The sequence below is a fragment of the Manis javanica genome, chromosome 4, assembly GCF_040802235.1.
Source record: "Manis javanica isolate MJ-LG chromosome 4, MJ_LKY, whole genome shotgun sequence".
Classification (NCBI taxonomy): domain Eukaryota; kingdom Metazoa; phylum Chordata; class Mammalia; order Pholidota; family Manidae; genus Manis; species Manis javanica.
Genome location: NC_133159.1, coordinates 105,767,123 through 105,839,211, shown reverse-complemented (window position 1 = coordinate 105,839,211; position 72,089 = coordinate 105,767,123). Strand labels below are relative to the sequence as shown.

At 41.4% G+C, this 72,089-nt stretch overlaps 1 protein-coding gene and 1 long non-coding RNA gene across 3 annotated transcripts; one reads left to right on the top strand and one right to left on the bottom strand.

The window, feature by feature from the left end:
- The first annotated feature begins 14,637 nt into the window (after positions 1-14,637).
- On the top strand, positions 14,638-22,608 carry LOC140848961 (uncharacterized). The gene is made up of 2 exons (XM_073234526.1): positions 14,638-15,071; positions 20,144-22,608. The coding sequence occupies exon 2, from the start codon at positions 20,537-20,539 to the stop codon at positions 21,626-21,628; it is 1,092 nt and encodes a 363-aa protein (XP_073090627.1). The 5' UTR covers positions 14,638-15,071; positions 20,144-20,536; the 3' UTR covers positions 21,629-22,608.
- Positions 22,609-25,251: 2,643 nt separating this feature from the next.
- Positions 25,252-63,738, bottom strand: LOC140848727 (uncharacterized). Of its 2 annotated transcripts, none has more exons than XR_012129839.1 (3): positions 63,629-63,738; positions 60,719-60,961; positions 25,252-25,353 (listed from the first exon to the last, which is right to left on the bottom strand). It is a non-coding gene; the product is annotated as an uncharacterized lncRNA (long non-coding RNA). The 2 variants fall into 2 exon arrangements; XR_012129838.1 differs by lacking the exon at positions 63,629-63,738 and adding an exon at positions 63,342-63,449.
- Positions 63,739-72,089: the final 8,351 nt, after the last annotated feature.

Below are 72,089 nucleotides of genomic sequence, written 5' to 3'. Positions count from 1 at the left end.
CTGCATTTGGCTCTGGAATGCTATCATGTGTGTTTTAGAATTATTTTCTCATTTGGCTTAGTTTGCACTAAGATGAATCTGTATTTGTTGTTTGTACAACTGGTAAATGCTGGGGCTGGGGACTCAGAATATGGTTGAGGGAAACTTGATAGAAATGCAAGATATGAAGTAGGAGTTCAGAAAACAGATGGTTTTGAGTCACTTGTATGGCACTTTTTCCCCAGTAGTCCTTTATAGTTTATCTTTTATTACATATCAGTGAGGAAAGAAAGACTTTATTGTTATGCCAATTTTGCAGGTGGAAAAATAGGTGAGAGAGATTATGTGCCCTGTGCAAAGTTTGCAAAAGCAGGGTCTATATTCCATCCACACACCAATTGTATTTAAAAATAAAAATTAATCAAAGTAGTTTTGGCACTGCTGAATAGGATAGGTTATGGACAGTGTATTTGACATGTCATTCAACTGTGTTGGCAGCCTAAGTCACAGCTGCAGCAAATCTGGGGGAGTGCCAGGAATAAAGCACATCTCAGGATTTCTCTCACACCTCCCTGATTATTTATTTATTTTTAGACTCTCAAGAAAATTTAAGGAAAAAAAAAGCAAAGAGGAAGTTCTGGGTAGAAATCAGGAAAGAGCAATCTAGAAAGATATGAAGTTTTCCTAAAATTTAAAAATATATATTATGAATTTTAGGCTCCATTCTAACTCCTGGGCCACTTTGGTTAGACAATCTCTGAAATGTACAACAATCTCCTAGGAGGAGAATCTTGAAGAATAGAAAAGATCAGATAGAAACACCGTCATTGTTTCTGTAAAACTGAGGAGAATTAATCAGGAGAAACAGCCTATCAGGGTTGACAACTATTTATGTAAAACTGATGAAATGGAATTGGGAAGAAAAACTCTCTTGAGTATTTCTTTCTTTTTTTTTTTGGTATCATTAATATACAATTACATGAGCAGCATTGTGGTTACTAGATTCCCCCCATTATCAAGTCCCCACCACATACCCTGTTACAGTCACTGTCCATCAGTGTGGTAAGATGCTATAGAGTCACTACTTGTCTTCTCTGTGCTATACTGCCTTCCCCACGGCCTCCACCCCGACGTTATGTGTGCTAATCGTAATGCCCCTTATTCCCCTTCTCCCTCCCTTCCCACCCACCCTACCCAGTCCCTTTCCCTTTGGTAACTGTTAGTCCATTCTTGGGTTCTGTGAATCTGCTGCTGTTTTATTTTTTCAAAAATTTTTGTTAAGGTATGATTGATATACACTATTAGGAAGGTTTCACATGAAAAAACAATGTGGACACTACATTTACCCATATTATCGAGTTCCCACACATACCCCAGCAGTCACTATCCATCAGTGCAGCAAGTTGCCAGAGATCTACTATGTGCCTTCTCTGTGCTACACTGTTCTCCTGGTGCTCCCCCACACCATGTGTACTAAACATAATACCCCTCAATCCCCTTCTACCTTCCTCCCCACCTGCCCTCCCACACCCATCCCCTTTGGTAACCACTAGTTCATTTGGAGTCTCTAAGTCTGCTGCCATTTTGTTCCTTCAGTTTTGCTTCATTGTTATACGCCACAAATGAGGGAAATCATTTGGCATTTGTCTTTCTCTGCCTGGCTTATTTCACTGAGCATAATGTCCTCCTGCTCCAACCATGTTGTTGCAAATGGTAGGATTTCTTTCTTTCTTACGGCTGAATAGTATTCCATTGTATATATGTATCACACCTTCTTTATCCATTCATTTACAGATGGACACTTAGGTTGCTTACATATCTTGGCTATTGTAAAAAGTGCTGCAATAAACATAGGGGTGCACATGTCTTTTTGAATCTGAGAAATTGTATTCTTTGGGTATATTCCAATGAGTGGGATTCTGGGGTCAAATGGTACTTCTATTTTTAGTTTTCTGAGGAACCTCCACATTGCTTTCCACAATGGTTGAACCAGCTTACATTCCTGCCAGCAGTGTAGGATGGATCCCCATTCTCCACATCCTCACCAGCATTTGTTGTTCTTAGTCTTTTTGATGCTGGCCATCCTTACTGGTGTGATGTGATAACTCATTGTGGCTTTAATTTGCATTTCTCTGATGATTAGTGATGTGGAGTATCTTTTCATGTGTCTGTTGGCCATTTGAATTTCTTATTTGGAGAAATGTCTCTTCATATCCTCTGCCCATTTGTTAATTGGGTTATTTGCTTTTTGGGTGTTGAGGTGTGTAAGTTATTTATATATTTTGGATGTTAACCCCTTGTCGGATATGTCATTTACAAATATATTCTCCCATACTGTAGGATGCCTTTTTGTTTTGTTGATGATGTCCTTTGCTGTACAAAACCTTTTTAGTTTGATGTAGTCCCATGTGTTTATTTTTGATTTTGTTTCCCTTTCTCAAGGAGATGGGTTCAGGAAGAAGTTGCTCATGCTTATATTCAGGAGATGTTTGCCTATGTTGTCTTCTAAGAGTTTCATGGTTTCACAACTTACACTCAAGTCTTTAATCCATTTTGAGTTTACTTTCGTGTGTGGGGTTAAACAAGAATCCAGTTTCATTCTCTTGCATGTAGTTCTCCAGTTTTGCCAACACCAGTTGTTGAAGAGGCTGTCATTTCCCCATTGTGTTTCCATGGTTCCTTTATCATATGTTAATTGACCATATATGGTTGTTTTTTTATCAGGGCTCTCTAGTCTGTTCCATTGGTCTATGGGTCTATTCTTGTGCCAGTAGCAAATTGTCTTCAATACTGTGGCTTTGTAGTAGAGCTTGAAGTTGGGGAGCGTAATCCCCCCAGCTTTACTCTTCCTTCTCAGGATTGCTTTGGCTATTCAAGGTCTTTTGTGGTTCCATATGAATTTTAGGATGTTTTTCTCTAGTTCATTGAAGAATGCTGTTGGCATTTTGATAGGCATTGCATTGAATCTATAGATTGCTTTAGGCAGGATGGCCATTTTGACAATATTAATTCTTCCTATCCATGAGCATGGGATGTGTTTCCATTTATTGGTATCTTCTTTAATTTCTCTCATGAATGTCTTGTAGTTTTCAGAGTATAGGTCTTTCACTTCCTTGGTTAGGTTTATTCCTAGGTATTTTATTCTTTTTGATGCAATTGTGAATGGAATTGTTTTACTAATTTCTATCTCTGGTAGTTCATTGTTAGTGTATATAATGCCACAGATTTCTGTGTATTAATTTTGTATCCTGAAACTGCTGAATTCAGATATTAGATCTGGTAGTTTTGGAGTGGATTCTTTAGGATTTTTTATTTACAATATCATGTCATCTACAAACAGGGACAGTTTAACTTCTTCCTTGCTGGTCTGGATGCTTTTTATTTCTTTGTGTTGTCTGATTGCCGTGGCTAGGACCTCCAGAACTGTGTTGAATAGAAGTGGGGAGAGTGGGCATCCTTGTCTTGTTCCCAATCTTAAAGGAAAAGCTTTCAGCTTTTCGCTGTTAAGTATGATGTTAGCTTTGGGTTTGTTATATATAGCCTTTATTATTTTGAGGTACTTGCCCTCTATACCCATTTTGTTGAGAGTTTTTATCATGAATGGATGTTGAAATTTGTCAAATGCTTTTTCAGCATCTTTGAAGATGATTATGTGGTTTTTGTCCTTCTTTTTGTTGATGTGGTGGATGATGTTGATGAATTTTCAAATGTTGTACCATCCTTGCATCTCTGGCATAAATTCTACTTGATCATGATGGATAATCTTTTTGATCTATTTTTTAATTTGGTTTGCTAATATTTTGTTGAATATTTTTGCATCTATGTTCATCAGGGATATCGGTCTGTAATTTTCTTTTTTTGTGGTATCTTTGCCTGATTTTGGTATTAGAGTGATATAAGCCTCATAGAATGAGTTTGGGAGTATTTCCTCCCCTTCTATTTTTTGGAAAACTTTAAGGAGAATGGGTATTAGGTCTTCACTAAATGTTTGATAAAATTCAGTGGTGAAGCCATTTGACCATGGGTTTTGTTATTAGGTAGTTTTTTGATTACCAGTTCAATTTCGTTGATGGTAATTAGTCTGTTCAGATTTTCTGTTTCTTCCTGGGTCAGCCTTGGATGGTTGTATTTTTCTAGAAAGTTGTCCATTTCTTCTAGGTCATCCAGTTTGTTGGCACATAATTTTTCATAGTATTCTCTAATAATTTTTTGTAATTCTGTGGTGTCCATAGTGATTTTTCCTTTCTCATTTCTGATTCTGTTTATGTGAGTAGTCTCTCTTTTTTTCTTGATAAGTCTGGCTAGGGGTTTATCTATTTTGTTTATTTTCTCAAAGAACCAGATCTTGCTTTCATTGATTCTTTCTATTGGTTTGTTCTTCTCAATTTTATTTATTTCAGCTCTAATCTTTATTATGTCCCTCCTTCTACTGACTTTGGGCCTCATTTGTTGTTCTTTTTCTAGTTTCATTAATTGTGAGTTTAGACTTCTTATATGGAATTGTTCTTCTTTCTTGAGGTAGGCCTGTATTGCAATATACTTTCCTCTTAGCACAGCCTTGGCTGTGTCCCACAGATTTTTGCGGTGTTGAATTCTTTTTGTCATTTGTCTTCACATATTGCTTGATCTCTGTTTTTATTTGGTCATTGATCCACTGGTTATTTAAGAGCATGTTGTGAAGCCTCCATGTGTTTGTGAGATTTTTCATTTTCTTGGTGTAAGTTATTTCTAGTTTCATACCTTTTTGATCTGAGAAATTGGTTGGTAAAATTTCAATCTTTTTAAATTTACTAAGGCTGTTTTTGTTGCCTAGTATATGATCTATTCTTGAAAATGTTCCATGTGCACTTGAGAAGAATGTGTATTCTGTTGCTTTTGGGTGTAGGTTTCTGTAGATGTCTGTTAAGTCCATCTGTTCTAATGTGTTGTTCAGTGCCTCTGTCTCCTTACTTATCTTCTGTCTTGTTGGTCTGTCCTTTGGAGTGAGTGGAGTGGTGAAGTCTAATAGAATGAATGCATTGCATTCTATTTCCCCTTTTAATTCTGTTAGTATTGGTTTCACATATGTGGGTGCTCCTGTGTTGGGAGCATAGATATTTATAATGGTTATGTCTTCTTGTTGGATTGACCCCTTTATTATTATGTAATGCCCTTCTTTGTCTCTTGTTACTTTCTGTGTTTTGAAGTCAATTTTGTCTGATACAAGTACTGCAACTCCTGCTTTTTTCTCTCTGTTTCATGAAATATTTTTTCCATATCTTCACTTTTAGTCTGTGTATGTCTTTGGGTTTGAAGTGAGTCTCTTGTAAGCAGCATATATATGGGTCTTTGAAAGGAAAGGAGCGACACATAGCAGCAATTCACCGGAGAGTTCCGCTTTATTAGGGAAAGGTGCTGGGTTATATAGGAAGGGGCATGAATTGATTGAAGTGTCACTTCTACGGGGCTGGTGGCTGTTGGCTAGGTGCTGGGTTTGGGAGGGGGGCGAGAGGTGATTGGGCTTCAGGTGCGCCGGCGGGAACTGAAGACCCCGAAGAGAAGCCGGAAGTTTGCCATCTTACTGGTGGGGACCCTTCATTCCCCCCTTTCTCCTCTATGGGTTTGTGGACGTTGCTTTTTCTCTGGCTGCTTCCTGCTGAACAGGGGTGGAGAAGGGAGTGAGGGCTTGAGGATTGGGAGGAAAGGGTTGATAGGACTCCCCGCAGTAAGGACAAGTAGATGTGGACTTCTTCATGTTTGGAAATCAATGAAGGTTCCCTGTAACTATAGGTTGAGGACTTGTTGATTCCAATGGTGCCAAGAGGATATGGGTGTCAGGAGCCAGGCATCTGCGGCCATTGTTTCCAGGAACAGTTTCCAGTGGAGAGAGGGGTCCATCTCAGCGTGTGGTGAGGAGGTCATGTGAGGGTGAGGGATCATCTGTGGCCAGAAGCTGGTAGTTCCTGAGTAAAAGCTGGTTGAAAGCTTGATTAGAGATTTTTCCGACTTGGGATTTGATGAACTTTATTATACAGGGTAAGAAGAGACAGGCAAGAAGAATGATTATTATGGGGCCTGCAATGGGCCAGAGCCAGGTGAGGAGGGGGTTTGTTAGTATTGAAGAGAATGGGTTGGAATTGGAAGCAGAGTGGAGACTGGAGGCAAGGTCGGTGAGTTTGGTAATGTCAGTTTCTACAATGCCGGATTTGTTGATGTAATAGCAGCACTCTTCCCAGAGGAAGACGCAGGTGCCACCCTTCTCGGCTGTAAGCAGATCTAGGGCCTGCCGGTTTTGAAGGGTGACTTTAGCTAGCGAAGTGACCTGTCTTTGGAGAGAGGCTAGGGAATCGGCAGTGGATGTCAGGGCTCTCTCAAGTTTGGCGTTGAGATCTCTAACTGCCTATAGAGAGTGACCCAAGGCTTCTCCCCAAAACCCTGCCCCAATGGCTGAGGTGATCAAAGAGCTACTGACCATGATGGGAAGGAAAGCAGCTCTTTTTGTGCGCGAGGGCAAGGGAGGTTGGAGCTCAAGGAATTCTGCCATGCTGTAAAGTGTTAACCGTGGGATTAGGGTGACGAGAATGCAGGGTGTATCACAGTTGAGAGGCACTGAGTTGAAAAGACTGCCATTACACCAAAAGAAGTGTCCCGGTTGCGTAAAAGTCTTAGAGCCGGAGGTAGGGGTGTAGATAGAGAGGCAGTGAAGTGCGCTAGAGGGGGGTGGAGTTGGGCCTACACAGTGGTGGATGGTGAGATTATCTGCGTATTCTGGTTCCCATAGGGGTATGTCTGCCAGGGGGCAGAGGGGTTGTCTTTCTGCATGGAAGGAGTAGTTGGAAATATTAAGGGGCATGGCGGCCAGCAGTGGGCGCTGTAGTGATGCACACAAGAAACAATTGGCTGTGTTAAGGGTGTGGTTGAGAAAGATGGTGGTGTCCTGAATGAGCTGTAATGAAGAGTAGGAGAAATGGGAAGAGGGGCGGGGATAAGAAGATGAAGAGGCGCCGTCAAGAGTTTGGATAATGACTTTTTCGGAATGTCTGATATCTGATGCAACTTGAGAGATCTGGGAATGAGAGGGAACATACTTTTGAGAGATATGAAGGGTACCGTGGGGGGTCGAGGACCCCCCCATAGTAAACTGAGGCTGTGACTCTGGCAGCTCATCAAGAGTCCCAGGGATCTGGGATTGATAAGGAGAATGAGCCGTTGGGATATTTCATGAAACGGTTGGAGGAGTAATACTGTGGGTACTGGAAGTTACTCATGTAGTGAATTGCACAAGACCAGTAGGGACATCTCTTGTAGGTGTCTGTCTATCACCTGCAATAGGCTTGTTTTTGGTCATAGAGGAAGCAGAGGTAGGGAGAATAAGGGTAGCTGCTAGTGAACACTTCAGTGGAGGGAGGAAAGTGGAGGTATAAAGGCTCAGAGCAGCTTTTCAGAGGGCAGTCTGGTGTGGCAATGAGGGCAGTAACTTTTGTTTGATGCTGTGTGTAAGTCTCTCTGACTTTGAATCGCCATACAAAGGAGGCTGGGGTGGCGGGGAAGACAATAAGAATGAGGAAAAAAGCAAGAGAGCAGTAAAGGAGGAAATAGTCATGATTCGGGTATGGATGGCAAAGGGGGTGAACGGGATTTTGGAGGAAAGAGGACAGTAAGGTCAGGAGTCTGGAGGGAGGGAGAGTCTGTAAACTTTTGTAGGTTAAGAGATCTTTTAGGTGATGTGGGGACAGAATGGTAAGGGGCGCCCTGAATGTCAGTTTATGAGCTGCCTTCTGCAAGAGCTGTCTAGTGGCTAATGCTCGTAGGCAGGGAGCCCATCTCAGAACTGTGGGGTCTAATTGCTTGGAGAGATAAGCTACTGGGGCAAAGGATGGGCCATAATATTGGCTTAGGACTCTTAGAGCTTGACTGGACCTCTCATGAATGTATAATGAGAAGGGCTTCGACAAATCAGGAAGGTGGAGAGCTGGGGCTACTACAATGGCTTGACGGAGCTTAATGAAGGAGTGTCGGGGTGAGGAGGATAATGGTTTTTTTCGGGGGGGCTCTTGCTGAGGTCATATAGGGGTCTTGCCAACAGGGAGCAGGGAGAAGTTAGGGATCTACGTTCTAAAATATCTAGCCAGGCTTAGAAAGGGCCTAGAAAGGAAAGGATTTCTGTCTTGGTTTTGGGAATGGGCAGGTCAGAGAGGAGCCATTTTCTTTCTAAGGTAATCGACTTTCTTTGTTGAGATAGAAGGAATCTGAGGTAAGTGACAGGAGGGGAAGAGATTTGAGCTTTGACGGGGGATACTCGGTAACTTCTGGAAGCTAGAAGGTTAAGTAGGGAGGCAGTGTCAAGTTGAGACTGTTCCCACGAGAGACTGCAGAGTAGAAGATTGTCTATGTATTATAATAAGGTGGACTTGGAGTGATCATGATGAAACTGTTTGAGGTCCTGAGCTAGGACCTGTCTAAAAATATGGGGACTATGTCGGAAGCTTTCTGGCAAAACTGTCTAAGTGAGTTGTTCAGAATGTCTTGTGTATGGGTCCATCCAGGTGAAGATGAAAAAATCTTGGGAGCAGGGGTCTAGAGGGATAGAAAAATGGGTCCTTGAGATCTAGGACTGAGAAGTGGGATGCTAAGGCTGTATGGATTTGGAACTAAGGGATGGATAGGGACAATGGCTATGTTGATGAGGCAAAGGTCTTGGACAAGGCGGAAAGATCCGTTGGTTTTTTTAACAGCTAATATGGGGGTATTAAATGGGGAGTGAGTGGGTCTGCTTGAATGATGGGTTGGAGACCTATGAGGGCTGAAGTGGTTAGGGGGTATTGGGCCTGACAGATATACTGAGAGGGGTCACATAATTTGATAGAGGCAGAGGGACATAGGGCCACGGAGGGGCTTGTAATGTCCCAAACTTTGGGATTTACAGGGTGTATGAGGGCAGAACCGGAGCTTTCATTGGGTAGAGGGGGGTTGTCGGCTATGAGGGCCATCAGAAAGGGAGTACTGGGGGCTGTGGGAGTGGATATAGCTATGGAAACGTGGAGGAGGGAAAGGTTGTCTCATCTTAGTGAAGGGATGGGACACTGGGGCATAACTACGAAGGAGTGGGAGAAAGGTATGGGACTGTCTAGGATTGTGCATAAAAGGGGGGGGGAGTTTTAATGGGAAAATCTGTTTACCTCCTACCCCGACTACAGGAGTAATGGCTGGCGTGGTAGGGCCCCAGTATTCTCGCAAGACTGAGAAGGTGGCTCCTGTATCTAGGAGGAAGGAGATGGGGCGACCGTCTACTGTTAAAGTAACCCTGGGCTCCTGTTTGGTGATGGAAATGGTCGGGCGAGAAGCCCCCAGGCCCCGTCAATCTTCTTCTGCCAGCCCCACTATGGCGGGCTTAGGATGGGGGTTGTTCATCCAGCCTCCCCTTCAGGTGGTTGGGCAATCAGACCCCCAGTGGCCCTTTTTGTGGCATCTGGGGCATGGGATGGTAGGAGAGCTGGAGGAGGGGCATGCCCTTGACCAATGTCCCTCTTTTCTACACTTGAAACAAGCTCTTGGTGGGGGCTTGTTTGTAGAGGGGTGCCCAGGTTGTGGTTTTATCAGCTGGGCCAACATCTGGAAATTGGCCTGATCAGCCTTTTGTTTATGGCGTTCTTTCTCCTCCTCCTGGTTATGGAAGACTTTAAAGGCCACTGTTAGGATCTCAGTCTGTGGGATAGCGGGGCCCTGTTCTAACTTTTTGAGTTTAGCTTTAATGTCGGGGTAGCTTTGAGCTAGGAAGTATGTCATAAGGACATGTCTTCCTTCAGGTGTTTCTGGGTCCAGGCTGGTATGCTGTAATAGGGCTTGAGTGAGTCTAAGAACTTGGAGGGGGTTTCGTCTCTCTTTTGAATTATGTCTTGGAGCTTTTGAAAATTGACTACTTTGCGAACTGCCTTTTTCAGACCTGCTATTAAGCAGGAGGCAAAAATATTTCGAGAGCAGAGACTCATGCCGGTGTTATAATCTCAGTGTGGGTCTTGTTCAGGGACAGCAGTGGGGCCAGGGGGATAGGTGGGGTCAGTTTTGTGGGTTTCAGTAGCGTGCGTTTGGGCGAAGTCTCAAACTCATATTGGCCAGGGAGGAGAGTATTGGCCAGGAGCATGAAAATGTCATGATGTGTGAGGCTGTAAGACTGGAGGGTCCATTGAAACTCCCTGATGTATGTCGTGGGATCAGTGGAAAAGGAACTTAGGCATTTCTCTAGTTGGGCTAAATCTCCTAAGGAGAAAGGGATGTGAACGCGCACGATGCCTTCGGATCCTGCTACCTCCCGGAGGGGGGCGATAATTTTGGGAGGCTCTAGGGACTGAGTCTGAGGGGGACTGAAGGGTTCTGGCTCAGTGTGTGGGGGAGTGACATGGTCTAGCTGCTCCTATTCAAGCAGGTCCTGAAGTGCGGAAGGAGGGCAAAGAAAATAAAGAAAGATAGAATCAGACTCACGTGTTGCCAGCCTGCAGCCCAGCTGCTTGCCTCTGCTGCTTTAGTTGGGCTTGAATTCATGACTCTGAGGTTAAGAGTCTCATGCTCTACTAATTGAGCTACAGCAGGGCTCCAGTTAATTGCTTATGGAATGCGTTGTTTTCTATTCTTGCCACATCGGCAAGTGGAGGAAGGGCATAGCTAGAAGCAGGGGCGGTGTTTTTACACATCTTTAAGGTCTCCCTATTTTCAGAGTGAGGAGTCTTGGCAAGATATGTTTTTGTGGACAGATAACTTCTAAGGACTGCACATGTTTTTGTGGACAGATAACTTCTAAGGACTGCACCAGTTTTTGTTTAGCTTGTGCTTTCCCATGCTGCATTCAGACATGGGGGGAGGTGCTTTCCCATTCTCTCTACAAACATGTGAGAAGACAAAGGCGGTCCCTAACAGGGGAGAAACAGGTGATGAGGGCAAAGACGGAGGAGGCCCCTGGGACCTAGTTAAAGGGGGGCTGAAATGCTCAGGCTTAATCTGCAGGGAATGAAGGCGGAGGAGGTGAGATGGGGGAGGAGATGGTTGGGGAGGAAGGGAGAAGGGCTGTTGTAGGAGAAGAAGGGGAAGGGAGTGAACGGGAGGCTTCTGCGGGGGTGGCGGCTTGCAGGCTAGGAGAACTTGGGAGGGGGCGTGGAGAGGAGGAGGTGGAAAGCTTCGATATAGGGAATCTCCTTCCATTTTTTCAGGTGCTGGCAGTAGTTAAAAAGATCGCGAGTGATGTTAGGATCAAGAGTTCCCCCTGCGGGCCATTGGTTGTTATTGTCTAGGGGGTATGTCGGCCAATCTTGGGAGCAATATTTACGGAGAAGTTTTGGTTTTATATCAGGCGTCAGGGAGAGGGTAGCCAGATGCTTAAGCAGGCATTCAAGAGGTGAACTTTCAGGGAGGGATGAGGAGGCTCCCATGGCTAAAGGACAGAGAAGGAGACAAACAGGGGAAGACGAACAGAGATCCTTGGACTGGAAGCAGACCACAAGGAGACAAAGGGCATTCCCGATGATCCTTGGTGGTCTGCGGAAACTCGAATACGAGTCGGAATTTCTTAGGAAGTGTGGGTCGTCACCCAGACTTCCCTAAGAAGGCAGAGTGCCGGAGTCACAAGGTACCTAGCGCTAGGTGTTTTCAACGGATGGAGCAGAATGAGGAGGGAGCGAAAAGGGAGCGTTCTCATCTACAAAGGAGTCACCTCGTTTATGGCTGTTGGAGGGGAGTGCCTGGGAGTCGGCCGCAGCCATGAAGGCCTGAGGTGGGGATTTATGACTGTCGGAGGAGGGGCCTGAGGGTCCGCCACAGCCGTGAATGCCTGAGGCGGGGAGAGTTCCCTCCTCATCCCCGAGCGTCAGGGCCTTGCCAGACGATCATGGTCAATGGCACTGCGATAGCTCGGGGAAGAGTGGCTCACCCCGGGGAAATTTTGCTTAAAAACTTTCAGCACTGATGGAAGGGACGGTGAATGCATTTATGACTGTCGGAGGAGGGGCCTGAGCGTCCCCCGCAGCCGTTAAGGCTTGAGGCGGGATTTATGGCTGTTGGAGGAGGGGCCTGAGGGTCCGCCGCAGCCATGAAGGCCTGAGGCGGGGAGCGTTCCCTCCTCATCCCTGAGCATCAGGGCCTTGCCGGATGATCACGGTCAATGGCACTGTGATAGCTTGGAGAAGAGTGGCCCACTCTGGGGGGAAAACTTACCTAAAGGCCAGAGAGGAGTGGGGAGTGTGATGAGCCAGCGCCGGAAAAAGAGGACGAGGGCAAGCTGCTGCTGGTGTTGGGGGGAAGATGGGGCCCAGTTGGGGTGTCCCGTCTCCCAGGTTTCGGCACCAATGAAAGGAAAGGAGCGACACATAGCAGCAATTCACTGGAGAGTTCCGCTTTATTAGGGAAAGGTGCTGGGTTATATAGGAAGGGGCATGAATTGATTGAGGTGTCACTTCTACGGGGCTGGTGGCTGTTGGCTAGGTGCTGGGATTGGGAGGGGGGCAAGAGGTGATTGGGCTTCAGGTGGCACCGGCGGGAACTGAGGACCCCAAAGAGAAGCCGGAAGTTTGCCATCTTACTAGTGGGGACCCTTCAGTCTTGTTTTTTTTATCCAGTCAATGACTCTATGTCCTTTGATTGGTGCATTCAGTCCATTTACATTTAGGGTGATTATAGATAGGTATGTACTTATTGCCATTATAGGCTTTAGATTCATGGTTGCCAAAGGTTTAATGCTAATTTCCCTACTATCTAAGAGTCTAACTTAACTCACTTAATATGCTGTTACAAACACAATCTAAAGGTTCTTTTCTTTTTCTCCTCCTTTTTCTTCCTCCTCCATTCTTTATATATTAGGTATGATATCCTGTGTTCTTTGTCTGTCCCTTGATTGAATTTGAGGATAGTTAATTTAATTTTGCATTTGCTAGTAATTAGCTGTTCTACTTTCTTTACTGTGGTTTTATTACCTCTGGTGGCAGCTTTTAAACCTTAAGAACACTTCCATCTACAGCAGTCCCTCCAAAATACACTGTAGAGATGGTTTGTGGGAGGTAAATTCTCTCAGCTTTTGCTTATCTGGAAATTGTTTAATCCCTCCTTCAAATTTACATGATATTCTTGCCAAATAAAGTAATCTTTGTTCAAGGCCCTTCTGCTTCATTGCATTAAATACATCATGCCAGTCCCTTCTGGCCTTTAAGGTTTCTGCTGAGAAATCTTATGATTGCCTGATGGGCTTTCCTTTGTATGTGATCTTATTTCTCTCTCTGGCTGCTTTTAATAGTCGCTCCTTATCCTTGATCTTTGCCAATTTTATTACTATATGTCTTGGTGTTGTCTTTCTTGCGTCCCTTGGGTTGGGATATCTGTGTATCTCCATGGCCTGAGAGACTATCTGCTTCCCGAGATTGGGGAAATTTTCAGCAACTACCTCCTCAAAGACACTTTATATCCCTTTCTCTCTCTCTTCTTCTTCTGGTATCCCTATAATGTGAATGTTGTTCTATTTGGATTGGTCACACAGTTCTCTCAATATTCTTTCATTCTTAGAGATCCTTTTATCTCTCTGTGCCTCAGCTTCTTTATATTCCTCTTCTCTAGTTACTATTTCTCTTATCGTCTCCTCGACCATTTCGAACCTGCTTTTAATACCGTCCATCGTGCTCTTCAACGATTGGATCTCCAACCGGAATTCATTCCTGCGTTCTTGGATATCTTTCCGTACCTCCATTAGCATGTTGATGATTTTTATTTTGAACTCCCTTTCAGGAACAGTTATAAGATCCACATTGTAAGATAAATTCTAGCCAAAATAAGCAGGTGAAGAGAGGCAACAAAGGGCCAGGTAGTTTATTTGAGTGCAACTCCCAGGTGATGTTCTACGGTCTGGGTACTACAGGCCAGGGAAGTCACACCCAGTCAGGGAGGTGGGGGCTTATAAGGGGTTAGGAGAGGAAGGAGTGGGAAGTTATCCTAGGGGGTGTGGAGAGATATGATTGGCTAAAGGTGACATAATAGACAACTAGAAACTTTTTTTCCTTCTAAGAGGGAGGAGGCTGACATCCGGGTCTTAGTTAGCACATTAGAAGGATAGAATTCAGGAAGAGCTGTCCCCTTTCCATATAAGGCATGGACCTTGGGGTCTGGTCTGTTCTCCCCCTATGGCATCTCTCTGTTCTGTTTGCATGTTCTTTTTTTTTCTTCCTCCAGCCTAACACATGTCATTTAAATCTTTCTCTGGAGTTATATTAATTTTACTCTTCACCAGGTTCCTTTGGTGTTTCATATTTGTATATGGCACCCTCTAGTGTCCAGAGCTCTACTCTGGAGCTGCTCAGCACCTGAAGCAATGTTGGGGGTCACAGGGGAGCAGTTTTGGTGCCTGGGTGAAGGAAAGAACTGTTTCCTGCTTCCCTACTGCTGTGCCTGTCTCCACTGCCTGAACCAGTGGACAGAGCACACAGGTATAAGCTTTTGTCCCAAGGCAGTAGGATATGGATCCCTGCTTTCCACAAGTGGCTGGAATCTCAGTCTCTCCAGGAATTCTGCCTGTATTAGCTTACCAACCCCATAATACAACAGTCTCATGAAAGTACCATGAAATGTAGGTTTGTGCTCCCAGAGCTGATCTCTGGAGCTAGGTATTCAGCAGTCCCAGGCCTTCCACTCCCTCCCTGCTCTGTTTCTTGTTGGCAGCCGCGCTCAGAAAATAGCGCCCAATGCAGGGCAGCCGGAAGGCCCCGAACTTCCTAATGACAAATCATCCCACACCACTAAACTACATGCTAATTGCGCCTTGGCATAAGGACCAATGAGACCCACCAAATGGTTATGCTAATAAGGCATATGGAGCCGCACCAACCAGGTCAGAGCATGAGAACTATATAAGCAAGCCTCTCCTTCCCCTCTGGGTCCTGCCCAACTCATTTGTTTCACAAAGAGCTGAAGAATAAAGCTTTCTGCAGAAGAATCCTGCTGTTGTTGCATGCTGTTCTTGCCGGCGAGGACAGGGCACGCGACAAGTGGTGCCGAATCCCGGGAACCAGAACATCACCGGCACAGGGAGGACCCTTCAGACATCTGGAGAGGATTCAGAACTGCAGGTCAGAAGAAAGCCCGGAGGGGTAAGTTCCGAGAGGCCCCTGCTTTTTAGGATGATGGTTGATGGTTCTCTGTAAATAAGGAGGCACCATGGGGAATGCACCGTCATTAGTCACGGCGCTGCAGACAGCTCTCAAAGAGCGAAACTTGAAGGTCTCCAGCAAAGTCTTAGGATCTTTTGTGAAGGAGATAGACCGTGTGGCCCCCTGGTTCATTTGTTCAGGGTCTCTCTCAATCCCGAGCTGGGACAAACTGGGGAAAGATCTTGATAGAGAGGAGGAGGAGGGTAGCCTGAGGGGAGGCACCAGGCCCCTCTGGAAACTGATTAGAGCTTGTCTGCAAGATGAGAGATGTGAAAAGGTAATAAAAGAAGGTCAGAGAGCATTGACAGATATCCAAGAGAGCATGTCAGAAACGGAACGGGAAACAGAGAGCACGCGCGGCCGAAAAAAGGCCACAAAAATGAAGGTAAAGAAACCCCAGAGTGAGGGAGAAAGCCCGCCTAGGGCAAAAGCGAAAGAGCCCCGAGAAGCGAGTGATGATCGCCTCGGAGAAAATAGTAAATACCCCTGGAAAGAGTTGAGGGACCTCCAACTCTCCAATAGGGAATCTGAGGAGGAATTAACGTCCGCAGAGGAAGGGGAAGAAAATAAAACCGCAGAGTGTAGAAGTAAGGGAACCAGCAAAGTTGAAAAGCGGACCAAGGAAAAAATGAAAGCAGGGTGTCCCCCGACGCCCGTTGCCCCGCCACCTTACGTGAGTGGCGCACTCTCCTTTTGCCACCCAGATACTCTTCAGGCAATTAGACAAATGTTTCCTGTATTTGAGGATAACGGTGTACGCTCTCACCAACCCCTGAGTCATAAACAAGTTAAAGACTTAGCGGAATCCGTCCGAGCGTATGGGGTCAGTGCCAACTATACCATAGCACAAGTTGAGAGATTAACAGAGACAGCCATGACACCCGCAGACTGGCAATATGTAACTAAGGCATGCCTTTCTAGTATGGGGCAATACATAGAATGGAAGGCATTGTGGCATGATATCAGCATGACCCAGGCACGCGCAAACGCAGCCGAAGGACAGCCTGCGTGGTCATATGATATGCTGACGGGCCAAGGACAGTGGGTAGCCAACCAGACCGCCTTCCCCTTACAGGTATATGCACAAATAAACACGTGCGCCACCAAGGCATGGAAAGCCCTCACCAACAAAGGAGAAGTATCAGGCAATTTGACAAAAATTGTTCAGGGGCTGAGCGAGCCATTTTCTGACTTTGTTGCTCGTATGATGGAGGCCGCAGGCAGAATATTTGGAGATCAGGAACAAGCAATGCCCCTAGTGGAGCAATTAGTATTTGAACAATGTACCAAGGAATGCAGACAGGCGATAACACCCTGGAAACAAAAAGGGATACATGCCTGGTTGAAAGCCTGTAGAGAAATAGGAGGGCCACTCACCAATGCGGGCCTAGCCGCGGCCATATTACAGAGCCACAAACAAGCCAGGATCACTAACAGAAGTATCAAATGCTTTCAATGCGGGAAATTAGGACATATAAAGAGAGAGTGTAGGAGCCCAGCTTCAGAACAAACAACCCAAAAGACCCCTGGGTTGTGCCCTAAGTGTAAGAAAGGCAGGCATTGGGCCAATGAGTGCCGGTCTATTGAAGATATAGAAGGGAAACCCTTAGAACTGCCAAAAAACGCCCAGAGGGGCCCCTGTCACCAGGGCCCACAAATATATGGGGCAACCAGCACACAAGTGTCATTCGGGAACAACCAGGCCCCCCAAGGAGAGCCACTTCAGGTTCCGCGGGATTGGACATCCGTGCCACCACCAGAATAGTGTTGACTCCACAGATGGGAGTTCAGCCTATCCCTTCAGACTTTAAAGGCCCCCTACCACCAAATACCATTGGGTTACTCCTAGGGCGCTCTTCTGCTGCATTGAAAGGCCTGGTAGTTCATCCCGGAGTCATAGATCAAGATTATGAAGGACAGGTAAAAATCATGTGTTCGGCCCCTAGAGGAATCTACCCTATATCTCCGGGAGACCGCATAGCCCAGCTCTTAGTTTTACCTAGTCTCCACGCCAATTATCCTGCTACCAACACGGAGAGGGGAGAAAGGGGCTTCGGCTCCTATGACTGGGATTCAGCCTTCATAGTATTAGATTTAGCAGACAGACCAAAATTAACTCTTCAAATAGAGGGAAAGAGCTTTGAGGGAATCCTAGACACTGGAGCAGATAAAAGTATTATCTCTGCAACCTGGTGGCCCTCCAAGTGGCCTGTGACCCAATCCTCACATTCATTACAAGGTTTAGGATATGAGTCAAGCCCTTCAACTAGTGCCAAACCATTGAAATGGCAAGCCCCTGAAGGACAAGAGGGTACAGTCACCCCTTATGTACTCCCTCTACCGGTCAATTTATGGGGGAGGGATGTCATGAGAGACTTAGGCCTCAAACTCATTAATGAATACTCCACCCCCGCCCAAGGCATGATGATGGACATGGGATACATCCCTGGCAAGGGGCTGGGGAAACACCAACAGGGACACATAGAGCCCATCCTGCCCAAAGTAAAGAATGACCGTCACGGCCTGGGTTTTTCATAGGGGCCATTGAAGATGCCATGCCCATACCTTGGCTCACAGAGGAGGCCGTATGGGTTCCTCAGTGGCCCCTATCCTCTGAAAAATTAGAAGCAGCTCATTGCTTAGTGCAAGAGCAGCTCCAAGTGGGACACCTAGAACCCTCTGTGTCCCCATGGAACACACCCATATTTGTAATCAGGAAAAAGTCAGGATCATGGAGGTTGCTTCATGATCTGAGAGCAGTAAATGCTCAAATGAGAATGCTTGGACCCGTACAACGGGGACTGCCACTCCTCTCTGCCTTACCCAAAGAATGGAAAGTGCTCATAATAGATATTAAAGATTGTTTCTTTTCTATACCTCTAAGCTCCAAGGACAGGGAAAGATTTGCTTTTACTTTGCCAGCTATTAACCATGAACAACCCGATGCCAGATTTCAGTGGAAGGTCCTCCCTCAAGGAATGGCAAATAGCCCCACCATATGTCAACTGTACGTTCAGCGAGCGCTAGACCCAATTCGTAAGACCTATCCCACGCTAAAGATCATCCATTACATGGATGACATCCTTCTTTGCTCCCCACAACCAGCGGAAATAGAAGAAGCATATATAGATCTCACTAGATCCCTAAAAAATTGGAGACTGAATATAGCAAGCGAGAAGGTCCAAAAATCTAGTGTTAGCAAATTCCTAGGAGCAACCATTTACACAGATGTAATTTGCCCCCAAAAGCTTGAGATAAGACATAATCAATTGCGAAATTTGAATGACTTCCAAAAACTCTTAGGGGATATTAATTGGTTGCGCCCATACTTAAAGATACCCACCACTGAGTTGACACCACTATTTAAAACCCTAGAAGGAGACCCACAACTAACGTCACCGCGCTCCCTCACACCTGAGGCATTACAAGCCATTCGCAAAGTAGAACAGGCTTTGATGACAGCACAGCTAAATAGGGTTCAATTGAATGAACCCTTTGAGTTGTGTGTCCTTCCCACCCCAGAGCTGCCAACAGCAGTCTTATGGCAGCACGGCCCACTGATCTGGATTCATCCCCAAGCCTCTCAGGCTAGGACAATAGAGTACTATCCAGCAGCCATGGCCAAACTTGCTTTGAGAGGAGTAAAAACCTCCATGACACATTTCGGAGAGGCTCCAGCTAAAATTATAACCCCTTACAGCGTAGAACAGATACAAGTATTATGTGCTATGAACGATGATTGGGCCATACTTGCTTACAGTTTCTCAGGAACCTTTGATAATCATTTCCCTAAACATCCCCTCATCAACTTCGCCAAAAATCATCTCCTAGTATTCCCTCGGGTCACTAGCCTAACCCCGCTGCCTCATGGAAAAACAGTTTACACGGACGGGTCTAAGACAGGCACAGGTGCCTATGTCCATGATGGCAAAGTTGTGACAAAAGGCTACACGCCTGACACTCCACAAATAGTGGAATGTCGCATAGTCTTAGAGGTCCTACAAATCTTTCCTGAACCTTTAAATATTGTGTCTGACTCCTGTTATGTAGTTAATGCAGTCAAATCTCTAGAAGTGGCCGGGCTAATCAAAGCGTCCAGCCCAGTAGCCACTTTGTTCAAACAGATACAATCAGCACTACTTCATAGACAATCTCCTTTGTATATAACTCATATCAGAGCACATTCAGGCCTTCCCGGGCCTATGACTCAAAGCAACCACCTGGCAGACCTCGCAACCAGAAATATAGCTTTTCCCCTGCTAGACCCCATCACCACAGCTTCAAAATTCCATACACAATTTCATGTCACTGCCGAAACACTGTGCAAGCGGTTTAGCATAACCAGGGCCGAAGCTAGGAACATTGTCCTTAGCTGCCAACATTGCTGCAGCTTCCTTCCCACACCTCATGTTGGGATCAACCCCAGAGGTATTAGGCCTTTACAAGTTTGGCAAATGGATGTGACGCATATTTCGTCTTTTGGGAAACTGAAATATGTACATGTATCCGTGGATACTTGTTCAGGAGTCATCTTTGCCTCCCCATTGTCAGGAGAGAAAGCTTCCCATGTCATCCAGCACTGCCTTGAGGCTTGGAGCGCATGGGGGTTACCACAGATTCTGAAAACAGACAATGGCCCAGCCTATACCTCTACAAAATTTGCTCAATTTTGTCATCACATGGGGATAAAACATATCACTGGCCTTCCCTACAACCCACAGGGTCAAGGGATTGTGGAACGCGCGAACCGCACGCTCAAATCCTATTTACTTAAACAAAAAGGGGGAATTGAAGATATACCCCCCACACCAAAAACTGCCATAGCCCTAGCACTTTTCACTATAAATTTTTTGAATCTGGATGCTCAAGGCCATACAGCAGCGGATCGCCATAATCAGTGGCCAAAAGACCCACAAGAACTAGTAAAATGGAAGGACGTGTTATCTAACCAATGGAAGGGCCCGGATCCAATCATAATCAGATCCAGGGGAGCTGTGTGTGTTTTCCCCCAGGGTGAAGAAAATCCCTTCTGGATCCCAGAGCGCCTAACGAGGAAAGTCTTAAACAAAGGAGATGACTTCGCTGTACCTCCTGACCCTGCTCCTGACACTGGAGACCCCGACTCAGGGAGTATTGAGATGGGGAATCCTGTCTGCCTTTCCTAAGCCTATGCCTGTCCGTTTCAATGCAGCCGTTTTTCCGTGCTTTTTCACTACCAATGCTAGTATGAACTTGCCCTACTTAGTTAAAGACACCCTAGTAGTCCCCTGGGAGAAAACCGATCCTTCGTAACTAATGGGTCATTATGCTTCACCACTCAGAATCTAGCTGGCTGTATCTCCCTGAAACGGAGGAAATACGGATGGTTCAGTGACATAATTCTAGAGGCCAGTAGCCTCCCCGTTATGTCAGCTAAATTTGAAGGGCCTAATAAGGAAGGGAGCCCGCCCTATAAGAACATGACTATCCACCAGATGGTTCTCTGGATCAATGGCACATTTGTACACTCTCCCAGGAACAATTCCACCGACAGGCCTCGTCAACCCAAATATGCCTCCCATTGTGTGGGCGACTATGAGGGAGAGCTGTGGCCCTGGACTGACTGTCAGTCAACTGTAGTAACGTGGGCAACTGAGAGGCAGGAGTTTACCATCTCCCCAGATATGGAGGGACGGCCAGCCAATGAGGCTTGGTGGCCAGTAAAGGTGCTCGAAGGCGAGTTTCGTCAGCAGCTGAGCATGAACCCCTTCCATAAATGGATGCTGTGTGGAGTCAATGGCTCGTGTACCGACCTCTCCCCCTTTTCCGCCCTCCAGGGTGGGGGAATCGGTGTAAAAAATATCACCTTTTGGTGCAAGAATAACCACATGCGCGCACACTGGAACATGATCATGACCCATAACAACGAGAACTACACGTGTTCAGCAAAATCAGGTCCAGAGTCACCTAATTCCCTTTTTCCACCTTCTCCAGTATGCGTATACCCCCCATTTCTGTTTATCTTATCCAATAGTAGCTTTGACTCCTGCTCCAATGAAACCTGCTTTCTGTCTCAGTGTTGGGATGCGCGTAACTTTACCAATGCTTTGGTAGTCCGCATCCCCCGTTGGGTCCCTGTTCCCGTAGACGCCCCTAACACCATGACTCTGTTTCGAGAAAGGCGCGATTTTGGTGTTACAGCCGCCATAGTGCTCCTGATCTCCGCGACCGCAGTCGCAGCCACCGCCACTGGTATAGCTTTAGACACCTCCATCAAATCGGCTACAGAGCTCAATAACCTTGCAGCCTCAGTAGCTTCTGCCCTGGACCAACAGTCCACACTTGATGGCAAACTGAAAGGAGGAATAATGATCCTCAATCAATGCATAGATCTCGTGGAGGAACAAATAGAGGTGCTCTGGCAAATGGCCCAATTGGGATGTGAGCGGAAATATCGTGCCCTCTGCATCACTAGCATTCAATATAAAAATTTTACACGGGCAGCTAATCTGTCATGAGACCTGTCCCAGTATCTTTCAGGAAACTGGTCCCAAGACTTCGATGGGACACTAGAAGAGCTGCGGCGAGAAATTATCCACATCAACTCCACCCGTCTAGATATCTCCGTAGCGGAAGGACTCTCTTCCTGGTTCCTCAGAGCTCTCTCCCACGTCAAGGAGTGGGCAGGCATGGCTGGGATGGGCGTGTTCCTGCTTGGAGGTCTCATGCTCTTACTCTGGTTGTTATGCAGACTCCGCAACCAACATAAGCAGGACAAGGTGATCCTTGCTCAAGACCTAATGGCGATAGACGTTGGCGCCTCTCCCCAAGTGTGGCTCAACATGCTTAAGAAGGAAGCTCGGCTTTAGCTTGAGGTAGCTCTTGCACCCTGAGCCCATGTGGCACTGCACCAGGCCCGAGTACCTCAATGCTTAATCACAGCTTTCTTTAAGAAGCTCATGGTGCAAGAGGGTTGAGAAAAAAGGTCCAAACCCTTTGTACCAAGCGGTCCCAACGCCAGCCAGAGGATGCGAGGCAAAGCACTGCAAGAGGTCTTGGACCCCTCTGAGAGGCATGCCTGACTGCATAGGGGTAGATGCCCAGAACCCCTCTCCAAAAAGGGGGCATCAGGAAGTATGATGGAGGTCAGGCCTCTGTCTCCGCCTCTGCTGGCAAGTTCCGCCTTGAGTTTCTGTTAGACAAAAAAGGGGGAGATGTTGGCAGCCGCGCTCAGAAAATAGTGCCCAATGCAGGGCAGCCGGAAGGCCCCGAACTTCCTAATGACAAATCATCCCACACCACTAAACTACATGCTAATTGCGCCTTGGCATAAGGACCAATGAGACCCACCAAATGGTTATGCTAATAAGGCATATGGAGCCGCACCAACCAGGTCAGAGCATGAGAACTATATAAGCAAGCCTCTCCTTCCCCTCTGGGTCCTGCCCAACTCATTTGTTTCACAAAGAGCTGAAGAATAAAGCTTTCTGCAGAAGAATCCTGCTGTTGTTGCATGCTGTTCTTGCCGGCGAGGACAGGGCACGCGACAGTTTCTCTTCTTCCTGCCGGTGTGCTGGGGTGGCAGAAGGGCTTCATTCCCACCAGGTCACAGGTTTGGTACGTTACCTTGTTCCATGAGGTCTGCTCTTTTCTCCTGGTGTATGCAGTCTGGCACTGTCCTCTTTCCTGTTGCTCTCTCAGGATTAGTTGCACCAACTATATTTTCTAATTGTATACAGTTTTAGGAGGAAGACTCTGTCTCTCCTCTCACACTGCCATCTTTAATCCTGGATATTCGAATCTGCTGCTGTTTTGTTCCTTCAGTTTTTGCTTTGTTCTTATGCTCCACAGATGAGTGAAATCATTTGATACTTGTCTTTCTCCACCTGGTTTAATTCACTGAGCATAATGCCCTCTAGCTTCATCCAGGTTGTTGCAAATGGTAGGATTTGTTTTCTTCTTATGGCCGAATAATATTTCATTGTGTATATGTACCACATCTTCTTTATCTATTCATCTACTGATGGACACTTAGGTTGCTTCCATTTCTTGGTTATTGTAAATAGTGCTGTGATAAACATAGGACTGCATATGTCTTTTTAAAAGTGCAATCCTACATTCTTAGAGTAAATTCCTAGAAGTCGAATTCCTGGGTCAAATGGTATTTCTATTTTGTGCTTTTTGAGGATCCTCTATATTGTTTTCCACAATGGTTGAACTAATTTACATTCTCACCAGCAGTGTAGGAGGGTTCCCCTTACCCTGCATCCTTTCCAGCATTTGTTGTTGTTGTCTTTTGGATGGTAGTTATCCTAACTGGTGTGAGGTGATATCTCACTATGGTTTTAATTTGCATTTCCCTGATGATTAGTAAAGTGGAGCATCTTTTCATGTGTCTGTTGGCCATCTGAATTTCTTCTTTGGAGAATTATGTCTTCATACCCTCTGCCAATTTTTTAATCAGGTTATTTGCTTTTTGGGTGTTGAGGCATGTGAGTTGTTTATATATTTTGAATGTTAACCCCTTGTCAGATGTGTCATTAACAAATATATTCTCCCATACTGTAGGATGCCTTTTTGTTCTGTTGATGGTGTTTTTTGCTGTACAGAAACTTTTTAGTTTGATGTAGTCCCATGTGTTCATTTTTTATTTTGTTTCCCTTGCCTGAGGACAAGCATTCAGGAAAAAGTTGCTCATGTTTATATTCAGGAGATTTTTGCCTATGTTTCCTTCTAAGAGTTTTATGGTTTCATGACTTACATTCAGGTCTTTGATCCATTTTCTCCTGACTTTTTACATTGGATGATGACTCATTAGCAGTGAGAGTTAGGAATGTCTATAATCATTTACTAATATCAGTGGAGTAGTAGTCTGGATTATCCAAAAAGATATTTACTTTAGGCTTTGGAAAATGTAATGATACTTGTTTTGGTAGTACGATTAGTTTTCCAACTAAACCTGTTAGTTCAATTGAAAATTTTTATTGAGAGTGATGGCATATAGAGTGCTATAACATCTTTTTATTCAACAAATATTTATTGAGTAACTACTCTGTGCCAGGCACTGGGCTAGGAGCTTGGAATATAATGCCACACTATTTAGACATGGTCCCCATTCTCCTGGAGATAGACATTGACAAATAATGTACATAAGTAATCCTTTAATTAATGTGATCTCAGTGAGGGGGACATATGGAGTATGAAATATGCCTATAATGAAGAGTTGGCCTTCCCAGAGGGTTATATGAAAGCTCTTTGAAAACTGAAGTGCTAACTAAAAGATGGAGCAATCCCCTACACTATTCTTTGTGTGGATTCATGTTTAGTTTCTCCATGGGCACAAGGTTGCTCCTGCTGAAAGCCTGGGCCACTTTTTCTGCCAGAACTTTGTCTCTTGAAGGGGATCAACTTCCTTCTCTAAACTCTACATGGTAAGTGGGAAAGGCCCCAGAAGTGGGTGGGAATAGATTGAAAAATGGTTCTATCAGTTGTTGGAGCAGAGAGATTGGTTCAGCTCTATTAATTTGTCATCCATTTTGGTTGAAAATCTGACAAAAATAAGAGTACAGTAACTTCTTGATCAAAACTGTAATAGGAAAGTTCTGCTACTGTCCATCACTCATGCTATCAGGGACTGACATACTGTGGTTCTTATTTACTAGTTATAGCCTAAGAGTTAGATATATGTGAATGTAAACATTAGTGTTATTATGAGAAACAAAAACTTTATACACTGGAAATTGGAGCCTCTTTTCTAATAGTTATCACTCATTAAATACACATGATATAGCTTGCATCTTTAAAAACTTCATTTAATCATCATGTAAGCCCTATGAAATAGCTCTTTTTGTTCCCATTTTACATATGGGGCAATGAAAGATAAATATATTAATTCACTTGTCCAAGGTCCCAGTGCTAAAAGTGGCAGAAATCAGAATTTATTTGTAGGACACCCCTGAATTTTAAAACCTGTGTTTTTTCCATTACATGGTATCTGTCCTTTGGAGAATGTAGTGACAGAGAAAGCAGCTGCAGTTTAAGACTCTGGTAATATTATTTGCTTTCTCTTGATAAAGAAAAAAAGAGGGGAGGAGAAGAAAGTCTACAACTGAGACTAGGGATTAGTGGAGACAGATATTGTGTCATTTTAAGTTCAGTGTGTTTTATTGGGTGCTAAATGAAAGGCTAGAAAATAAGATGTCTTCTCTGAGATGAGGGTGGAAGGTCCCATACTTTCACATGCCTATTAAAGCAAGAGAGAAAATAAAAGCAGTCAGGAGAGAGCTTGGATAAAAAAAAACTGTGACACATAACTGGGACGTATAAAAGAAAATAAAAGGACTAAGACCCAGAGGATCACAGAGAAAAGGGACACATAACCCATGGCCAAGCTGGGGTTATTTCTGTTTAGAGAGACAACAAAGTCCTACTATAGCCCTTGATCCTTGTTCTTGGTGAAGATCTGGGGTCACTCATGCTAACTCTGTCCTCTTTATGCTCCCCTTATAATTAGATCCAACCTTTTAAGGAAAAGGTCTTTGGCAGATATGCCTCATGGTTTATGCATAGCCCAATTCCTTTCATGTTTCCTGTTGTACATTCTTGCTTGTAAGTTGCATTTTTGAAACCCTATTGTAACCATTCCTTGGAGTGGGAAATTCCTTTATAACCAGACCAGTGGACTGCTCTTTGGTTGACTGCTAGAGTAGATTGGAAGAAGAGGCAATAGGAGAACTGTGCAGAGAAAGAAAGGTAAGAAATTGAGAAGATTAGTGTCTGGGGAGTTTTGCTTTATAATCTTGCTTCATCTTACAATGTCATAAGACATCAACCTTGGACAGCCTTTTCCTATGAGTCCACTCCAGCTGCCTTATAAAACATTAAACTTCCACTTGTATGAATTTGCCTGTTTCCATTTCTTCTATTCTTAGATATAAAAAAAGATTTGTTCCCAAAATAATCTTTTTTTGTCCTCAACTTAGTTTTAAGTTTAATGATTTTCATAACCTCTTTAGACTAGTATTTTTTCCACTAGCATAGTCTTATGGAGTTTGTTTTTATACCTGGTTAGGAGTTGATTAGCTTAGTTGAAGAATGAACTTAATGTGGCTCTAACTATACAAAGAACTACTGAAATAATCACAACAATGAATATGAATATAATCAATGAAAGAAAATTGCAGTGCAATAGGGAATGGTCGATCCATTTGTAGTATTTGTTTTAGCACACTCATATGTAGGTCTGAAAAATATCATTTTTGACAACAGGTTCAAAGTCTGAAAGTGTTTACAATGAAGATAATCACTCAAGTCTCTTGAAAAACATGAAAAAATAAAAATAATTAATTATACCTTTTTTTGGCTAGGATGATCACATCCATCTATCCCATGCATTATTAAATTTATTAAATTGCATGATAATTATTGGTTAATTTGGTTGGCTTCTCTAATAAAATGTAAGTTCTCTGAGGGCACATTAATTAAAACTAATATTGATAAAACCTTGCTGATCCTTGGTTATATCATGTCCAAAATTTCAGTAATAAGAAAAATGAAGGGTCAAGTTAATTAGATGAATGAAATAACGGGGGCCAGCTAGCATAGCCAGCCAGCAAGGAATTCCTATCCTAATTTATGACCACCTGGCTGTATTTTGGCAACTCCAGGTGACAGTTATCTGTTCTAGCTTAAATATTGATGTGGATTCTTCTGGACACAGAAAATATACTAGCCTAAATTTCCAGGGTAAGAGCAGAGATTCTAGAAATCTCCTGGTTAGTGGTATCCATTTGCTGGCCAACTCAAGTAGACAGGTCCAGAACATACTGGGGATGTTAGGATACTCCACTTCTCTGCTTCCAAAGGCAAAGTTGTGTGTATTTCCCCAATATTCCTCCATCCTGCCTTCTCCTCATTTGCACATTCCCTCTTTTCCCCTGAATAATAAGAGATTTTGACGGCTACATTTGAGAATGGAGGATAGGAGCAAATCTCCAATTGTCTTAATTCTAATTAATTGTCATTTTAGGAGTTTTACTGTATTAGGTGCTAAAAAGTGTTTGTTGAATTAGTCAATAAATTTATATCACACAACATCAACAGGCATGACTTGAACTTCTTAGAAAGCTGACAAAAAAAGTGTAAATAACCAATAAAAAGAATCAACATCTGGTCCCACTAAATAAATCTTGGTTACTTAGAATATAGACTAGCTAATGATGTACTAATGACACACTAGAAAGTCCAGATCTAAAAAACTAAAAGAGCTGCATGGAATATGCACCAGACTAGCCTATATTCCATAGTCAAAACTATGCCAAATTCTAGCTGAAATGAAGTTTCACCCACCTCATTTGGGTGAAACTGAAGGTGGCTGTGTTTGTGACTCAGGATTGGATCATTAGTCCTGAAATAGAGCATAATTGGTGCTGAAATAGAGCAGAGTGTATCAGAGAATCTAATATAGTTAATAGCAGGTACAGAAAATAAATGGTGATGGAGACAGCAGACCGTTAATTTTTGAATGTATAACATTAGATTGTGGGACCACACAATTCATCAAGTTATGGTAGGAAAGATTGAATAGCCATTTTTCTATAGTGTGTTGGAGAATGTATATTCATATGTATTTGAACAGAGTCATCATAACAGGTCAAAAAATCCTGGTCAAGTACAAACTAATCTAATAAATAATAATTAAATTTTAAATACCTAGGAATAAACCTAGCCAAGTAGGTGAAAGACATATACTCTGAAAACTACAAGACACTCAGAAAAATTAAAGAAGACACCAATAAATGGAAATATATCCTGTGCTCATGGATAGGAAAAATTAATATTGTCAAAATGGCCATCCTGCCCGAAGCAATCTACACATTCAATACAATTCCTACCAAAATTCCAACAGCATTCTTCAACAAACTAGAACAAATAGTTCTAAAATTCATATGGAAACACAAAAGACCCTGAATAGCCAAAGCAACTCTGAGAAGGAAGAACAAAGCTGGGGAGATTACACTCCTTAACTTCAAGCTCTACTACAAAGCCACAGTAATCAAAACAATTTGGTGGTGGCACAAGAACAGACTCACAGATAAATGGAACAGAATAGGGAGCCCAGATATAAATCCACACATATATGGTTAATTAATACACAATAAAGGAGCCATGAATATATAATAGGGAAAAGACAACCTCTTCAACAACTTGTGTTGGCAAAACTGGACAGCTACATGTAAGAGGATGAAACTGGATTATTGTCTAACTCCATACACAAAAGTAAACTTGAAGTAGATCAAAGACCTGAATGTAAGTCATGAAACCATAAAATTCTTAGAAGAAAACATAGGCAAAAATCTCTTGAATATAAATATAAACAACCTTTTTCTGAACACATCTCCTCGGGCAAGGGAAACAAAATAAAAAATGAACAAATGGGACTACATCAAATGATAAAGCTTCTGTACAGCAACGGATACCAGCAGTAGAACAAAAAGGCATCCTACAGTATGTGAGAATATATTCATAAATGACATATCTGATAAGGGGTTAACATCCAAAATATATAAAGAACTCACATGCCTCAACACCCAAAAAGCAAATAACCTGATTTAAAAAATGGGTGGAGGATCTGAACCGACACCTCTCCAAAGAAGAAATTCAGATGGCCAACCGGCACATGAAAAGATGCTCCACATCACTAATTATCAGGGAAATGCAAAAAAAACCACAATGCGATATCACCTCATACCAGTTAGGATTGCCAACATCCAAAAGACAAGGAACAACAAATGTTGGCAAGGATGTGGAGAAAGGGGAACCCTCCTACACTGTTGTTGGGAGTGCAAATTAGTACAACCATTGTGGAAAGCAATATGGAGGTTCCTCAAAAAACTAAAAACAGAAATGCCATTTGACCCAGGAATTCCACTCTTAGGAATTTACTTGAAGAAAACAAGATCCCAGATTCAAAAAGACACATGCATCTTATGTTTATTGCAGCACTATGTACAAAAGCCAAGATATAGAAGCAACCTAAGTGTCCAAAAAGAGGTGGTACATATACACAATGGAATATTACTCAGCTATAAGAAGAAAACAAACCCTATCATTTGCAATAACATGGATGGAGGGTATTATGCTCAATGAAATAAGCCAGGCAGAGAAAGACAAGTACCAAATGATTTCTCTCATTTGTGGAGTATAACAATAAAGCAAAACTGAAGAAACCGAACAACGGCAGACTCACAGACTCCAAGAAGGGACTAGTACCAAAGGGAAGGGCATAAGGAGGAGAGTGGGGAGGGAGAAAGAAGGGGATTAAGGGGCATTATGATTAGCATACATAACGTAAGGGGGTCGCGGGGAAGGAAGTATAGCACAGAGAAGACAAGTAGTGACTCTATACAATCTTACTATGCTGATGGGCAGTGACTGCAATGGGGTGTGTGAGGGGGACTTGATAATATGGATGAATGTAAAAGCCACAGTGTTGCTCATGTGAAACCTTTGTAAGAGTGTATATCAATGATGCCTTAATAAAAATAATTGAATGAAATTTTAAAAAACCCAAAGCAAAACAGGAATAAAAAAAATTAAATTTAGTATTAATGGTTACTCAGTAAATCTGTCTGTGGCTTAGGAAGAGAAGCCAGCACAAATGCAATGGTTGCAAAATGGTGGAAATGTTTTCAGTTATCCCCTGGGTGACCATAGTGGTTTTGCTTCCACTAGGCAAGCAGCTTTGGGAACTGGGGTTTCTTTACATGATACTATCAATTTATGCAATATTACTTTAGAATCATCCATTTTGGTAATTAGATGATTACCATTTTGTTGCTTTTTATCCTTTTTGTATCCTCAACCTTCCATCCAGGATGACTTTCTTTCTTCCTAAATCAACTTTAGTATTTCTCTTATTGCTAGCCTACTTTTGATGAATTCTATGTTTTGTCTGAAAATAGATTAATTTAAACTGCATTTTTGATGATGTTTTTTTGATGGGTTATCAAACTTCTCTAGGCTTCTAGCATTTATTTTCTTTCAGCACCTTACGTATGCCATTGCTTTCTTGTTTCTATAGTTTCTGTTGGGAAGTCATTTGTTAGTTCCAATCCCCCTTCACCTACCTTCTGTCCCAGATGCTTTATAGTCTTTTCTTGGTTTTGGTTTTCAGCAGTTTTACCATAATGTGCCTAGTTGTGGAGTGGTCTGTGTGTGTGTGTGTGTGTGTGTGTGTGTGTGTATTTATGTTGCTTGTATTCATAAAGATTCCAATATGTAGCTTTATGCCTTTAATCAGTTTTGGAAATTTTTCAGCTGTTATTTCTTCAAATTTTGTTTCTTTTCCATTTACTCTCTCATTTCTTTTAGGGCTTAAATTATGTTTGTTAGACCTTTCACCATATTCCATATGTCTCTTATATTCTTCTCTGTATTTCTCTCTCTCTCTCTCTTTCTCAACATTTTCTAGTGACCTATTTTTTTCCAGTTCACTAATCCTCTTTTCAGCTTTGTCTAAACTACTTTCAAACGTCTCCATTGAATTCCTAACTTACTAAATTTCTTTCAGTTTTAGAATTTTCATTTGATTCCTTTGAAAATAAATTCCAGTTCTCTGGAGAAACTTTCCCATCTTATCTGTTTTTTGAACATATTATTAATAGTCAGTTTGATAACTTTAAGATCTGAATCTCTCATGGGTATGCTTCTATTTTCTTTTTTTTCCTCTACTTTTTCAGACTTTTGGTCTTATCTTCTGATGCACATGTAACTTTTTCTTTTAATTTTTAAAATTTTTTTATCATTAATCTACAATTACATGAAGAGCCATTATGTTTACTAGGCTTTCCCCTACCCCAAGTCCCCCCCCACAAACCCCATTACAGTCACTGTCCATCAGCATAGTAAGATGTTGTAGAATCACTACTATATTCTCTGTGTTGCAAAGCCCTCCCCTTTCTCTCACCCCCCACATTATACATGCAAATCATAATACCCCCTTTCTTCTTCCCTGCCCTTATACCTCCCTACCCTCCCATTCTCCCCAGTCTCTTTCCCTTTGGTAACTGTTAGTCCATTCTTGGGTTCTGTGATTTTGCTGCTGTTTTGTTCCTTCAGTTTTTCTTTTGTTCTTACACCCCACAGATGAGTGAAATCATTTGGTACTTGTCTTTCTCTGCCTGGCTTATTTGACTGAGCATAAGACCCTCTAGCTCCATCCATGTTGTTGCAAATGGGAAGATTTGTTTTCTTCTTATGGCTGAATAATATTCCATTGTGTATATGTACCACATCTTCTTTATCCATTCATCTACTGATGGACACTTAGGTTGCTTCCATTTCTTGGTTATTGTAAATAGTGCTGTGATAAACATAGGGGTGCATCTGTCTTTTTCAAACTGGAGTGCTGCATCCTTAGGGTAAATTCCTAGAAGTGGAATTCCTGGGTCAAATGGTAAGTCTATTTTGAGCATTTTGAGAAACCTCCATATTGCTTTCCACAATGGTTGAACTAATTTACATTCCCACCAATAGTGTAGGAGGGTTCCCCTTTCTCCACAATCTTGCCAACATTTGTTGTTGATTGTCTTTTCAATGATGGTGACCCTTACTTGTGTGAGGTGATATCTCATTGTGGTTTTAATTTGCATTTCTCTGTTAACTAGTGATGTGGAGCATCTTTTCATGTGTCTGTTGGCCATCTGAATTTCTTCTTTGGAGAATTGTCTGTTCAGCTCGTCTGCCCATTTTTTAATTGGGTTTTTTGCTTTTTGTTTGATGAGGTGTGTGAGCTCTTTATATATTTTGGATGTCAAGCCTTTATCGGATCTGTCATTTTCAAATATATTCTCCCATACTGTAGGGTTCCTTTTTGTTCTATTGATGGTGTCCTTTGCTGTACAGAAGCTTTTCAGATTGATATAGTCCCAATTGTTCATTTTTGCTTTTGTTTTCCTTGCCCGGGGACATATATTCATGAAGAAGTCACTCGTGTTTATGTCCATGAGATTTTTGCCTATGTTTTTTTCTAAGAGTTTTATGGTTCCATGATTTACATTCAGGTCTTTGATCCATTTTGAATTTACTTTTGTGTATGGGGTTAGAAAGTGATCCAGTTTCATTCTCTTACATGTAGCTGTCCAGTTTTGCCAGCACTATCTGTTGAAGAGACTGTCATTTCCCCATTGTATGTCCATGGCTCCTTTATCAAATATTAATTGACCATATATGTTTGGGTTAATGTTTGGAGTCTCTAATCTGTTCCACTGGTCTGTGGCTCTGTTCTTGTGCCAGTACCAAATTGTCTTGATTACTATGGCTTTTTAGTAGAGCTTGAAGTTGGGGAGTGAGATCCCGCCACTTTATTCTTCTTTCTCAGGATTGCTTTGGCTATTCGGGGTCTTCATATGAATTTTTGAACTATTTGTTCCAGTTCGTTGAAGAATGTTGTTGGTAATTTGATAGGGATTGCATCAAATCTGTATATTGCTTTGGGCAGGATGGCCATTTTGACAATATTAATTCTTCCTAGGCAGGAGCATGGGATGAGTTTCCATTTGTTAGTGACCTCTTTAATTTCTTTTAAGAGTGTCTTATAGTTTTCAGGGTATAGGTCTTTCACTTCCTTGGTGAGGTTTATTCCTAGGTATTTTATTCTTTTTGATGCAATTGTGAATGGAATTGTTTTCCTGATTTCTCTTTCTATTGGCTCGTTGTTAGTATATAGGAGAGCCACAGATTTCTGTGTGTTAATTTTTTATCCTGCAAGTTTACTGTATTCTGATATCAGTTCTAGTAGTTTTGGAGTGGAGTCTTTAGGGTTTTTTATGTACAATACCATGTCATCTGCAAAGAGTGACAGTTTGACTTCTTCTTTACCAATCTGTATTCCTTTTATTTCTTCGTTTTGTCTAATTGCCATGGCTAGGACCTCCAGTACTATGTTAAATAACAGTGTGGAGAGTGGGCATCCCTGTCTTGTTCCCGATCTCAGAGGAAAAGCTTTCAGCTTCTCGCTGTTCAGTATGATGTTGGCTGTGGGTTTATCGTATATGGCCTTTATTATGTTGAGGTACTTGCCCTCTATACCCATTTTGCTGAGAGTTTTTATCATGAATGGATGTTGAATTTTGTCAAATGCTTTTTCAGCATCTATGGAGATGATCATGTGGTTTTTGTCTTTCTTTCTGTTGATGTGGTGGATGATGTTGATGGATTTTCGAATATTGTACCATCCTTGCATCCCTGGGATGAATCCCACTTGGTCAATGTGTATGATCCTTTTAATATTATTTTTGAATTAGGTTTGCTAATATTTTATTGAGTATTTTTGCATCTACGTTTATCAGGGATATTGGTCTGTAATTTTCTTTTTTGGTGGGGTCTTTGCCTGGTTTTGGTATTAGGGTGATGTTGGCTTCATAGAATGAGTTTGGGAGTATTCCCTCCTCTTCTATTTTTTGGAAAACTTTAAGAAGAATGGGTATTATATCTTCTCTGTATGTCTGATAAAATTCCGAGGTAAATCCATCTGGCCCGGGTGTTTTTTTCTTGGGTAGTTTTTTGATTACCACTTCAATTTCTTTGCTGGTAATTGGTTTGTTTAGATTCTGTGTTTCTTCCTTGGTCAGTTTTGGAAGGTTGTATTTTTCTAGGAAGTTGTCCATTTCTGCTAGGTTTTCCAGCTTGTTAGCATACAGGTTTTCATAGTAGTCTCTAATAATTCTTTGTATTTCTGTTGGGTTCGTCGTGATGTTTGCTTTCTCATTTCTGATTCTGTTGATGTGTGTTGATTCTCTTTTTCTCTTAATAAGTCTGGTTAGAGGCTTATGTATTTTGTTTATTTTCTCGAAGAACCAGCTCTTGGTTTCATTGATTTTTTCTACTGTTTTATTCTTCTCAATTTTGTTTATTTCTTCTCTGATCTTTATTATGTTCCTCCTTCTGCTGACTTTAGGCCTCATTTGTTTTCTTTTTCCAATTTTGATAATTGTGACATTAGACTATTCATTTGGGTTTGTTGTTCCTTCTTTAAATATGCCTGGATTGCTATATACTTTCCTCTTAAGACTGCTTTTGCTGCGTCCCACAGAAGTTGGGGCTTTGTGTTATTGTCATTTATTTCCATATATTGTTGGATCTCCATTTTAATTTGGTCATTGATCCATTGACTATTTAGAAGCGTGTTGTTAAGCCTCCATGTGTTTGTGAGCCTTTTTGCTTTCTTTGTACAATTTATTTCTAGTTTTATACCTTTGTGGTCTGAAAAGTTAGTTGGTAGGATTTCAATCTTTTGGAATTTACTGAGGCTCTTTTTGTGGCCTAGTATGTGGTCTATTCTGGAGAATGTTCCATGTGCACTTGAGAAGAATGTGTATCCTGTGCTTTTGGGTGCAGAGTTCTACAGATGTCTATTAGGTCCATCTGTTCTAGTGTGTTGTTCAGTTCCTCTGTGTCCTTACTTATTTTCTGTCTGGTGGATCTGTCCTTTGGAGTGAATGGTGTGTTGAAGTCTCCTAAAATGAATGCATTGCAGTCTATTTCCTCCTGTAGTTCTGTTAGTATTTGTTTCACATATGCTGGTGCTCCTGTAGTGGGTGCATATATATTTATAATGGTTATATCCTCTTGTTGGACTGAGCCCTTTATCATTATGTAATGTCCTTCTTTATCTCTTGTTACTTTCTTTGTTTTGAAGTCTATTTTGTCTGATACTAGTACTGCAACCCCTGTTTTCTTCTCCCTATTGTTTGCATGAAATATCTTTTTCCATCCCTTGACTTTTAGTCTGTGCATGTCTTTGGGTTTAAGGTGAGTCTCTTGTAAGCAGCATATAGATGGGTCTTGTTTTTTTATCCATTCGGTGACTCTATGTCTTTTGATTGGTGCATTCAGTCCATTTACATTTAGGGTGATTATCGATAGGTATGTACGTATTGCCATTTCAGGCTTTAGATTCATGGTTACCAAAGGTTCCAGATTACTTTCCTTACTATCTAAGAGTCTAACTTAACTCACTTAGTGTGCTGTTACAAACACAATCTAAATGTTCTTTTCTATTTCTCCTCCTTTTTCTTCCTCCTTCATTCTTTATATATTAGGTATCTAATTCTGTACTTTTGTCTTTCCCTTGATTGACTTTGGGAATAGTCAATTTAATTTTGCATTTGACTCACAATCAGCTGCTTCACCCTCCCTCCCTTCACTTTACTACCTCTGGTGATAGCTATCCAACCCTAGGAACACTTCCATCTATAGCAGTCCCTCCCAAATAGACTGCAGAGATGGTTTGTAGGAGGTAAACTCTCTAAGCTTTTGCTTATCTGGAAATTGTTTAATCCCTCCTTCAAATTTAAATGATAATCTTGCCGGATAAATTAATCTTGGTTCTAGGCCCTTCTGCTTCATGGCATTTAATACATTATGCCACCCCCTTCTGGCCTGTAAAGTTTCTGCTGAGAAGTCTGATGTTATTGTGATGGGCTTTCCTTTGTATGTGATCTCATTTCTGCCTCTGGCTGCTTTTAACAGTCTGTCCTTATCCTTGATCTTTCCCATTTTAATTACTATGTGTCTTGCTGTTGTCTTCCTTGGGTCCCTTGTGTTGGGGGATCTGTGGATCTCCATGGCCTGACAGACTATGTCCTTCCCCAGATTGGGGAAGTTTTCAGCTACTACCTCCTCAAAGACACTTTCTATCCCTTTCTCTCTCTCTTCTTCTTCTGGTATCCCTATAATGCGAATATTGTTCCACTTGGATTGGTCACACAGTTCTCTCAGTATTCTTTCATTTTTAGAAATCCTTTTTCTCTCTGTGCCTCAGCTTCTTTGTATTCCTCTTCTCTGGTTTCTATTTCATTTATTGTCTCCTCCACCGTATCCAACCTGCTTTTAATACCCTCCATCGTGTTCTTTAATGGTTGGATCTCTGACCTGAATTCATCCCTGAGTTCTTGGATGTCTTTCTGTACCTCCATTAGGATGTTGATGATTTTTATTTTGAGCTCCCTTTCAGGAAGTGTCACGAGGTCCATATCATTTAAATTTTTCTCGGGAGTTGTATTAACAATTTTACTCTGGACCAGGTTCCTTTTGCATTTCATGTTTGTATATGGCGCCCTCTAGTGTCCAGAAGCTCTATTCTGGAGCTGCTGATCCCCTGAAACAATGTCAGGGGTTCCAGGGGAGCGGTACTGGTGCCTGGGGGTAGGGAAGAGCTGTTCCCTGCCTCCCGGCTGCTGTGCCTGTCTCCACTGCCTGAGCCAGTGGGCTGGGCACACAGGTATAAGTTTTTGTCCCAGAGCAGCCAGATATGGATCGCTGCTTTCCACAAGCAGCCAGAATCCCAGTCTCCCCAGGAACTCTGCCTGTGTTAACTTTCCAACCCAGTAGTCATGCGAGTCTCATGAAAGCACCATGAAGTGTAGGTTTGTGCTCCCAGAGCAGATCTCTGGAGCTACATATTCAGCAGTCCCAAGCCTTCCACACCTTCCCTGCTCCGTTTCTCTTCCTCCCACGGGTGAGCTGGGGTAGGGGAGGGGTTCGCATCCTGCGGAGCCACAGCTCTGGTACGTTACCCCATTTGGTGAGGTCTGCTCTTTTCTCCAGGTGTGTGCAGTCTGGCACCGTCCTCTTTCCTGTTGCTCTCTCAGGATTAGTTGCACCAATTAAATTTTCTAATTGTATCCAGTTTTAGGAGGAAGCCTCTGTCTCTCCTCTCAAGCCGCCATCTTTAATCCCATCTACACACCTGTAACTTTTATTTGAATGCTAGTCATTGTATATAAAATATTGTAGGGATAATTTGAGGCTCTTAATGACATTATTTTAATTCAGACAATACTGTCTAGAGGCAACTTCTCTCAATTCAATCTATGATTGAATTCACTGAAAACAGAGGTTTATTCTTTTTGAGGGCTGGTCTGTGTAGACCAGTGTAGTTCACATTTATTCCTATAGGGTAGCCTTTCAGAAATCCTAACTGAAAGCCTAGGGTGTTATCAGAGCTCCTTTTCCTTGGTGGAATCTGACCTCAATTTTTGTTTCTCTAGTATTCAAGGATGCAACAGCTCTGCTCATTTCCCCAGCCTTACAGGCAACACTTAGGAGTCAACAAATGTCTCTAGGAAAAGAATAAAACTGAACTTCGTGCCCACCTCTCCCTTGTCAAAGACCTTTGTCTTCAAGCCTTTGCAGCCTTGGTAGCTCTGAATCTGAATCTTCACGTAGCTGTTTTTTTTTTTTCCCAAATACTTTATTCAGATTTTCTAGCCATTCTTGGAAGGAGAAACTGGTCTGTGTAAGTTGGTCTGCCACAGCTGGAAGTGTCAGTGATGTCAGTTTCAAACATGAGTTTTCCAGATACTTCTCATGGTCTCTTTTGAGCTCAGCAGTAAAAGGTTGTTCTGTGCATTACTTGACTTACAGTGTTCATATTGTATTAATGATAATAATAACAACAACAACTTCCTTTAGGTCAGGTGCTTAGAGTAGCATGGGGGTGGCTTTTCATAGCCCAGTGGTCAGCTTGCTTCCCTCCCTCCTGAAATGGAAATGCTACAAGGGAAGAGAAATCAAAATTTTATACCTCCCTTTCTATACCTTCATCTCAGGAAATCTATAATCTTTCCATCAGGGTAGAGTCTTTGCTTGATTTGTTCTTGTTACCATTGCTCTTATCATAAAACCTTGGACAGGTTTGTGCATATGTTTAATGACTGATTCTTGCCTCTCCATTGCTTTCTGTTACTTAGTAGATTAAGGAAAATGCCATTTTCCAGTGCAACAAGAGCAGTCTGGGGTTTTTCATACTTGTGTTCTTGTCACTATGTGACACAGAGAAAAACATTTCGTATCTCTGGGTCTGTTTCGTTATCTACAAAATGAGAAGTTTGAACTAGATTTTTTTTTTTAGTTATTGCAGCTAAAATTATAAATATTTATAACTATAACTATCCTAGCAGTATTTCTACTTTTAAAATGATAAAAAATGAATATGTAGGTGATAGAATATGTGTGGAATTATTTTGGAATAGGGAGTCCTCCCCTAGAAAGTTGCTTGCATCATCACTTCTACTACTTCTACCTAGAAGGAAAAGCACTTACTGGGTGCTTGAAGTATGTCAGGCACTGGCTAGACACTCCTAACCTTCCCTGTCTACTAGAAACTCCTGTGGAAATGTATGCATGGCCCAGACTCCATCCTCAGAGATTTTTAATGACATAAGTGGGTCCAGGGATTAGTAGTTTTTCAGAAGTTCCCACATTCTCATTTTAATGTATAATCAGGGTTGAGAACAACTGTAGTTGGCATAGTAATGAATGCTGCATCCTCACGAAAACCAGATGGAAAAAGGCATGACCAAATCTGACAGTAAGGAAGTTGAGGTCCATCATGGGGAAAAATCTGCCCCCTGGTTATCTGGCCAGTAAGGCTGATTTAAAACTCAGATCTCTCAGTTTCAAGTCCAGAGCACTTCCCTTATTCAACAAACAGTGCCTGGATATCTTGCAAGTTCAAAATACTAAGTTAGGCATTTGGAGGTGTGCAAAGATAACAGGGATATAGTACCTGATCTCTAGGTAGAAAGAAACATGGGCCAGGTATCTAGTAACTTTAGGTGCTGTTATACACATGATTTCTTCTAGTCCTAAGAAGTACCCTCCAATGGAGGATATTATTAATTCAATTTTAATATGAAAAAGTAGAGATTCCAAGAAATTCAGCTACTTGCTCAATTCCAAATAGAAGTAGTAAGTGATAGAGCTTAGATTTGAATCTAGGTCCATCTGTTCCTGAAAGCTGTTCAACAGGACTTGCACTTTAGTATGCTAGGTGGCTTAGTATACATAATAACTCATGCAATTAAGTGTATTAGAGAAGACTTCTTGAGGGACATATGAGTGCTTTGGCTTCTGACTTCTGAGGGATTTTCCCCTGCCTTTTCCTGTAGAATATATCTTCTAGGTTATTTTGAAGACATTTTTGAATATAATCATGTCAGTGGTTTCTTACAGAATTGGTGAGAGGGATAACCCTTTAATCCTAATCAACAGATGGAAAAATGTCTTCCCCAGCAAATCACAGCGTGATACTGGTATCAGAAAGCAAGGTGGCTTCACCCTAGTCAGGGGCTTAATCTACTGTCATACAGCCCTGAGAGGAGGCTGAATCCAGAGGGTTAATTGGCAATAGTATCCTTCTCTTCATCAGGAACACTGCAGCTCAGTCATTTGGAGATTCGCTGCTTGGCCCTGGAGGCCCAAGACTCTGCCATTATCTTTTCCAACCTATATAGCTAGGATGCTCCATGTTCTGGGGCAAGATGAGTCCTCAGAGTGAGAGAGCCTTCCATGGATGCTTCCTGGCCAACAAAGCCTTGGGAATTATTTATGAACCCAATCACTACATACACTTTGTATATGATGATACTATAGTAAAGTGGATAAGAGCAGAAGCTTTCAATCATACAGATCTGGGTTTCATTCCTGATCTTGCTGCTTACCAGCAAGTTGTATTTACTCTCTGGGCTTCAGTTTTCTCACTTCAAAGTATAAATAATAATAATACATACCCCTAGAGTTGTTGAAATAAGTAAATAACATAATATACTTAAAGTACAGGTCAGTGCATACCTAACACAGAGTAGATACTCAATAAATGTCAGTTTAGGAAAGTATATCCTTTTCTGAGTTTGGCTTTGGTTCTGGGCTATCATTTCATCATGCTTTTGCCTTGGTTTCCTTCTAAATAGAGTAAGAAAAGAGACCCATTCATTTCCTAAATTTTGCTTAATTGAGATTGGGAATTAGCATGAAGATTTTGAATGAAATGTTCTAAGTATTGATATAATAATAAATTCTCAAATGTATTTGGATGTTAATTGGTTCACAAGAATGGAAAAAATTTCAAGTGACTATATAGTAAATTCCTCTGTCTTCAAGCATTACCTGATTATATTTTAAAGCATCCAAGATAAATGAGAATCTGTCCTATTTTAAAAGATTTCTAAGAAAAGAATACAAATCACAAAACTCCTGTGTTTAGCAACTGAGGAAACTCTTCCTTAGAATGAATCTAAATCCTTTGTGTTACAGCCCAGATATGTTTCTGCTCATATCTTTGCGATGGGTAAATTTCTCAACAATGGGAACCATGTCTATTTTGCTCACTATGGTATACCCAGTATTTGGCACATAATAGGCTTTCAGTATTTCTTGAATAAATGAATGAATGAAAGAGAACCCCAAAAGTTTGAAATTGAATTATAGAACACTAGTGTTTGATAAAAATATAGATGTTGTCATGTCAAAGACAGGGCTGTCTTCCACAGCTTCCTGGTAAGGGGTTTTACTTCTTCTATTTGAATACTTTAATTACAGGTAGCTCACTTCTTTGAGACAGCCTGTTTCATGATTGAATACCATGGTTATTAAAATTAATTTTATTTAGGTAGAGATAAAAGACTGATTAGCTTCTTTTTATTGTGAGTTTTATGTGCCAGGTCTAAGGATGGCATGCACAGCTTCTACTCACATACATATGGTCCCAATGTAACTACAAGGAGGCTAGATAAGTTTAACAATTTATGCAGCAGGAAAATATAATGGGTTTGGTAAACACATAGCACTATGCACCACACAAGTTGGGAAGGTAATTTTTAGCCTTTTTTATTTTTACCTAGAAGAAATACATAGATATATTTTAAAATTCACTTATTAGGTTTAGATTGAAAAACAGATATCCCCATCTCTAAGTGCCACTATTTCTAAATATAAAGTAAGGATGGAGCTTTCTTAACATCATCCCTTTTCACACATATTTTCCCCCCTTTCCACACAATTTTTTTTTTGGTATCATTAAGCTACAATTACATGCAGAACATTATGTTTACTAGGCTTCCCCCTACACCAAGTCCCCCCACAAACCCCATTACAGTCACTGTCTATCAGCAAAGTAAGATGCTGTAGAGTCACTACTTGTCTTCTCTGTGTTGCAAAGCCCTCCCTGTGCCCCCCCCCACATTATACATGCTAATCGTAATGCCCCCTTTATTTCTTCCCCCTTATCCCTCCCTTCCCACCCATCCTCCCCAGTCCTTTTCCCTTTGGTAACTGTTAGTCCATTCTTGGGTTCTGTGATTCTGCTGCTGTTTTGTTCCTTCAGTTTTTTCTTTGTTCTTATACTCCACAGATGAGTGAAATCATTTGCTATTTGTCTTTCTCCGCTTGGCTTATTTCACTGAGCATAATACCCTTTAGCTCCATCCATGTTGTTGCAAATGGGAGGATTTGTTTTCTTCTTATGGCTGAATAATATTCCATTGTGTTTATGTACCACATCTTTATCCATTCATCTACTGATGGACATTTAGATTGCTTCCATTTCTTGGCTATTGTAAATAGTGCTGCAATAAACATAGGGGTGCATCTGTCTTTTTCAAACTGGAGTGCTGCATTCTTGGGGTAAATTCCTAGAAGTGGATTTCCTGGATCAAATGGTATTTCTATTTTGAGTTTTTTGAGGAACCTCCATATTGCTTTCCACAATGGTTGAACTAATTTACATTCCTACCAGCAGTGTAGGAGGGTTTCCCTTTCTCCACATCCTCACCAACATTTGTTGTTGTTTGTCTTTTGGATGGTGGCAATCCGTACTGGTGTGAGGTGATATCTCATTGTGGTTTTAATTTTCATATCTCTGATGATTAGTGATGTGGTGCATCTTTTCATGTGTCTGTTGGCCATCTGAATTTCTTCTTTGGAGAACTGTTTGTTCAGCTCCTCTGCCCATTTTTTAAATTGGATTATTTGCTTTTTGTTTGTTGAAGTGGGTGAGCTCTTTATATATTTTGGAGTATAAAGCTATTTTTAAAAATGAGCCTTTACCCTTACTTCATATTATACACAAAATTAGTTTAAGATGGACTACAGATCTGAATGTAAAAATTAAAACTATGACAATTCTAGAGGAAAGCATAAGAGAATATTCTTGTGACCCTGTGATAGAAAATATTTAATTCACAAAAAAACACTAACCAAAAAGAAAAAAATGTTGATAAGTTAGATTTATCAAAACTTACGTCTTCTGCATCAAAACTCATCATTAAAATGAAAAGGCCAATGATAGTCTAAGAAAAAAATTTGCAAAACATATATCTAATAAAGAATTTCTTTCTGATTTGTATAAAGAACTCTACACATCAATCATAAAAAGATAATCCAGCAAATGGAGTGGGCAAAAGACTTGCATAGATACTTCACACACGAAGATATATAAATGGCTAATAATGCACGTGAAATGTGTTCAACATTATTAGTCATTAGGGAAATGCAAATTAAAATCACAATGCAATAATACCACCAGAATGGCTAAAATTAGAAAGACTGACAATAGCAAATCTTGACAAGGAGATAGAGCAAGTGGAACTCAAATACATTGGTGGTGGGAGTGTCAAATGGTAAAGCCACTTTGCAGCACTGTTTGGAAGTTTTTCAAAAAGCTAAACATACACCTACTCTATAACCAAGCAATTTAACTCTTAGATTTTAAGCCAAGAGAAATAAAAACATGTTGGTAAAAACAACAAACAACTCAAGTGTCCATCAACATGAATAAATGAGTCATGGTAAAAGCCATATAATGGAATCCTCTTCAGCAATAAAAAGCAACAATCTATGGATACACACAATATAAATGAACTTCAAAAGCATTTTCCCAAGTTAAAGAAGCAAGAAACAGAGGACTGTGATTGTATGATTCCATTTGTATGAAAAATGAGAAAAGACAAAATTAGTGGTGGTGGAAATCAGATCCACAGTTGCCAGAGGACAGGGAATGGGGAAGAGGGGGAGGGTATAGACTGTACAGTGGTTGGAGGAACTTTTTAAGGTGACAGAAATGTTCTATATTTTAATTGTAGTGGAAATTATATGGCTGCATACCCTGTGATGCATACCCTATGAAAACAGTGAATTGTATGCTTTTAGTGGGTGAACTTTACTGTGTTTACACCTTACTAAGGATGATTTAGAAACACACCCTTGAGGATAAGCATTATTGTCCCTATTTTGCAGAGGGAAAAGCGAGATCAGAGAGGTGATATTAACTTGCCTACATTCATATAGCAAGTTTAGTGGTAAAACCAGAGTTTGAACCTCCATAAATGTTTGATACCAAAGGTCATGTTCTTTCTGTTCTACCAACAACTTAGAAATGATTGTGTGCATGTGTACTTATACATGGAGGCACCTTCTGTTCAATTAGTGTGGAAACTGTTCACAGGCACGGGCTTTCATTTATACCTAGGTCTGGCTTGCAACATGCTCCATAGCAGACTCAGACCGTCTGTAGACCTGAGCTTGCCCACCACTCCTGTGTACAGTGACTTTGGATGGACTACAGGCATGTCTGAGGTATTGACCTCCCTTATCCTACAGGCATCTGGAGTCCCTGGGGTCCTGCAACACATGGGGAAGATCTTGCTAATCAGAGAGGAAGGGAAGGGCATTTGTAGAAGGGGAAGAGAAGGATGGACTGGAGTTAGACTGGGCTTGACACATGTTTGGGGATCGTGAGCAGAGCCGCCAGGCTGGAGCTGGACTATGGAGATGTATATGAGAGGAGGTGGATGCTTTTCTGGTGAAGGTCTGGCATTGGGTCTAAGTGGTTGGAATGTGCTCTGTGGTACACAGCCCCTTGTTCAGATTTCACAGAGGATTTAATGTGTGTGTAGGAGACTGGGGGTAGGGAAGGAAAAGTGTGTGTATTTAAGAATAATGTAGAAAATTCTCGGACTTTGTGGCTGACGGTCCTGCTGGATGCTGGGAAGGGCCAGCCCCTCAACCTGGAGCCTCTGGTGAAGTTTTATTTTCCTTTTCACACAGCATTTGTTCCCAGCTCCTTGGCTCTCTCCCCTGGGATATCCATGGGGATGGTTCCTGTTTCCCTGCCCTTTGCAGGCCCTTGACTTCCTGAACTTGATATGATTGTTTCTTTGGGCACAGTGCAAAGATGCCAGTGGAAAACGGAAGTAGCTCATGCCTCAGCAATTTTTTTAGGGCAAAAAAGAAAAGACTATTGAGCTTGGGAACCCTGGACCTAAAGTCCTCTCTTCCTGGTGCAGGAGTGGGATCCTTGTACAGGATCTATCTATCAGCACTGGGCTGTATACCCAACTTGAGAATGATTTGACTCCCTTCCAACAGCTAAGCAATGACAATAGTACAAACTCCTTCTTGCTTTCAAGCTGCTATGTTTATGCTGTTCCCCTTGGGAATACTGGGACATGAAAATGGAAGACTTTATCCTCTGCCTCTTGCCCCTCCTCTCTTTCACATCCTTATCCCATTTTGCTATTCTTTCATTCATTCACTCATTTATGCATTCATTCAAAAAATATTCCCTGAGTATCTATTAAGTGCCAGGTACCATGCTAAATACTGAAAATACAGCCAGGCTTAAGAGAGACCACTCTTTGACCTCATGCCCTTACAGTCTGGTAGAAGAGCTCCTCCACTATGTGCAAGTATAGTTACAGCAGACATGAAAAGACAGACTATAAAGAAAAAGAGAAATGGATCATAAAGGTGTATATCTCACAGCTCTTTGAAGCCTGTGTTTGTGTCTGATTTATATTTTGCCCTCTTATAATGTATACTACAATGCATGGGACATAATAGGAGCATCGTGAGTGTTTGCTGAACTAATAAGGACAGAGTGAATGAGAAGTCACATCAAATAGTATAAAAAGGACATAGGCTCTGGAGTTTCACAGACCTGAATTTGATTTCTAGCTCTAATACTTCTTGGCTGGAGTGACCATGGATAAGTTGCATAACATCTCTGGGTCTCAATTTCCTCATTTGAAAAATGAGGATCATTATACCTATGGCATGAGAATTTGTTAAGGATTAGTGATTAAGCATTAAGGAGTATGTAAGTATGTAAAGTACCTGGCACATAGTGAACAACAAATATCTTACATAATTCTTTGGTGTCATCAGTAATGAATAGGAAAGATTAAATGAATATCAGTGGAAAATGTTACAGAAGTATGGAGGATGGTATGGCTACAGAGGGCTGAGGCCCTCAGAGAAATGGGGAGGACTGAGCTGTGCATGAAAGATCACCCACAAGGGCATAAACAGAGATGGGGGAATGAGAGTGCAAAGGGCATAAGCAGTAGTGAGGCACTGGGCATGATCATGGCACTCCTCTGGCACAAGGCAGAACAGGGAGCCCAGAAGCAGCAGAGGGGATGGACTAGCACTGAAGCCTTCTTCAGACCTTAATTCTGGACCAGTGGAGTCTTAAAAGTGGGGCTGTGGGGCTGTCATGTGCAAAATGGCATTTTGGAATCATTAGCCCAGGGCAGTGTGTAAGGTGTCTAAAGGGGGCAGCATGGAGAACAGGAGATTATTACACAATAATCCAAGTGGCACGGGGACCTAGATGCAGAGGGCAGCTGCAGAAAAGAAGAGTGTGGACGTGACACATTTTGAGGGGATAAATTAGCAGGACCAGCTTTAGAGAAGCTTGTTCAGGATCACAAGTCAGGATGTTAAAAAAAAAAACAAGACCCCTTTTTTTTTAAAATCCCCCAGAAGACTTTTCCAAAATCTCTGCCACACTGAGTCTGGTGCTGATAGCCTCTTTTTTGGGTCTCTTTAGACTATGTTTTTGTCTCTTAGCATGCCTTGTAATTTTTTTTGAAAGTCAGACATGATGTATCTGAGGAAAACAAACAGGTAGATTGGTTTTTAGTGTGAGGCTTTGTGATTAACAGGTGAGGAGTCACCGTTTGCTGTATATGTGGTGCCTGAGGATAATTTCCTCTACAGTCCCTGATTTTGTCTTCCCTGTTGTCTTTAGGTTTCCCTAGAGACTCTTTTTTAAATAGGGTCATGGAAGGTTAGAGGGACAGGATTTGGGTATTTTCCTTCCTCCAGGTCAGTTAGGCACTGGTAAAACACTTTCCCTTGAGGGAATGCCTCTTTAAGTATAACAGACAGCTCTGGGCATATTTGAAAATGGTTATTTTTCTCACTGTCCATCCCCTTGCTGGAAGCATGGTGGAATTTTTCTCCAGTTTCCTCAGTGAGAACCTGGTGAGGCTCCTGGAGATAAAACTCCGGAGAGGGTGGGGCGCCCTAAAACTGCCAGCCCTTCGGTTTTTAATTCTCAAGCTAGTCTACGCTAATCCCCCAGCTATTCATCCATTACAGTGTAAGTGTTCCTACTGGTCAATATAGCTGTGGGCTTCTGCTCCCAGTAAGCAGTGATTCTCTGTATCTGCCTGTTGGTCTCTAGTTTTCAGGGCAGCAGTTTGCCCTGAGACCTCAAATCTCTGCCTGATCTAATAAGAGTGGTTAATTTTTAGTTTGTTCAAATATTTTCTGTTTTGAGGAGGAGAGTGATGATTTCCAAGCTCATTATGTGGTGAAACAGAAACTAGAAGTCCCAGGGGTCTTTTCTATTTAGAATAAACTTATTTTTGATGGGCTGCTCTGAAAGCCAGAGAAAAAGAGTTACCTTAGTTTGTAGGGTTGTAGGGTTAAAATAGGGATTACTCATTATTCATCATTCATTTATTTATCCAAACACATTTCTTGAAGGCTTCAATGTGCATTATGCTGTGCTGGTCTTTGTGGAAGTTACAAAGAACAGTAAGACCTGGTTCCTGCTCTAAAAGTTCATGATATCCTCCCCTTTGTGCCCACAATCCCTTTGTGCCCACCAAAAATTATCTCCCACTCCTGCAGCTTGTTTTTCCTCTCTACTTCAACCAGCATAGCATGAATTAGCACACTACTGGCATCAGAGAGATCTCAGCCCAAATGCTGGCTCTGATACTTATCAGTTGTGTATCTTGTGCACACTTTTTAGCCACTCTGAGGATGACAATGAATTTTCATGAGGATTAATTACAACTAGGAGGTTGGACAACTAGGAGGTAGTTGGCAAAATGGTAGCTATTTTAATTATTTTTTTCTGATAGTATCAGAAGTTTGCTGGTAAGGTGCCAGGAATTCTTAGATAGATAATCTTTATTTTTAAAAAGTTGTGCTAAAAATGCCATAAAATTCACCATCTTAACAATTTTTAAGTACTGTTCAGTATTGTTAAGCATATTCACATTGTTGGGCAACCAGTCTTCACAACTTTTTCATCTTGCAAAACTGAAATTCTATACCTCTTAAACAACTCATTTACCTCTCTCTCCCATCCCTGGAAACCACCATTCTACTTTCTATTTCTATGAGGGAACTTTTTTTTTTAAACAACATGAATATGAGTATTCATCTTAAATGCACCTCTAGAATGAGATCTGAAGACTTTACATCACTACCTGGGTTAGCCTTTTTTATATTAATACAAGAAAATGTATATAACGGGCTTCTTGATGGCTCTTCCACTGTTTATGTCCAAATTGTGTGCTGGCTGTCATTACAATACTCCCCCATTCTTTTCCACCTCTATGTCTTTGCTTAGGCTATTCCTTCTACCTCAGTGCATTGTCTACCTCTCATAGCTATCTATTAATCCTTATAAGCAGGATTCAATGCCACTATGTCTGCAGAGCCTTTTCTGACTAGATCTACAGTGCCCCTTCCATTTTGGAGCCCTGGGGAGCCTGCAGGGGGCATATCGCTTTATTGGCCATAATCACACTGTGCTCTGGGGGAGACTAGTTTGTATAAGTGTACTTCCCAACTCTCAGTAGGTTGAATTCCCGAGGATAAAATTATATCTTTGTCAACTTTTTAATCTCTTCTGGCCTTACTTAGCACAGTTCCTGAAGCATAGTACATGGTCAAACATTTGTTCAACTGCAAACAATTGTGAGGCCTGAGAGCCCAGGTTTGTGCCGATGGAATGCTGTGGAGGGCAGAGGTGGGACAAAGAAGCCCTATGCCTCTTCAATAACCCTGCATGGCTGACTTACAGAAAAACAGCTGCCTTGCTGTGACTCTAGGGATTAGGTCCTGGGAGAGTCTGCGAGGACTGTGGGCTGCAGGAGACCAGAAGCCCCTGATATCTGATCTCTGTACAGGAATTTGGGAGGACTAGAGTCAGGGGCTTGTTCTGATTACTCCATTTAAAGAAACTCTGCTCTTACCTTAGTAAAGCCAATGAGCTAGAAAGGGAAGGGGAAGGGAACTGACACTTATTTATTTATTGACTCTTTTTTTTTAAATTAAGGTATTATTGATATACGCTCTTATGAAGATTATACATGAAAAAACAATGTGGTTCCTACATTCACCTATATTATCATGTCCCCCCATACCCCACTGCAGTCACTGTCCGTCAGTTTAGTAAGACGCAACAGAGTCACTATTTGCCTTCTCTGTGCTACACTGTCTTCCCCATGAACCCGCACACACCATGTGTGCCAATCATAATAACCCTCAATCCCCTTCTCCCTCCCTCCCCACCTACCCTCCCTTACCCTTCCCTTTGGTAACTGCTAGTCTCTTCTTGGAGTCTGTGAGTCTGTTGCTGTTTTGTTCCTTCAGTTTTGCTTTGTTGTTATACTCCACAGATGAGTGAAATCATTTGGTACTTGTCTTTCTCCACCTGGCTTATTTCACTGAGCATAATATCCTCCAGCTCCATCAATGCTGCTGCAAATGGTAGGATTTGTTTCTTTCTTATGGTTGAATAATATTCCATTGTGTATATGTACCACATCTTCTTTATCCATTCATCTACTGATGGATACTTAGGTTGCTTCCGAATCTTGGCTATTGTAATAGTGCTGCAATAAACATAGAGGTGCATATGTCTTTTTGATTTTGAGAAATCATATTCTTTGGGTAAATTCCTAGGAGTGAAATCCTAGGGTCAAATGGGATTTCTATTTTTACTTTTTTGAGGAATCTCCATACTGCTATCCACAATGGCTGAACCAGTTTACATTTCCACCTGCAGTATAGGAGGGTTCCCCTTTCTCTGCATCCTTGCCAGCATTTGTTGTTCTTAGTCTTTTCGATACTGGCCATCCTAACTGGTGTGAGGTGATATCCCATTGTGGTTTTTATTTACATTTCCCTGATACTTAGTGATGTGGAGCATCTTTTCATGTGTCTGCTGGCCATCTGAATTTCTTCTTTGGAGAATTGTCTGTTCATATCCTCTGCTCATTTTTTAATTGGGTTATTTGCTTTTTGGTTGTGGAGGTGTTTGAGTTCTTTATTTATTTTGGATGTTAACCCCTTGTCAGATAAGTCATTTACAAATATATTCTCCCATACTGTAGGATGCCTTTTTGTTTTGTTGATGGCTTCCTTTGCTATACAGAAGCTTTTAAGTTTGATGTAGTCCCATGTGGTCATTTTTGCTTTTGTTTTCCTTGCTTGAGGAAATGCATTCAGGAAAAAGTTGCTCATGTTTATATTCAGGAGATTTTTGCCTATGTCGTCTTCTAAGAGTTTTATGGTTTCATGATGTACATTCAGGTCTTTGATCCATTTAATTTTAGGTATGGGAATAGACAATAACCCAGTTTCATTCTCTTACATGTAGCTGTCCAGTTTTGCAAACATGAGTTGTTGAAGAGGCTGTCATTTCCCCATTGTATTTCCATGGCTCCTTTGTGATATATTAATTGACCATATATGCTTGGGTTTATATCTGGACTCCCTAGTCTGTCCATTGGTCTATGGGTCTGTTCTTGTGCCAGTACCAAATTGTCTTGATTACTGTGGTTTTGGAGTAGAGTTTGAAGTCGGGGAGCATAATCCCCCAGTTTTATTCTTCCTTCTCGGGATTGCTTTGGCTATTCAGGGTCTTTTGTGGTTCCATATGAATTTTAAAACTATTAGCTCTAGTTCATTGAAGAATCCTGTTGGTATTTTGATAGGGATTGCATTGAATCTGTAGATTGCTTTAGGCAGGATGGCCATTTTGACAATATTAATTCTTCCTATCCATGAGCATGTGATGTGTTTCCATTTATTGTTATCTTCTTCAATTTCTCTTATGAGTGTCCTGTAGTTTTCAGAGTATATGTCTTTCACTGCCTTGGTTAGGTTTATTCCTAGGTATTTTATTCTTTTTGATGCAATTGTGAATGGAATTATTTTCCTGATTTCTCTTTCTGTTAGTTCATTGCTACTGTATAGGAATGCAACAAATTTCTGTGTATTAATTTTTTATCCTGCAACTTTGCTGAATTCAGATATTAGATCTAGTAGTTTTAAAGTGGATTATTTAGGGTTTTTTATGTACAATATCATGTCTTCTGCAAAAAGTGACAGTTTAACTTCTTCTTTATAAATTTGGATGCCTTTTGTTTCTTTGTGTTGTCTGATTGCCATGGCTAGGACCTCCAGAACTATGTTGAATGAAAGTGGAGAGAGTGGGCATCCTTGTCTTGTTCCCAATCTTAAAGGAAAAGCTTTCAGCTTCTCACTGTTAAGTATGATGTTAGCTGTGGGTTTATCATATATGGCCTTTATTATGTTGAGGTACTTGGCCTCTGTACCCATTTGGTCGGGAGTTTTTATCATGAATGGATGTTGAATTTTGTAGAATACTTTTTTGGCATCTATGGAGATGATCATGTGATTTTGTCCTTCTTTTTGTAGATGTCGTGGATGATGTTGAGGGATTTTCTAATATTATACCATCCTTGCATCCCTGGAATAAATCTTACTTGACCATGATGGATGATGTTTTTGATGTGTTTTTGAATTCGCTTTGCTAATATTTTGTTGAGTATTTTTGCATCTATGTTCATCAGCAATATTGGTCTGTAATTTTCTTTTTTGTGGTGTCTTTGCCTGGTTTTGGTATTAAGGTGATGCTGGCCTCATAGAATGAGTTTGGAAGTATTCCCTCCTCTTCTACTTTTTGGAAAATTTTAAGGAGGATGGGTATTAGGTCTTCACTAAATGTTTGACAAAATTCAGCGGTGAAGCCATCTGGTCCAGTGGTTTTGTTCTTAGGTAGTTATTTGATTACCAATTCAATTTCGTTGGTAGTAATTGGTCTGTTCAGATTTTCTGTTTCTTCCTTGGTCAGCCTTGGAAGTTTGTATTTTTCTAGGAAGTTTTCCATTTCTTCTAGTTTATCTAGTTTGTTACCATATAATTTTGATAGTATTCTCTAATAATTCTATGTATTTCTGTGGTGTCCATAGTGATTATTCTGTTCTCATTTCTGATTCTGTTTATGTGTGTAGACTCTCTTTTTTTCTTGATAAGTCTGGCAAGGGGTTTATCTATTTTGTTTATTTTCTCAAAAAACCAGCTCCTGCTTTCATTAATTCTTTCTGTTATTTTATTCTTTTTAATTTTATTTATTTCTGCTCTAATCTTTATTATGCCCCTCCTTCCACTGACTTTGGGCCTCATTTGTTGTTCTTTTTCTAGTTTCATGAATTGTGAGTTTAGAGTATTTATATGGGATTGTTCTTCTTTCCTGAGGTAGGCCTGTATTGCAATATACTTCCCTCTTAGCACAGCCTTGGCTGAGTCCCACAGATTTTATGGTGTTGAATTCTTGTCATTTGTCTCCATATATTGCTTGATCTCTGTTTTTCTTTGGTCATTGATCCATTGGTTAATAAGGAGCATGTTGTGAAGCCTCCATGTGTTTGTGGAATTCTTCATTTTCTTGGTGTAATTTATTTCTAGTTTCATACCTTTGTGATCTGAGAAGCTGGTTGGTACAATTTCAATCTTTTTGAATTTACTGAGGCTCTTTTTGTGTCCTAGTATAAGATCTGTTTCATGTGCACTTGAGAAGAATGTGTATCCTGCTGCTTTTGGGTGTAGAGTTCTATAGATGTCTGTTAGGCCCATCTGTTCTAGTGTGTTGTTCAGTGCCTCTGTGTCCTTACTTATTTTCTGTCTGGTTGATCTGTCCTTCAGAGTGAGTGGAGTGTTGAAGTCTCCTAGAATGAGCACATTTCATTCTATTTCCCCTTTTAGTTCTGTTAGTTTTTGTTTCATATATGTGGGTACTCCTGTGTTGGGTGCAATAATATATATAATGGTTATATTCTCTTGTTGGATTGACCCCTTTATCATTGTGTAATGTCCTTCTTTGTCTCTTGTGACTTTCTTTGTTTTAAAGTCTATTTTGTCAGATACAAGTACTGCAACTCCTGCTTTCTTTTCCCTGGTAGTTTCATCAAGTATCTTTTTCCATCCCTTCACTTTTAGTCTGTGTATGTCTTTGGGTTTGAAGTGAGTCTATTGTAGGCAGCATATAGTTGGGTCTTATATTTTTATCCATTCAGTGACTCTATGTCTTTTGATCGGTGCATTCAGACCATTTACATTTAGGGTGATTATTGATAGGTATGTGCTTATTGCCATTGCAGGCTTTGGATTCATGGTCACCAAAAGTTCAAGGGAACTTCCTTACTATCTAAGAGTCTAATTTAACCATGTAGTATGCTATTACAAACATAATCTAAAGGCTCCTTTCTTTCCTCTCATTTTTCTTCGTTCTCCATTCTTTATATATTAGGTATCATATTCTGTACTCTTTGTCTATTCCTTGACTGACTTTGGGGGTAGTTGATTTAACATTGCATTTGTTTAGTAATTAACTGTTCTTTCTTTACTGTGGTTTTATTATCTCTGGTGACAGCTATTTAACCTTAGGAACACTTCCATGTATAGCAGTCTGTCCAAAATAAACTGTAGAGACAGTTTGTGGGAAGTAAATTCTCTCAGCTTTTGCTTATCTGGGAATTGTTTAAGCCCTCTTTCAAATTTAAATGATAATCTTACCAGATAGAGTATTCTTGGTTTGAGGCCCTTCTGCTTCATTGCATTAAATATATCATGCCTCTCTCTTCTGGCCTGTAAGGTTTCTGCTGAGAAGTGTGATGATAGCCTGTTGGGCTTTGCTTTGTTTGTGATCTTTTTTTCTCTCTCTGGTTGCTTTTAATAGTCTGTCCTTATCCTTGACCTTTGCCATTTTAATTACTATATGTTATGGTGTTGTTTTCCTTGGGTCCCTGTGTTGGGAGATCTGTGCATCTCCATGGCCTGAGAGACTATCTTCTTCCCCAGATTGGGGAAGTTTTCAGCAATCACCTCCTCAAAGACACTTTCTATCCCTTTTTCTCTCTTTTATTCTTCTGGTACCCCTATAGTATGAATATTGTTTTCGTGTGGATTGGTCACACAGTTCTCTCAATATTCTTTCATTCTTAGAGATCCTTTTTTTCTCTCTGTGCCTCAGCTTCTTTTTATTCCTCTTCTCTAATTTCTATTTCGTTTATCATCTCCTCCACCACATCTAATCTGCTTTTAAAACCCTTCATTGCATTCCTCAATGATTGGATCTCCATTCTAAATTTGTTCCTGAGTTCTTGAATGATTTTTATTTTGAAATCTCTTTCAGGAGGATTGATTAGTTCAGTCTCACTTGATCTTTTTCTGGTGTTTATGAGATTTTATTTTGAACCAGGTTCCTTTCATGTTTCATATTTGTATGTCGCGCCATCTAATGTCCAGAAGCTCTATTCTCTGGAGCTTCTCAGCCCCTGTAGTGATGTCCAGGGCCACAGGGGAGTGGTTCTGGTGCCTAGGGTGAGGAAAGAGCTGTTTCCTGCTTCTTGGCTCCTATGCCTGTCTCCACTGCGAGAACCAGCAGGCCGAACACACAGGTATAAGCCTCTATGCTTTGTGCTTGTAGCTGCTGTAGGCCGGGCTTCCCTCTGGCTGTCCTGATGCCAGAGCAGGGTTTGCCCATTTGTGAGCCAGGTGCAGGCTGGCTGGGAGGAAGATGTAGCAGGCTGCATATGATGGTGGGGGGCCTTGGAGCTGTGTAGCCAGCCAGGGGGATAGAGAGTCTGAAGATCCTGAAAGTTCCCAACCTTCTGGGCAGAGTGCACCTGGACAATTTTGTCTACCTGTCCTTACTCCTGAGCAGTAAGCTGTGTGCAGTCCTTGCCCCTATAGTCCTCTCATTTTTAGGATGACTCTCAGACTGCCTGTGCAGAGCATCCAGGTATGGATCCCTGTTTTCCACAAGCAGCTGGAATCTCAGTCTTTCCAGGTATTCCACCTGTCTTAGCTTTTCAACCCCACTTATCACCAGAGCACCATGAAATGTAGATTTGTGCTCCTGGAGTAGATCTCTAGGGCTAGGTTTACAGTAGTTCCAGGCCTCCACTCCCTCCCAGCTCCATTTCTCTTCCTCCTGCCAGTAAGCTGAGGTGGGGAAAGGGCTTGGTGCCCACCGGGTCACAGCTTTGGTACATTACCCTGTTCTGTGAGGTTTGTTCTTTTCTCCAGGTGTATGCAGTCTGGTGCAGCCTTCTTTCCTGTTACTCTTTCAGGATTAGTTGTATTAATTATATTTTCATATTATATGTGGTTTTAGGAGGAGGTGTCTGTCTGACCTCTCATGCCACTATCTTTAATCCTCTTCTTGAGACTGATACTTAAACTATGTATTTTGCTAGCATTTAGTACTCAGAAAATTCCCTACAAGGTGGTTATTATATACTCATTTTAAAGATTAAAACAAAATTAAAAGCAGAATTTAGAGAGCAGAACTATCTGGAGCTTTGTAAACAGCTAAAGTGATTCATTTCAAGTGACTGCAAAGCCCAGGCTCCACTCTAGTAGTTCAACTCTGCCAATATTTATTGATGACCTAATATATGTAAATCTCTGTGCTAGAGGACTGAAGATTTTAAAGGTATAAGGCATGGATCTTATCTTTCTAGAGGCTATCATCTAGGGATGAATTTGGGTGAGTTGGGTTGGTGCAGGATAGCTGAATTAATTTGAAAACAGTGTAAGGACTTAATACAGACAGACACACACATTCATTTATCTGTATGTGGGAAAAGTGACAAAATGATTTATTGCACTTGAAAAGACAGGAGCAAGTTTCTTAGAGGAGAGGAGATAGAGATTAAAGAGCTGATAGGACTCTGAATTGATGAAGGAAATCTTATGTCTCTTCCTAGCCTTGCCCAGCTTTACTATCTAATCCTGGACACAGTACACACTATGGACACTTAGGTGTGACAAGGATCAGAATACAGCTATACTTGGTAACATACATGAAATCAGATGTAATTGAACCTAAATTAGAAAATACTAAATTTGCAACCAAAAGGATAAATCAGGGAAAATTTTCATTTAATATATCGGATTCACTAAAGCTAACCTCCAAAGTGATTAAATGAGACACAAGTGCATTGTGAATAGCAAAACAGGGTTCATATGTGAAATACCAAAAGAAGGTCAAGCAGTATTCCTGTCTCCCATTTGTACTGCTGGCAGTTAATTTTGTGAAACCTAAATATGGAACTTTACATTTATCTTGATTATATTTCATGTTGTTATCCTGGGGAGACAGGATCCTGGATCCTGACTCTGTCCATTTTTGTATTTTCTATTCTTAGTTTCATTTATGCCATACATTGATAAACATCTTATGCTTTCATACAATTTATTGTTAAAAATGTTGAGCAGGACAGGGCTGAGGCCAGTGGGCAGAGAGAGGCAGTAGTGAATCTGTAATGTATGAGTACAGCCATTTCCTACAGCACCTGCTAGGGCTAGGCATAAACACTTCCAGTAAACACCTATTTTTATCTTTGTTCCTTCCACCCAGAGTGGCCAAGGCAAACTAAAACAACCAGTGGTTGCATAAAGGCTCAGCAGCAATAAAAACTCACATCTCTGAGGATTCTAGTTGCTTTCACATTGATTATCTCACTTGGGCTTCACAAGAATCTCATGAGAGAAGGTGTGCAAATGTTGCTATACTGATTTTCAGAGAATGATGCTGAAATCAGAGCTGTCAGAAGTTAAGTAACGTCTTGAGACTCATGTAGTAAGCAGGATAGCTGGGTCTCAAATCCTTTTCTGATTCCCAGGCCTATGATTTTTTTTAACTTGCTTAATAATAGCCATTTTCATCAAAAGTTTAAAGTTTCATTCCTTCAGTTTTATTGAGATATAATTGATACATAACATATAAGTTTAAGTTATGCAACATAATGATTTATGCATATATTGTGAAATGATTACCACAGTAAGTTTAGTTAGCATGGGTCACCACTAAATGTAATTAATTTTCTTGTGATGAGAACTTTTAAGATCGACTCTCTTGGCAATTTTCAAATATACAGTATTTTATTGTTAGCTATAGACACCATGCTGTACGTTATACCCCCAGAAATGATTTATCTTATAACTGGAACCTTGTACCTTTTGACCACCTTTGCTGTTTTCCCCCACCCCCCACCCCCTATCAATCTGCTGTTTCTATGAGTTCAGTTTGTTTTAGATTTCATATATAAGTGAGATCATAGAGTATTTGTCTTTCTCTGTTGACTTCCCTCACTTAGCATAATATCCTCAAGTTCCATCCATGGTGCCCAAGTGGCACAATTTCCTTCTTTTAATGGATGAATAATATCCTATATACATGTATTTGAGATAGTGATTTTGTTTTCTTCAGATAGGTATCCAGAAATGGAGTTGCTGGATCATACGGTAATTCTATTTTTAATTTTTTAAGTTTTTTTTTTCTTATTGTCACTCCCCACACTTGTGAGGACTGGCTAGTTACATATCTTCCCACTAGGCTGTGTGTTCCATGAGGGCAGGGACTGTGCCAACCTATTATTTCTTCACAGTTACAACCTTGTGCTATATGGTGGCCAGCACCGTGTATGTACTCAACAAAAGTGTGTTGAATAAAGAGATCATTCAACACAAACTATTATCATGATGTAATTGTTAATAATAACAATCCTTATTTATTTTATTTAGCAGGGCTAGGGTTTAAAATTGTTCTCTTCCACTAAGAACTGAGTAAATACAACTATATGGCTATACACTGTTCACTTAATAAACTCTAGACCCTCTCTAAGTACACTCTGTTTATCTTCACACACATCTTGACAATAGGTTTTAGGTTAGTGGTGTTATCATCATATCACCCATAAGAATAGAGAGATTCTTTATCTCACCCAAGACTACACAGACATTTTTGGGAGCAGCTGTTAGTAGATGTTATGTTTCTTTATATTCAGTCCATTGCTGAGGCTGCTAAATCCTACTAAAGCTATGAGGCAGCAGAGCCTTATGCTGCTTTTCAAAGGTCTATCTACAACGCTCCCAACTTAATTCATGGAAATGGCTGCAAGATTGTGTAAAAGCAACTGGTTACCTCCCAGCAGAATTAGTTGTAACCAGTTTAGTCACTTGCTGAGGAAAGGCAGCAAGTCTCAATGCAAAGTCAGCAAGATTCCCCATGATGTAATTGCAAGTCAGTCTATTACTGAGGAGACCCAGATGCCTGGGTGGTTTAGGAAGATTCAGGACAGACAGAGATCTGTGGCCAAAGAATGTGAGAGATTAGAGCCAGACCTGGGTCTTTGGTTGTTGTGACTATGTTGCAGATGGGACAGATCTTTCAAGAATTGTGTGAATGATTTGTCAGTGAAGTCAAAGCAGAAATGTGGACAGAAAACCTTGAACTCAGGCAGCTGCCGCTGTGCCGACAATAGCAGCTCCTTTCCCCAGGCTGAGATCTGCAACAAACTGTTGCTCTCTATTCCCACAGGCCAGGGATCACCTGCAAGGTAGAGATGGTGGACAGCCTGCCCAAGTGCAGTCAGACTGGAACCTGTTTTTTAATAGTCTACTTTCTGCTAAATATTTTTGGAAAGAACTACAAAGTTCCAAAAAGCTACAAGTACAGCAGAAATGACTATTTTTCCTTATCCATTTGATGATTCCCTGTTATCCTGAAAACTGTGGTGAGTGCTTCCTACTAATAAAGACATTCTTCTGTATACCAACAGACCAGTCAACAAAATCAGAAAATTATTACTGTGATCAAACCCCATCTGAGGTGTGTTAAGTGTTGTGATAATATTCTTTATAGCAAAAGGATCCAGTTCAAAATCACATGTGTCAAGTCTCTTGTTTAACTTCAGTTTGGAACAGTTCTTTAGTCTTTCTTTGACTGTCATGTCCTTGCCACTTTTGAAGATTGCAGACTACTTATTCTGTAGGGCATCTCTTCATGTAGACCTGCCTGCTGTTTCCCCAGATTAGATTCAGGTAATGCATCTTTGGAAGAAGTAATAAAAAGGATGCTGTGTTCTTCTCAGTTCATCATGCCAGGTGCAAATTTAAAAATTTCAATTTTTCCCATTATGAATGAAGTTAACTTTGGTTGCTTTGTTAAGATGATGTCCCCTAGGCTTCTCCAGTCTCAAGTTACTTGTTTTCTCTTTGTAATTAATAAGTACTTTGTGTGAAAAAATTGAAACTATGTAGCTACCCTATTCTTCAACAAACTTCTGATTTGTTCATATTTTTTATCTGTAAGTATTGTTTCTTTCCTATTTTATTCAATGTATTACAATCTTTTACTATTATTATTTATTTTGATATTTAAATTATTCCCAATTTGGCCATTGGAAGTCTCTTCAAGCTGGTTTGTGAATCCCTATCATTCTTTGAGTACTTTCTTGCCTCTGGCAAAAAAAGTATAAGGCTAATTTTATACTTTTCCTGCCCTAGCCTTGAACTCAGGCATTTCTTTAAGGAACCTTAGTTCCTGTAAATGAAAATGGCATTCAGAAACCAGGAGTGGGCAACAAGCACACTTATTGCTAATTGGGTGGTGGTGTTCCCAAGAACTCTCATTGCACAGAGCTAAGGAATGTATGTGTACATACATACTGTTATATCTATACCTATTCCCGTATCTAGCTATATATATTGCAAACTGATACCTCCAATTCCAATCCAACATCACAATATTCATTCTAATTTTCTGCTTTTCCGTATTTGTCATTCGATTTTCTGATGGTGAGACACCTGGTTCCCACTATCCATAACATATTTAATTACTTGATTGACCCCCTTTGTGAAACCAATTGCCTATCTCCAGGGCTACCCCTCACCTGCAGAGACTCCCCCCTCACTCTGCTCTAGCTGCAGCTCTCTGTACTAGGCTAGAGGGGGACCCTGATCTTCTGACAGGAAGACTGATCCACGTGCTTGCCTGCAAACATGTACTATCTTTTGTGAAAAAGGAAGGATGACTTAGAAGGTAGAACACAGAGTCAAGAAGGTGGAAAGCTACAGAAAATTTATTCCCAGGCCTTAGAAATGGAAAATAATTAAGGAAATTTAATATTTGCCTGACTGAATGTCAGTACTGCAATGGTCCAGGGACTCCTTTTTACCTCCCATCTTCCCAATTGTTGAACCAGAATGGCTATAGCTATCATCCTATCGTCCTATGACTGTCCCACCATTCTATTTTGGGTGTGTTGGGGGTGGATAACTTGTCTCTTTAGTTTCATAGCTCCTTAAATGGAGAGGAATTGGGTACCAGGAGCTGTACTTAATAGATTACACCTAGGATCCTCATTAGCACAGAATTTAGATGATGAGATTTTGAACTTTTGAGTTGATGAAATGATGAGATTTCGCTGATGAGATAATAGAATGAGGATTATAGGATGGTGTATCAATCAGCTAAAGCTGCCATAACAAAGTGCCATAGACTGAGAGGCTTAAACAACACATTTACTCTCTCACATTCCTGGAAGCTAACATGATTCAGCAGAATTGGTTTCTTCTGAGGGCCTCTCTTCTTGGCCTGTGGATGTCTGCCTTCCCTCTGTGTCTTCAGATGGTCTTCCTTCTGTGTATGTCTGTGCCCAAATTTCCCCTTCTTATGTGGACACCAGTCCTACTGGATTAGGGCCCACCCTAATGACCACATTTAATTTAATTACCTCTTTAAAGACATTATCTCTAAATACAGTCACATTCTGAGGTACTGGACATTAGGATGTTTACACATGAATTTTGGGGGATACAAGTCAGCCCATCATAAATGGGGGTGAATGTATTTTGCATGTGGAAAGGACATGAGTCATTGGGGGCCAGAGGGTTGACTGACGTAAGCAGAATTCTAGGATGGTTCCCAAGATTCAGCCCTCTGGTATATATACCCTGTGTAATTTCCTCCCCTTTAGTGTGAGTGGACCTGTGAATATAATTAGATAGTCACTCCTATGATTACCTTATATTTTATGACTCCATCTTAGCAAGTGAGAGAAAGAGAGAGAACTTCTCCTGTAGGTTCTGAAGAAGTAAGTGGCCAAGTTATGAGAGAACTACATGGCAGGGGATTGTGGGGACCCTTAGGAGCTGAAAGGAGCCTCCACTGACATCAACAAGAAAGAAGGGACATCTGTCCTACAGCCACAAGGAACTGAACTCTGCCAGAGGCCATATGAGCCAATTTGGAATAGAATCCAGAGCTCCAGAACAAAATGTAGCCTGGATGACATTTTGATCACAGCTTTATGAGAATCCGAGCAGAGGACCCAGCTAAGCCATGCCTGAACTCCTGACCTACAGGAACTGTGTGATAATAAATGCTTTAAGTTATGTTTAAACCAATAGAAAACTAATGTAACATCCAAGGTTTCTAGCCCTTGTCTGCTCTAGGCTGCCATTCTCTGTACTTGCTACACCCATTGAGATCTCACCAACTTTGAACTTCTGACCAACCAAAATACAAGCATACACCAAAAACAGCTTTTTCAATAAGTGTTGGAATCCAGTAAGCTCACCTTTGCTTCCTGGGACTCTCCAGGGTTGAGCTTCATGGAAGGATCCAGATCTGGTGCTGTTTTGTCATCCTGTTTTCATGACCAGATTCGTATTTGAAGATTATCACCCTTGATTCTATATGTTGCATAAATTGGCAAGACCAGCTTCAGGGAGACTAGTTAGGATGCTGCTGTAGAATTCTAGGAGAAGATGTAGTGCCTTGACTAGGTGATGGCAAGGAATCTGGGGAGAAGTTGATGGATCTGATGAAAGGCAATAGAAGTCACTCTCAACCTCAGTGCCCAAAGATAACCAGTGTTAATATTCATATTAGCTATGTTAATATTTTGATGTATTTTCTATCTTCCTTTTCTATATACATATATATAGAGTTATATAAAAATAGTACTTTATTTTTACAATGTTGGTATAACATTGCATTTATAATTTTATATATTTACTATTTCCCTTATCTTATTGGAACCAATTATGTGAAAAATAAGTATTCTTAAATATTATTTTTAATAAGTGATTGCCTTTTTTTTTTGGTCCCTAGAACCACAGTAAAACTTATTGATGGAAAATATCTAGAAGAATTTAGGAGAACAGACGGGAGGAAGTGATGCCGAGAGGCAGGGGGGAATGCACCTGCAGTTGCATGGCTGTCTGACTGAGAAGTGAGGGTGGGTGCCATCTGTGCGGAGCTCACAGCTGGGAGGTGTACCCCTGGCAGCAGTACTCCCCATGCATCAGTCTTAGCTCACTGCCCAGCTACCAGGTGCTGGTTAAACTTATAACATCTCATACCAGTCAACAAATTTGTCATATTGTAACTACTCACTGGGTTCTTAAAGTGATCTCAAGTGGATAAGGCTAAATTTTCAAATGGCCTTTTAGAAGGGACGCAAGAACAATTGGGTATTAGGCAAGGAGCTGGCTGTTAATTTTTTTTTTAATGAGTTCATTAAACAACAGATAAGCCATCCCTTGAGAGCCTGCGCTCAGGCCATGCAAACTTCCCTGCAATCCTCTTCTCAGGACTTGCTGTCTCCTTCCCAGGAGTCCTTACATAAATTACACAGCACAAGCACACACCCCTCCTGCCCTCGCTCTGTTACCTCTCCCATGGATGTGGGGCAAATGGAGCAAGTGGTCAAGTCAGTGGGGGCTTATTTTTGTCCACCTCTAATAATTCCCACTTTGCATTCCCCAGACCGTATCTCCACTCTTCACCTTCCTCTACCAGGCATAAAGCAGGGTCTCTTTCCCACACATACTTGGAAAGTTGTCAAATAATTTAAGCCAAGGTGTTTGCTGATAATAAAGGTGCTGTTGCTGATAAGGCAAGTGTTGGCTGATATGCTTAACATCCCAGAAATATTTACATTTTCATAGGGGCCTTTTGAAAAGAGAAGCTGTCTTTGAATCTCAAAGAAAAAACATTTTGGGATGGCTTTGGGGAACAGAAATTTGGGGACAGAGTTCCCTGGCAATGTCTCAGACCATGCTAGCCATCATAGAAGTGTTCCTGCCCATCTGTAACATCCCTTTCAGATAAATGACTAATTTTTACTAGGTGGGCAGTAAGGGCCCCCTCAGGCCCAATTAGCTAGATACCTGCCCTGCCCTTTGCCCTGCTTTCCCCTGGTCCCTCTGGGAGTTGTGGGAAGAATGGAGCTGGTAGGAGGTGAGGGAGTGCTTGTTTCAACCAAACTTGAGAGACATAGCATTAGAAGATTTTCTTTTTTTGCTGGGTAGGTATGTGAGAAACAATTTTTTATAAAGACCATGATTTGAAACAAGCTGCATAAACATGCTGGACTATCAAACTCTACTTCTTATTGCACTGTTGAATATATATCTCCACCTGGCAAGCAATTACATTCAATTTAGTATCATAAGTTTAAAAATCTTGTACTTTATGTTTTATTGGCATAGGTTCTAAATATTCTTTCATGGAAAGAACTTACTTTTATTCTGAGATTCTTTCCTATTTTTTAAAATATCCTTCTTTCAGGTATTTGGTATTTTTCCTATGTTTGAAATGATAACCAATCCTTTTCCTTATATTTTGTATTATTATTTCTATGTTTGAAATTACTATTATCTATGTATGTGTTAGTCTCTTTTATGTTTTTTAATAACACATGTTTCAAACATCTTTTTGGTATTAAAACATTCTTGTTATTAAAACAATGAAATGATAAAGCTTGGGGCAGAGATGGCTTTGTTCATTGCTGTGTTCCCTAACCCCTAAGACAGTGCCTGGAACATTGTAGACACAAATGAATATTTTTGAATAAATGTATCTATGAATGACATTATCTTAGAAATTCTTATCTGCCACAAGAGTTGGCAACTCTCTATCACTTCCTAAATTTTACAGTTACTAATTCATGAAATCCGTGGATTTAGAATACAGAATTGGGAGTCAAACCAAACTGGGTTCCAACTTGACTTGATCTTGGACAACTTAGTCTCTACAGGCCTCAGTTTCCTAATCTGTGAAAAGGGAGTCGTCCTAGTAGACACATCACAGGGTCCTTTGAAGACTGCAGGAGATGACATGTAGGTGCTGGGTGGGGTGGATAGCTTCAGTCCAAGACTGTTAGACTCCATCTAGGGTTGGGACTGGGTGCTCACCATTCCAGGCATTTCCCTTCAAAGCCACACAGGTACCCTCTATTGCATCACACTGCACCCCATTTCACTCCAATCCACAAGCTTCCCCTCTATTCATCAACATTCCACCACGTTCTATTGCATTCCATTAGGCCAAGGAAGGCTCCATTCCCTTCCAAACCACTCAGATACCCTCTATTGCATCATATTACACCCCATTCCACTCCAATCTACAAGATTCCACTCCATTCCACAACATTGAACTACGTTCTATTGTATTCCATTAATTCAAAGAAGGCTGCATTCACCTCCATACCACTCAGACACCCTCCTTTGTGTCACATTACACCCAATTCCACTGCAATCCGCAATATTCCACTCCATTTCACAACATTACCACGTTCTATTGTGTTCCATATTGCCAAAGAAGGCTCCATTCCCTTCCAAACCACTCAGGTACCCTCTATTGCATCACATTACATTCCATTCCACAACACACCATTCTATTACATAACATTCCACCACGTTCTATTGCGTTCTGTGTGACTTGGCCACCCATCCCTGTTTATGCTTGGCTAGTCCTTTGAAGGAAGCTTATTCCCCACACCTAGTAATGCTGTCCTAACGTCTGAAGACGCAGTGGTGTTTTGGTGGTAGAACTACCTGACACTAGGCTTTCCTCAGGTGCAGACAGCAAGAGGAAAATGGGCATACTCTTCAATACGTTATGACTTTCTTTGGCAAAAGTTTAAAATTTATTTTAACTTTTCAATAGGATATATATTTTTATTATTCAAAAAATTAAGCATTTACTATTAGCAATTTTATTACATACCTAATTATGTTTTTTTCTTCAATCAAAATAACTCTAGGAAGTAGTATTGCTATTTTACAATTATGGAAACAGAGCCCAGAGAGCTCAAACAGCTTGTTCAAGGTCTTTAGTCAGTCAGGAGAAGGGCTAAGGCGGGGGCTTCTGACTCTGACTCCCCAGACTGGCGTTCCCCATGCTGTGGTGCTGCACAGTGGGGAGAACACATCTGTTCATCTACTTCAGTGGAAAATTTGGAGGCAGCACTTTCTATCACCACCCCACAGAAGATGAAGGCAAACAATTCATTCAGCCTATTAACTAAATCCTTTCTCACCCTGACTGCTAGAGAACAAGGCTTGTCACTTACCAGCTGTGTGACTTTGATAAATTACATACCTTCTCTGAACTTCAGCTTCCCCCCTATAAAGTGGGAATAGGAACTCCTGCATCTCCCTAGGTTGTTGTATGTGAGGGTGCCTTGTAAGTGCTGTAGACACCTGAGGTATCATTGCTGTTCGTGGATCCCCATGATTTCTAGCTGGTTTCCTCTCTTTCATGGATCTGTTTTATTGATTAAAGAGGCCTTTGCAAGACTCTTCATTAAATATTTTTAATTTCCTGGTTTCCACTTAACCCCTAGTCAGCACTTTAATCGACTTTCCCATCTCTTACCACTTGGGGCTGACTTTCCATTAGACTCTGCTGGTTAGTCGGGGAGCAGTTCAAGGCTCCCCATCCCACACCATCTCTGCCCCTGCATTTTCAGTCAGTTGTTCTGAAATAGATTCCAGGCATCTAGTTCCTTCTTAATACTCCCTGCTTTGTTACACTCCTTTTTTCCTCCTCTGGACAGGATAGCTGACTGCATCACACTAATGCTCATGGCCTTGGAGGGTGTTGTGGCAGAATAGGTGGTGCCAACAGCGTCAGAGATGTCTCAGCGTTAGGTGGGCTTTAGTCCTGCCTATAAAGGGGCCTCGTTGTTTTTAATTTGCATTCAAATCCAAAAACATGAGCGAAATGATCATCCTTATTCTAAATATTAAGGAAGTTCTTGAGCCACTACTCTCTATTCATTGGGGAGCAGCTATGTGTCAAGTCTTCTCCTGGGTACTGAGGGGGTGTCAAGAAGAATGATGGTCCCTGACCAGTAGGGCTACTGGGGACAATGGACTCATGGACAATAAAGATATGAGGAACAGCTAAGGGGGAGGGACTAATACCCACTAGGGATTCTTCTCATCCCATAGCAGGCTTCAGTGTCAGCCTGCATGTTTCCAGCCTGCACCAATCGCAGGCTTCTGGAGACCAAATGAAAATGAATTCTCCCTTTTCTTCCTCAAACAAATAAAAAATCAACCTCAAGGGGGCGGAGCCAAGATGGCGGCGTGAGTAGAGCAGTGGAAATCTCCTCCCAAAAACACATAGAGCTATGAAAATATAACAAAGAAAAATCTTCCTAAAATAGAGACCACAGGACACAGGACAACATCCAGACCACATCCACACCTGCAAGAACCCAGCGCCTTGTGAAGGGGGTAAGATACAAGCCCCAGCCCGGCGGGACCCGAGCGCCCCTCCCCCCGGCTCCCGGCGGGTGGAGAGAAACCGGAGCAGTTTTTTTTTTGGCGAGCGCTTTTTGGAAGCCTTAGAGGGACGGGCCCCCGTTGCTGGGGAGGCAGGGTGGCGGGACCGGTGAGGAGGTGCCTGGGAACGGCGCCGGAGGACAAACAATATCCCGCGTTTCTCCCTGCGAGACCTGGGGGCGGGTGCCTGAGACCGGTGCCTGAGGACGGAGGAGGTCGCGCGTTTTTCCCCTTTTTTTTTTTTTCTCTTTTGGGCGAGCGCTTTTTGGAAGCCTTGAAGGGACGGGGACCCCAGTGCTAGGGAGGCAAGGTGGCGGGACTGGTGAGCGGGTGGCTGGGACCGGCGCCTGAGGACAAAGAATATCCCCCGTTTTTCCCTGCGGGACCGGTGGGCGGGTGCCTGAGACCGGCACTTGAGGACAGAGGAAATCGCGCGTTTTTCCCCTTTTTTTTTTCTCTTTTCTGCGAGTGCTTTTTGGAAGCCTAAAAGGGACAGGGACCCCGGTGCTAGGGAGGCAGGGCGGCGGGACTGGTGAGCGGGTGCGTGGGACCAGTGCCTGAGGACAAAGAATATTGAGCGTTCCTTCCCTGCCGGACCGGTGGGTGGGTGCTTTTTGGAAGCCTTGAAAGGACAGGGACCCTGGTGCTAGGGAGACAGGGCAGCAGGACCAGTGAGCGGGTGCCTGGGACCGGCACCTGAGGACAAAAAAAAAAAAAAAAAAAAAAATCGCTTGTTTGTTCCTTTTTTTTCCTTTTTTTTTTTCTCTTTCTTTCTGTTCCCTCTCTCATTGTTGCTGTTGTTGTTTTGGTTTGGAGAGTGCTTTTTGGAAATCTTAAAGGGGCAGGACAGGTCACTTAGACCAGAAGCAGGGAATCTGGGGATCTCTGGGCACTCTAACCCCCTGGGCAGCAGGGAGCACAGAGGCCCCTTACGGAGATAAATAGTCTCCTGGCTGCTCCCCCTCCAACGGGGCTCCACCATTTTGGAGGAACAGCCCCAGCCAGGCCAAGCCCACAGCAACAGCGGAGATAAACCCCAAAGCAACTGGGCAGGAAGCAGAAGCCCTGTCTGCACACAGCTGCCCAGCACAAGCCACTAGAGGTCTCTATTCTCCCAGGAAAAGGCTACAAACCAACAAGAAGGGAAGCTCTTCCAGCGGTCACTTGTACCAGCTCTGCAAACTATCTCTATCACCATGAAAAGGCAAAACTACAGGCAGACAAAGATCACAGAGACAACACCTGAGAAGGAGACAGACCTAACTAGTCCTCCTGAAAAAGAATTCAAAATAAAAATCATGAACATGCTGACAGAGATGCAGAAAAAAATGCAAGAGCAATGGGATGAGATGCAGAGAAAAATGCAAGAGCAGTGGGATGAGATGCAGAGAAAAATGCAAGAGCAGTGGGATGAAGTCCGGAAGGAGATCACAGATGTCAGGAAAGAGATCACAGAAGTGAAACAATCCCTGGAAGGATTTATAAGCAGAATGGATAAGATGCAAGAGGCCATTGAAGGAATAGAAGCCAGAGAACAGGAACGTATAGAAGCTGACAGAGAGAGAGATAAAAGGATCTCCAGGAATGAAACAACACTAAGAGAAATATGTGACCAATACAAAAGGAAAAACATTCGTATTATAGGGATACCAGAAGAGGAAGAAAGAGGAAAAGGGATAGAAAGTGTCTTTGAAGAAATAATTGCTGAAAACTTCCCCAAACTGGGGGAGGAAATAATCGAACAGACCATGGAATTATACAGAACCCCCAACAGAAAGGATCCAAGGAGGACAACACCAAGACACATAATAATTAAAATGGCAAGGATCAAGGACAAGGAAAGAGTTTTAAAGGCAGCTAGAGAGAAAAAGGTCACCTATAAAGGAAAACCAATCAGGCTAACATCAGACTTCTCAACAGAAACCCTACAGGCCAGAAGAGAATGGCATGATATACTTAATGCAATGAAACAGAAGGGCCTTGAACCAAGGATACTGTATCCAGCACGACTATCATTTAAATATGATGGTGGGATCAAACAATTCCCAGACAAGCAAAAGCTGAGGGAATTTGCTTCCCACAAACCACCTCTACAGGGCATCCTACAGGGACTGCTCTAGATGGGAGCACCCCTAAAAAGAGCACAGAACAAAACACACAACATATGAAGAATGGAGGAGGAGGAATAAGAAGGGAGAGAAGAAAAGACTCTCCAGACAGTGTATATAACAGCTCAATAAGCGAGCTAAGTTAGGCAGTAAGGTACTAAAGAAGCTAACCTTGAACCTTTGGTAACCACGAATCTAAAGCCTGCAATGGCAATAAATACATATCTTTCAATAGTCACCCTAAATGTAAATGGACTTAATGCACCAATCAAAAGACATAGAGTAATAGAATGGATAAAAAAGCAAGACCCATCTATATGCTGCTTACAAGAAACTCACCTTAAACCCAAAGATAAGCATAGACTAAAAGTCAAGGGATGGAAAAACATATTTCAGGCAAACAACAGTGAGAAGAAAGCAGGGGTTGCAGTACTAATATCAGACAAAATAGACTTCAAAACAAAGAAAGTAACAAGAGATAAAGAAGGCCACTACATAATGATAAAGGGCTTAGTCCAACAAGAGGATATAACCATTCTAAATATATATGCACCCAATACAGGAGCACCAGCATATGTGAAGCAAATACTAACAGAACTAAAGAGGGAAATAGACTGCAATGCATTCATTGTAGGAGACTTCAACACACCACTCACCCCAAAGGATAGATCCACCGGGCAGAAAATAAGTAAAGACACACAGGCACTGAACAACACACTAGAACAGATGGACCTAATAGACATCTATAGAACTTTACATCCAAAAGCAACAGGATATACATTCTTCTCAAGTGCACATGGAACATTCTCCAGAATAGACCACATACTAGCTCACAAAAAAAGCCTCAGTAAATTCCACAATATTGAAATTCTACCAACCAATTTTTCAGACCACAAAGGTATGAAAGTAGAAATAAATTCTACAAAGAAAACAAAAAGGCTCACAAACACATGGAGGCTTAACAACATGCTACTAAATAATCAATGGATCAATGAACAAATCAAAATAGAGATCAAGGAATATATAGAAACAAATGACAACAACAACACTAAGCCCCAACTTCTGTGGGATGCAGCGAAAGCAGTCTTAAGAGGAAAGTATATAGCAATCCAGGCACACTTGAAGAAGGAAGAACAATCCCAAATGAATAGTCTAACATCACAATTATTAAAACTGGAAAAAGAAGAACAAATGAGGCCTAAAGTCAGCAGAAGGAGGGACATAATAAAGATCAGAGAAGAAATAAACAAAATTGAGAAGAATAAAACAATAGCAAAAATCAACGAAACCAAGAGCTGGTTCTTTGAGAAAATAAACAAAATAGATAAGCCTCTAACCCAACTTATTAAGAGAAAAAGAGAGTCAACACAAATCAACATAATCAGAAATGAGAATGGAAAAATCACGACAGACTCCACAGAAATACAAAGAATTATTAAAGACTACTATGAAAACCTATATGCCAACAAGCTGGAAAACCTAGAAGAAATGGACAACTTCCTAGAAAAATACAACCTCCCAAGACTGACCAAGGAAGAAACACAAAAGTTAAACAAACCAATTACAAGCAAAGAAATTGAAACAGTAATCAAAAAACTACCCAAGAACAAAACCCCAGGGCCGGACGGATTTACCTCGGAATTTTATCAGACACACAGAGAAGACATAATACCCATTCTCCTTAAAGTGTTCCACAAAATAGAAGAAGAGGGAATACTCCCAAACTCATTCTATGAAGCCAACATCACCCTAATACCAAAACCAGGAAAAGACCCCACCAAAAAAGAAAATTACAGACCAATATCCCTGATGAATGTAGATGCAAAAATACTCAATAAAATATTAGCAAACAGAATTCAACAGTATATCAAAAGGATCATACACCATGACCAAGTGGGGTTCATCCCAGGGATGCAAGGATGGTACAACATTCGAAAATCCATCAACATCATCCACCACATCAACAAAAAGAAAGACAAAAACCACATGATCATCTCCATAGATGCTGAAAAAGCATTTGACAAAATTCAACATCCATTCATGATAAAAACTCTCAGCAAAATGGGAATAGAGGGCAAGTACCTCAATATAATAAAGGCCATCTATGATAAACCCACAGCCAGCATTATACTGAACAGCGAGAAGCTGAAAGCATTTCCACTGAGATCGGGAACCAGACAGGGATGCCCACTCTCCCCACTGTTATTTAACATAGTACTGGAGGTCCTAGCCACGGCAATCAGACAAAACAAAGAAATACAAGGAATCCAGATTGGTAAAGAAGAAGTTAAACTGTCACTATTTGCAGATGATATGATACTGTACATAAAAAACCCTAAAGACTCCACTCCAAAACTACTAGAACTGATATCGGAATACAGCAAAGTTGCAGGATACAAAATCAACACACAGAAATCTGTAGCTTTCCTATACACTAACAACAAATCAATAGAAAGAGAAATCAGGAAAACAATTCCATTCACCATTGCATCAAAAAGAATAAAATACCTAGGAATAAACCTAACCAAGGAAGTGAAAGACTTATACTCTGAAAACTACAAGTCACTCTTAAGAGAAATTAAAGGGGACACTAATAAATGGAAACTCATCCCATGCTCATGGCTAGGAAGAATTAATGTCGTCAAAATGGCCATCCTGCCGAAAGCAATATACAAATTTGATGCAATCCCTCTCAAATTACCAGCAACATTCTTCAATGAATTGGAACAAATAATTCAAAAATTCATATGGAAACACCAAAGACCCCGAATAGCCAAAGCAATCCTGAAAAAGAAGAATAAAGTAGGGGGGATCTCACTCCCCAACTTCAAGCTCTACTACAAAGCCATAGTAATCAAGACAATTTGGTACTGGCACAAGAACAGAGCCACAGACCAGTGGAACAGATTAGAGACCCCAGAAATTAACCCAAACATATATGGTCAATTAATATTTGATAAAGGAGCCATGGACATACAATGGCAAAATGACAGTCTCTTCAACAGATGGTGCTGGCAAAACTGGACAGCTACATGTAGGAGAATGAAACTGGACCATTGTCTAACCCCATATACAAAGGTAAACTCAAAATGGATCAAAGACCTGAATGTAAGTCACGAAACCATTAAACTCTTGGAAAAAAACATAGGCAAAAACCTCTTAGACATAAACATGAGTGATCTCTTCTTGAACATATCTCCCCGGGCAAGGAAAACAACAGCAAAAATGAGCAAGTGGGACTACATTAAGCTGAAAAGCTTCTGTACAGCGAAAGACACCATCAATAGAACAAAAAGGAACCCTACAGTATGGGAGAATATATTTGAAAATGACAGATCTGATAAAGGCTTGACGTCCAGAATATATAAAGAGCTCACACGCCTCAACAAACAAAAAACAAATAACCCAATTAAAAAATGGGCAGAGGAACTGAACAGACAGTTCTCCAAAAAAGAAATACAGATGGCCAAGAGACACATGAAAAGATGCTCCACATCGCTAATTATCAGAGAAATGCAAATTAAAACTACAATGAGGTATCACCTCACACCAGTAAGGATAGCTGCCATCCAAAAGACAAACAACAACAAATGTTGGCGAGGCTGTGGAGAAAGGGGAACCCTCCTACACTGCTGGTGGGAATGTAAATTAGTTCAACCATTGTGGAAAGCAGTATGGAGGTGCATCAAAATGCTCAAAACAGACCTACCATTTGACCCAGGAATTCCACTCCTAGGAATTTACCCTAAGAACGCAGCAATCAAGTTTGAGAAAGACAGATGCACTCCTATGTTTATCGCAGCACTATTTACAATAGCCAAGAATTGGAAGCAACCTAAATGTCCATCTGTAGATGAATGGATAAAGAAGATGTGGTACATATACACAATGGAATACTACTCAGCCATAAGAAATGGAAAAATCCAACCATTTGCAGCAACATGGATGGAGCTGGAGAGTATTATGCTCAGTGAAATAAGCCAAGCGGAGAAAGAGAAATACCAAATGATTTCACTCATCTGAGGAGTATAGGAACAAAGGAAAAACTGAAGGAACAAAGCAGCAGCAGAATTACAGAACCCAAAAATGGACTAACAGGTACCAAAGGGAAAGGAACTGGGGAGGATGGGTGGGCAGGGAGGGATAAGGGGGGGGGAGAAGAAGGGGGGTATTAAGATTAGCATGCATGGGGGGGAGGGAGAAAGGGGAGGGTGGGCTGCACAACACAGAGAGGACAAGTAGTGACTCTACCACATTTTGC

Excerpts from the sequence above, each read along its gene's own strand:
- LOC140848961 (XM_073234526.1), top strand. The coding sequence starts at position 20,537 with ATGTCAGCTAAATTTGAAGGGCCTAATAAGGAAGGGAGCCCGCCCTAT.